Source organism: Corythoichthys intestinalis, chromosome 11 (assembly GCF_030265065.1).
Source record: "Corythoichthys intestinalis isolate RoL2023-P3 chromosome 11, ASM3026506v1, whole genome shotgun sequence".
Taxonomy (NCBI): domain Eukaryota; kingdom Metazoa; phylum Chordata; class Actinopteri; order Syngnathiformes; family Syngnathidae; genus Corythoichthys; species Corythoichthys intestinalis.
This window is the reverse complement of record NC_080405.1, coordinates 13,304,171-13,376,259: the sequence shown is the minus strand read 5'-3', so window position 1 is coordinate 13,376,259 and position 72,089 is coordinate 13,304,171. Positions and strand designations below refer to the sequence as shown.

General features: G+C 40.3%; 5 non-coding genes across 5 annotated transcripts; all 5 read right to left on the bottom strand.

The window, feature by feature from the left end:
- Positions 1-55,488: 55,488 nt before the first annotated feature.
- trnad-guc (transfer RNA aspartic acid (anticodon GUC)) lies at positions 55,489-55,560 on the bottom strand. Its single transcript has one exon. It is a non-coding gene; the product is annotated as a tRNA-Asp (tRNA).
- Positions 55,561-56,636: 1,076 nt separating this feature from the next.
- On the bottom strand, positions 56,637-56,708 carry trnad-guc (transfer RNA aspartic acid (anticodon GUC)). The gene has a single exon. It is a non-coding gene; the product is annotated as a tRNA-Asp (tRNA).
- A 1,076-nt stretch (positions 56,709-57,784) lies between these two features.
- Positions 57,785-57,856, bottom strand: trnad-guc (transfer RNA aspartic acid (anticodon GUC)). The gene has a single exon. It is a non-coding gene; the product is annotated as a tRNA-Asp (tRNA).
- A 1,076-nt stretch (positions 57,857-58,932) lies between these two features.
- trnad-guc (transfer RNA aspartic acid (anticodon GUC)) lies at positions 58,933-59,004 on the bottom strand. The gene has a single exon. It is a non-coding gene; the product is annotated as a tRNA-Asp (tRNA).
- Positions 59,005-59,608: 604 nt separating this feature from the next.
- trnad-guc (transfer RNA aspartic acid (anticodon GUC)) lies at positions 59,609-59,680 on the bottom strand. The gene has a single exon. It is a non-coding gene; the product is annotated as a tRNA-Asp (tRNA).
- Positions 59,681-72,089: the final 12,409 nt, after the last annotated feature.

Genomic DNA, 72,089 nt, shown 5'->3' with positions numbered 1-72,089 from the left:
TCGGCCCGACCTGACCGTAAATAATCACACATAAGTCGCTCCAGAGTATAAGACGCACCCTCTGCCAAAACTATGAAAAAAAAAACTGCGACTTATAGTCCGAAAAATATGGTACTTTGTTTTTTACATCTCAGATATGTTGGGGGTAAAAATATTTATATGTATATATATATATTTTTTAAATGCCAAATAAACTGCACAGATGTATGTGCAAAAGAGAAGGTCCTAGTTGAAAGTGAAAGGGTGAGTCTCCTACAATACGCATTCTCCTACAACATGAAAATACGTACATGTAATTCATCATAATTAATAATCAGTCAGAATGCTTAATCACATTTTTAGGTCATAACACTTTTTGCCCAAATTTTTAAAAGATTTAAATAAAAAATATATATATATATAGATTTAATTGATTGACTGAATCAAATACACACAATCGTGAACATTTGTTAACAGATAAAATAGAGGTATTCCCCAGGTTACGAACGAGTTTCATTCATACGGTAGTGACCCAAGCCAAATTTCTGTATAGGTCGGTATTAACCCTTTAAGTACCCCTAAATACACCCTAAATCTTAAAATAACTATTGAAAACATGCATTATATGTCATGGTACTGTCCTCGCCAAGATGTTGGAGTTAAATCCTTGCGAGCCAGAAAGCTAAACTGTTAACTTTCCCCTCTCTCTGTCACTCAGCTGCGCGACTTCTCTGTAGGAGCAAATACGCTCTTTTTCATGTGTGCGCGCTCTTCTTCATGTGCGCAAATACGTTCCATTTCTTTCCGTGTAGATTCACATCGAATTGAATTGCCAAAACACCCCATTAGATGTCCAAAATGATAGAAGGTTCTCATTGGGCCGGAAACACGTCACGAGTCACTTCATTATGAAAAACCTTTATAGGGGTGTCTGTGACTGGCAGAATGTAATTGGCTGACTGACAGGCTGTGATTGTCCGTCAAGGGCGTCCGTCAAGATGGACTGTGACAGTCCATCTTCCCAGTCTCATCCTATCACCATCAAGGCACTGAGAGTTCAAAATCAGAACAACTTGGGCTCAATTTGGTAAAACATTCTTGCATTCAAGCACTCTTGTATTACGCTCCTGAAATGAGGAATTCACCTCAATATTTCCTTAAAATTACCTCCTTAGTCCCTCCCAGTCATTTATAATCATTTACATTTAAGTTCTCCTTGTTTATGTTTTCTGTAAAATTTTACTTTTTTTAAACAGCCTTCTTATTTCTGTTTATTTTTTATGCGAAACTTGCATTGTTGTTGTTGTTTTTTTTTCTTTTTTAAACCTTCTACTGTATCTTGTATCGTTGCTATAAATGAGGCTTGTACCTCAGTTGATTTCTCTTTCTTGAAGTAAGGTTATAAAAGTAAATGAGCCAGCAGAGTAGAGCTTGGAGCCTTTGGTCAATACAGTGGGGCCTTGACACATGAGTTATGTTTTGCATGACTACACTTGCAACAAAAACATCTCAAATAATCTTTCGCATTGAAATACAAAAAAAAACAATTATTTCCCTCCAACTCCCAAAATGTGGTGAAACTAAAATCACAAATTTTCGGGAGGCGTGAACCTGCTAGTGAATAGAATGGTTGTTTGTCTATAAGAGAACTGCAACTCTCTGCCAACCAGAGATGGATAGTTACGCGTTACATTTACTCTGTTTCATTTACTTGGGTAACTTTTGAGGAAAAAAATACTTCTTAAAGTAGTTTAACCACACAATACTTTTTACTTTTATTTGAGTAGATTTTTGAAGAAGAAACACTACTCTTACGCCGCTACTTTAGGCTACACTAGAGTCGTTACATTTTAACTTTTTGCCAGAAATGCCAACAATAGCCTTACCTGTTTCACCAATGAGATGTTGCAACAATAAACATATGAATCCATTATACCACAGTTGTAAAAATGATTTTCACCACTAGAAGGCACTCTTTGGTTGGGTAATGGGTTGGAGTGTTGTGGTCTAAATTTAATTATTTTGGTGTCATCTTTTTGCATAATATGGTCATATTTTATTACATACAGCAGCTCAGCAGGGATCCCTAATCATTGAGCCGCGGACCGGTACCAATCCGTATCGCATTTGCAGCTGGGCCACAAATAATAAATAATTTGTTAACGACCGGAATCTGGCCTGTGACTCTTGACTAATCTGAGTAGAGATTTGCGTACGTCACCCTCTAGTGGTTGGCCACCACTACGGGGTGTTTGCATACCTATCAGTCAATGTAAACAGCAACGTTAGCTGCTGTCGGTTGTGTACTGCAGGCGGCGACGTCTTTGGACAGCTTTTTTTTTTCGGGGGAAAAGGCCACCAAGAGCTGGAAAAGGAGCCTACAACCAAGTCCATTCAGCATAATATGTGGCTAAAAGTTAGCAAACGAGTCAACAAAAGCAAATGCACTGAGAGACCAATACCTTGTGGCAAACCGTATGGCGAAAGCCAAGAAAAAAGAAGTCATTATGCCTGCGACCAAGGATATTTGAAGTTTTAGGAGAGGCTGCTGTTGTAAAAAGGTTGATTCAGCGTACGATGAGATACATTTCCCCTGCACTTATTGTTCGTTTTTAGCCCCGTTGTGTAAATTCATATCTATTGTCATTTTCTGCCACACATTGCCGGTCTGTGGTGCAAAAATCGTTGGGGACCACTGGGCTATAGTTCAGAATAATAATAATAGTTCATTTAGATTAAGCTGTGCTGAGAGCAAAAAAAAAAACAAAAAAAACAAACATTATTTAAAAACAAAAAAAAAAAACATTGTAAGCAGTTACTCACAATTTTACTCATTGTTTGAGTATTCTTTCAACGAATACCTTTTTACTTGTACATGAGTACATTTTTGGATGACTACTTTTACTTTTACTTGAGTAATACAGTATTTAGTGTTGCACCGATAGCATTTTTTGTGCCCCAATACCGATACCTGGCTGTGCAGTATCGGCCGATACCAAGACCATACTGATACTACCCCGTTTATATATATATATATATTTTTTTTTTTTTAATTTTTTAATTTTTTTTATTTTTTTTTTCCCCAAAGAGCTACATACTTGGATGTGAAATCATTGCTATCATGGCTTTTTCAGGCTGCTCCTTACTTTTGCGAAACAGGAAAAAGACTTATACAAAGTGAATAGTCTGCTAAACCCTAGTAGACAACAGTTGGATAAACCTTTGGCTCTCAAAAGCCAAAATAGTGCTACATTTCTTAAATAACATGTATAATACAAGCCCAACAGTAAGAAAGTAAAAATAAATTCATAATGATAAACTCTGAATAAACTGAATAAACTTTTTTAAACCTCTCAAAGGCCAAACAGTGCAACTTTCATGAAATTATAAGTAATAATAATTGACCACAGCATCCTGTCTCTCTATTAGCCTCTTTCTCTGTGACACAGCAGCAACATACACATACTTACTTACAGCTTACTTCTATTGTACTTTTGAATAGGCTTGCCACCCGTCCTTTGAAACGAGGAATCATTCGTTTAAAAGCTGCGTTCCGTATTGAATCAATAAGGAATGTTTATAAATAGATATATTTCTATGCATTTTAGGAGTTTAGGGATGTCCCTATTTTGTATCGCCTGTACGGCTTTGGGTGGGAGGGGGTTGTCCCTTATTTCTATATCTGAAAGGTAGCAACCCTACTTTGGCAACAGGTCCCAAATTACTTGATACATTTCCTTCAGTAAAAAACAATAAAAGTAAAATAGACGAACTGACCAGGGATTGTCGCTCCAGTCCAGTGCCCTTCCTCTGGATAGCAGTCCTGCTAATGCAGGCTCAAACTCTTTGTGTTCGTCCACATGTTTCGTCTTGAAATGTTTTATCAGGTTCGAGGTATTGAAACTGGTCGTTTTAACTCCACCTCTCAAAACTTTCAGGCCGCAAAACTTGCATGCAGTTATTAAACTCGATGGAGATTAGAAACTGAAGTATGTCCAGACTGCCGATATTTTACGCTCGTAGTTTGTTTTTCCACCATATGAAAAAGCGGCCCCAGCCATTGGTCAAGAGTGGCTATTGGCCTGCTCTCATTGGTCTGGATCAGGACAATAGCGATAGCTGCTTGGTGTTCCCGTGTCATCACACAACACAGAGACAGAGTGTAGTGAGCGCCAGAAGGAAAAAAAGGCTGCGGTCAAATGTTATAATACTGGACCGGTAAATGGTATCAGCGCCGTCTTTGTAGGTACTCGCCGATACCAATACCACCATTTCGGGCCGGATCGGCCCCCCTGCCGATACTAGTATCGGTATCGGTGCATCTTTAGTAATATTATTTAGTAATATATTTGAGTGAAATCTTTGGTTACTCTACCAACCTCTGCTGCCAACCAGTTCACTGTCTACTTCGTCTTTTGGCCAAAATCGGCTTTAGTAGACACCAGCACCCCGCGACTTAAGTCCTTTTGCACAACCTTCTCAATGTAAAAACAATCCCAACAAAATACATGTTTCCCCTTCATCACCTAGACATTGTCCTACAGTGTGACAAAAACCACTGAAACATGAAAATTCCACATGTCTTTGCAAGCTTACGAATAAAAGCGTCACTACACTTAACATAAAAAAAAGTACCCACACTAGAGACTTCTAAAAGTAATACAAAAGTTCTTCCCAGTACAAAACACTTGTGCCTTGAAACCCTACAAACTGTTGAAAAGAGGATGCTTTCAGCAAGAGAGAATCACATTGTGCACTGGTTAAAATGTCCTCAGGATGGGCTGAAAGAATAAACACATTGTCAGCCAGGAAAGCTTCGCTTTGATTTGTTTGTACCCACTTCAAACAATGCAGCATCGAGAGAAATCCACCGGGACAAAAGTGCATTTCTGACGGTTCCTCTCATAGGATCCTTGAAAGCTGATGTGATAGGAGTCACATATTGGAAGCCATTTACTGACGTTTGGGCTGCCATAATACTCCCGCCTCAGGATCCCCAAGTCGCAGCTTCCTACTTCAAGAAGTTAAGTCTTTGTTTGACTTGTTTTGTTTGACGACGGCACATTCACAAGAAGATTAAATCTTTTACAACATAAAACATGGATTTAGTAGTTAAAAGTAAATGTCGGACCATATGAAAGTTTGTATCTTATTTAATCTTAAATAAATACAATCAACACAACCATTACATTTGTAAGTCTCAAATTAAATGATTGCTTTCCATCTTTTTTAAATGTAAGTTGACAAACACGATGACTCACATGCAGTTACTGGTCCACATGATCGGCTGACATGCCGCAGTTCTCTAGGGGTAGAGTTACAGTCATCCCGTTTTAACTGCAAATATCATTCATTCAATATTCATAACATCCAGTTTAAAAGATGCATGAAATAATTGTTTGATGAATTCTATATCACTCCATATACATAAATGAACACCTTTGTTTGAGTGAAAGAAAGTACCAACAGCATTTGGAGTTGTGGTGGCTATCTGCAGCCATGTCAAATGAATGCTGCCACTCATCTTTTGGCCCGTGCGTGTGCACCAGTTACAGTATGTGCACCCAGGTCTAAATGACGGCTATAGACTGTGGCCTTCCATAAATACAGGAAATTGGGATCTAGCTTTTGCTGCTGGCAAATCTTTGGATTCATTGTAGCACATTGTCCTTTCTCCTTGAATTCATCACGAAGAGGTCAAGCATTCAAACCCTTACCTACTGCTGTGAAGTGTGAAAGCTCTCTGGATTTTAACAATGCCCCCAGGAGACAACCCTCATCCCTATTAAGCCCCTGTCAGTTTCCACTTGTGACTTCCAACCCAAATAGGGTTCATTGCCTCATTATAGGAGAGAATAACATCACTGACATGTTGAGGGGAAATTGAATGAAAACTTCATGCCACAATTCAGTATTGGGATTGTAGTATGACATTTTGATTTTTATCCTATTCATAATCAGATCAAATTAAGACTTCAAAAATTGACAATTGCATTTGTCTATCACACTTAAGTCATTATTTTATCGGTTTATGCATGACATAAAAACAATAAAATGCAATTTCCGGAGTAGCTTTGCTTTGGCAGGTAAATCCCTCTGGTTTTGGGGTCACTTACTGTTGATATTGGGTCACTTGCAGTTGATTTGAGGGCATTTGAGGGTCACTTCCTATTGATATCAATGGAATTGACGAATATAGCCATAAGTGGCATCGACATGTATGGGCGTCAGTAAGTGAGAATGGAAGTTTTTGTGCTATTGAAATTAATGTCGAATAGGGCCTTTGGAAATGAATGGGAAATTTTGGCCATTAGAAATGAATGGATAGGTTTTTGGCAAATTTTGCCCAAACCGTACGTTTTAGAAAAAACTGTAGATAACTTTTGTGCCCCTCAGGATATTGATTTTTTTTGTTTTGTTTTATGTATAAATGATGTGATTTGGACAAAAATGTTTAAACAAAGTGTCATTTTTTAGGTGACAAACTAAAGAGAACCCACGCCGTCGGGAATTCCAGCCATTTTGGTGCATCTACAGTGTCGGTGGGTCAAACTCTTTTGGCTGGGCGATGCACCAAAGAAACGACATTGAAAAAAAAAGGAATATTATAGATGGTAGCTTTTTCATTACATGCAAATCTACCATCAAAAAATGTTAGAATTGCTACAACACTATACGGCAATCGAGTAGTGAATAATAACAAATATCAAATTGAATTATTTTCAACACCACTGTAGCTGCCTTGAGATAAAAGACAAATCATGTGTTTTTTTCCAAGCTACAATGATTTGAGATGATTCAGCACTGTATGGTGGGAAATAGAGAAGATACAATTACGTATTTCCCAACAAGGAGTAGTTTTGCAAATAATAAATCATTCTACAATATATAGGCAGCAGCTTATATCTGTTAATGTTCAAGTAATATTTTGATAAGCGCCACCTTTTCTAAACTGCCATATCCCTGCATGTTTAGGCTCATTTACATTTAGAACACCTTCAAGTGAGCATGTACGGTATCGTAGCAGCAACCTTTTAATGCATGCTTCACTGTACACAGGGTTGCCGCCAGGTCTTAAAAAGTCTTAAAAGCGTTGAATTTACGATTTGGGAAATAGAATGCAATGGAATAGAGTAGAACTATTTTGTCAACAACAAAATTTGACGTGGCACTCATGTATAAAAATATGGATTAAGTTAAAATATAATAAATAATCAGAAAAAATATATACTCTAGGGCTATAAGTGACTAATTATGTCAAAAGTCTTGAACAAGTATTGAATTTTCATATCTGGGTCTTAAAATATATGATGTATAACCAGGCCCGGAGTGACTAATCGGGAGCTTCTGGACGATTCCCGAAGGGCCGGCCGGCCAGATGGGCCGGTCCGGGTTTTATTAAAAAAAAAAAAAAAAATTACACTGTTATAATTTTTTGTCTGGTATTTATTTATGACAGTGTCACTGAGTATAACTTACATTCTGTTACCGCTGTCCCTGTGGGCCGTCTTAAAAAAAAAAAAAAAAAAAAATATATATATATATATATACAGTTTTTTTTTTTTTTTTTTTTTCCAGACTCAACCTCACGTGTGCCAACGAAAAATACAGCATGCAGCTCCGCCCCCTAATTGTAGACTGTATTGAGCCAAATTAGCTGCTATCTCGGTGCTCGGATGGATGAAAAGAGCAAGGGTGGCACTGAAAAATAAGAATTAAAAAGAGAAAAGCACTCGTGAAAGAATCGGCAAAATGCGCGAAAATAGCTTTTTTTCATGCAACGACCTTCCTGCCTCAAACTACAGAGGATTACAACGAAAGTAGTAAGGCCAGATGGCGAATAAAATGCAACTTGCACCGTGTGATAAGACAATATGTAATTGTGGAAACTTTGGCTTCTTGTAGCACCTCACAAGGGATATGTAGCAGCAAGCATTAGCCATAATAAACACACCACAGGTGTAAGGTAGGATTGCCATGTCGTTCAGCGAGTGAACATTAGAATTAATATAATCAATTACGTGGCGTTTTTAAAGTGGAAATGGAAAATGGATGATAGTATCATTAGGAGTTGTTACAATGTGGAATACGTATTCTTTATTCTTCATATTGTTATGTTTGCTATGTTTGTTTTAATATTTGATGTTGCAGAAAAGGTCTTATTTTGTCATTTATTTTAGGGCTGTCAAAATTATCACGTTAACGGGTGGTAATTAATTTTTTGAATTAATCACGTTAAAATATTTGATGCAATTAACGCACGTGCCCTGCTCAGACAGATTTAAATGACAGTACAATGACATGCCCACTTGTTAATTGTGTTTTATGGAGTTTTGCCGCCCTCTGCTGGCGCTTGGGTGTGACTGATTTTATAGGCTTCAGCACCCATGAGCATTGTGTAAGTAATTATTGACATCAACAATGGCGGGCTACTAGTTTATTTTTTGATTGAAAATTTTACAAATTTTATTAAAACGAAAACATTAAGAGGGGTTTTAATATAAAATTTCTATAACTTGTACTAACATTTACCATTTAATAACTACAAGTCTTTCTATCCATGGATCGCTTTAACACAATGTTAATAATGTTAATGCCATCTTGTTGATTTATTGTTATAATAAACAAATACAGTCCTTATGTATCGTATGTTGAATGTATATATCCATCTTGTGTCTTCTTTCCATTCCAACAATAATTTACAGAAAAATACGGCATATTTTATAGATGGTTTGAATTGCGATTAATTACGATTAATTTTTAAGCTGTAATTAACTCGATTAAAAATTTTAATCGTTTGACAGCCCTAATTTATTTTTCAAATGTATCATTTAATATAGTTTTTTTAAAATCCATTTTTAAATTTGTTCAAAATATGTTGTGTTGCACTTGTAAAGCCACCTTGTTAAACAACCATTACCTGCACTGAATTGGAATGCAAAGAATTACAGTACACGGCTTTAGAGAACACTGAACTTAACACGTGTATGCATAATGACATTATTTTAAATGAGTGGGCCAGTCTGAGGCATGAAATTCCAGGGCCGAAAATGAGTCCCACTCCGGCCCTGTGTATAACTTCTCCACATCACATTTCCGCTCAAAAGTGTCATTTTTCATTTTGATCAAATAAGCCTAAATAAATAAACGGAGAGGAGGAGCCAATCATTGAGAATGCAACGCAGCCACGGGTCAAAATTCTCGATTGCATGTGTAGTGTGGTGAAGACAGAGATGAAATACTTCCGTCTGTTTCTACATATTTAATTTTGTTTTATTGTGTATTTTTTTTTCTTTGCACATCTGAAACACAAGAAAAATACTTTTTAAACACAACGTCCGTCGCGCATGGCTGCGCTGACGGCTCATGTCTTATTCGCTCTATATTGCCTGTCACGTGTGATCCACTTAACATACAAATACAAGTATTTGTGACAAAACATATTTGACTTATGCATTTTACACACTATTACCAGAGGTGGGTAGTCACATGTACTCCGTTACATTTACTTGAGTAACTTTTTGAGAAAAACGTAGGGTACTTCTAAGAGCAGTTTTACTGAGCCATAATTTTTACTTTTACTTGAGTAGATTTGTGAAGAAAAAACGCTACTCTTACGCCGCTACTTTGGGCTACACAAGAGTTACATTTTTCCTCTTTGTTATACATATATATTTTTTCTTTTGCCAGCGATTCCATTGCCAAGAATAGTGCTACAAATATCACTGATGAGACGTCACAACAATGATCACAAGACTCCATTACACCAATCAAACGCGAGCTTGCCATTCTATGATCACGCCTGCCTGTTTAATCACGTGGCGTCTTTAAAGCACTGTAAAAAATAATGTATTGGACATAGAGCACTGCCCTCAACACGACTCGAAAGAGTGGATTTAAACCTCTCTCCCAGTTTTTATTTGGCACCGATTGACCACGGAAAACCAGAGATATGATCCTTTTAATTTCATAGTAGAACAGTGCTGGCCAAAAGTATTGGCACTCCTGCAATTCTGTTAGATAATGCTCAATTTCTCCCAGAAAATGATTGCAATTACAAATATTTTGGTAGTAATATCTTCATTTATTTAGCTTGCAATGAAAAAACACAAAAGAGAATGAAAAAAAAAATTAAATCATGATCATTTTACACAAAACTCCAAAAATGGGTCGGACAAAAGTATTCGCACCCTCAGCCTAATACTTTGTAGCACAACCTTTAGATTAAATAACTGCGAAAAACTGCTTCGGTGAGAGTCTTAAAATGCCCTGCTGGAATTTTAGACCATTCTTCTTTGGCCAACTGCTCCAGGTCTCTGACATTTGAAGGCTGCCTTCTCCAAACTGCCATTTCCAGATCTCTCCACATGTGTTCTATGGGATTCAGGTCTGGACTCATTGCTGGCCACTTTAGAAGTCTCCAGTGCTTTCTCTCAAACCATTTTCTAGTGCTTTCTGAAGTGTGTTTTGCCAAACACAAATACAAATGTATTGGCACCCTTTGAAAAATCATGTGATGCTTCTCTAATTTGTATAATTAACAGCACCTGTTACTTACTTGTGGCACATAACAGGTGGTGGCAATTACTAAATCACACTTGCAGCCACTTAAAATGGATTAAAGTTGACTCAACCTCTGTCCTGTGTCCTTTTATGTACCACATTGAGCAGGGAGAAAAGAAAGGAGACCAAAGAACTGTCTGAGGACTTGAGAGGCAAAATTGCGAGGAAGCATGGGCAATCTCAAGGCTACAAGTCCATCTCCAAAGACCTGAATGTTGCTGTGTCTACCGTGCGCACTGTCATCAGTAAGTGTAAAGCCCGTGGCACTGTGGCTAACCTCCCTAAATGTGAACGGAAAAGAAAAAATGACAAGAGATTTCAACGAAACATTGCGTGGACGGTGGACAAAGAATCTCGACTAACATCCAAACAAGTTCAAGCTGTCTTGCAGTCCGAGGGTACAACAGTGTCAGCCGGTACTATCTGTCGGCGTCTGATTGAAAAGGGACTCTATGGTAGGAAAACCCCAGGAAGACCCCACTTCTGACCCAGAGACATAAAAAAGCCAGGCTGGAGTTTGCCAAAACTTACTTGAGAGAGCCAAAAACGTTTTGGAAGAATGTTCTCTGGTCAGATGAGACAAAAGTAGAGCTTTTTAGGAAAAGGCATCAGCATAGAGTTTACAGGGGAAAAAACGAGGCTTTCAAAGAAAAGAACACGGTCCCAACAGTTAAACATGGCAGAGGTTCCCTGATGTTTTGGGGTTGCTTTGCTACCTCTGGCACTGGACTGCTTGACGTTGTGCATGGCATTATGAAGTCTGAAGACTTCAACACCAGACCAACACATTTTGCAGCATAATGTAGGGCCCAGTGTGGGAAAGCTGGGTCTCCCTCAGAGGTCATGGGTCTTCCAGCAGGACAATGACCCAAAACACACTTCCAAAAGCGCTAAAAAATGGTTTGAGAGAAAGCACAGGAGACTTCTAAAGTGGCCAGCAATGAGTCCAGATCTGAATCCCATAGAACACCTGTGGAGAGATCTGAAAATGGCAGCTTGGAGAAGGTACCCTTCAAATCTCAGAGACCTGGAGCAGTTGGCCAAAGAAGAATGGTCTAAAATTCCAGCAGAGCATTGTAACAAACTCATTGATGGATACCGCAAAGCGGTTGTTCGCAGTTATTTCATCTAAAGGTTGTGCTACCAAGTATTAGGCTAAAGGGTGCCAATACTTTTGCCCGGCCCGTTTTTGGAGTTTTGTGTAAAATGTCAATGATTTAATTTTTTTTTCATTCCCTTCTGTATTTTTTCATTGCAAGCGAAATAAATGAAGATATTACTACCACAGCATTTGTAATTGCAATCATTTTCTGGGAGAAATTGAGCATTTTCTGACAGAATTGCAGGGGTGCCAATACTTTTGGCCAGCACTGTAACTATGAGCAGGCTATTCACTATTCAAACTAGAAACTATTTTCTCCACTAGAGGGCACTCATGCTCTTTGGACGAATAATGCTTCATTTTTTTTTTTTTCTCTCCTTCCGGAATTCAATGTTTTATTTTTTATTTTTTGTATTTCTTTGGCTTAATGTGGTTATGTAATAGGTTATTGTACAGTATCATTATCACACAAGTTCACATAAATAGGTTTGTGCTGAGAGAAAAAACAAAAAAGAAACAGTTACTCACAAAGTTACTCATTACTTGAGTATTCTTTTCACTGGATACTTTTTTTTACTTGTACTTTAGTACATTTTTGGGATGACTGCTTTTACTTTAGTAATATTATTTTAAAGCAACGCTACTCTTACTCGAGTAAAATTTTTGGCTACTGTACCCACTTCTGACTATCAGCATTCACTGGCCATCTGCTCGCCATTACGAACACATCTGCAGTCATACGTAAACATACTCAACGATTAACATATTTTTAAACTTTATTATGCTAAGTTATGTTTACAACTGTGTTATATAACCTTTTGGTTTAAAAACATTTTACAAATCTTTAGAAACTGAGTAACTAACAGTTCAAGCTTTGAAGGTGGAATTATTTCCCATTCTTGCTGGATGTACAGCTTCAGCTGTTCAACAGTTTATTGCCTTTTAATGCACCATACATTACCAATGGGAAACTTTGGATTTATGCTGTTGCAATATGTGCAAAATGTGGTTTTGCTTTGCCTTGCTGAAATAAGCACAGCGTCCATGAAGACGATGTCGCTTTGACGGCAACATGTTTCTTCAAAATCTTCAAAATTTACCAGTGACCACTGGTGATTTTGGTTTTACCTTTGCACTGCATGTGAAGAGTAAAACACTAACAAAAAAAACCTTCATAATAACATTAAATTGTTGCACTTTAGTTCTATGCTCCTTTTTCTTCATTTTGCCACAAATATACCTCCTTTGTGACAAAATTGCATCTTTTGTAAAAAAAAAAAAAAAAAAAAAATGCTGAAGTGTCTGTCAAGGGAGAGGCATAGTTGTGAGCAGACACAAACAGGAAATGTTTTAGACGCAGAGAAAAATAAACGAATGTGTGCAAGGGCACAGACAAATTTGCAATAATGATGAAAAATGATGCAAGATAGAGGGACATGAACTTTTCTGGGAAAATGCACCACAGATAATTCAACAATAGGCCTAAACCGGTTAAGTTTATATACTTGAATGCAAATAGGCGAGATGTGTCAAGTCGTCCAGTGAAGCCTTTGTCACTTGAATACCTAGTTGAGTCTGTAATGCATTATGATATACTGTACAGTATGTTCATAACAAGAAAAACTATTCTGAGGGAAAAATATTCACCTATGCACTGGACAAATCCCTGCTGGCTAATGGATTATATAATTCATATGATGAAGATCTTTTATGTTTTTGTTGTTGGTAGAATTTTTTTTTAAAGCACCTCAACCCCTCTGCTTGACAGAGTCTGAATAGCAATCACCCACTCTTTTTGCACCCAGCTTTAACCCCAACTGGGCTTCATTTTTTATAAACACCAAATAATACAGTGGTACCTCAAGATACGAATCTAATTCGTTCTGGAGTGACTTTTGTATCAGGATTTTTTTCATGTAATTAACCGCTTTTTACATCTTTTTACACAGCGCCTAATTCGTTCCAAGCTCTACTAAAGCACCACATTAAATTTTATAATAAGGGTATAAACAGATTGAAATAAGAGTCGAATACATTTGAATCATTAAATATATCTAACCAAACTGTTTATACTTGTCATGTAATAGATAATAATAATAATACAACAGAACATACTGCCCCCCCAAAAAGAAAAAAAAAAGAGACAAAAATGAAAGGAGAGCTTTTTTAGTGAAGACGTCTACCAGCCAAAACAACAACACCGTCGGGCTGTGACACCCAGATTTAAACGTCATCAACAATAGGCCAACAGGAGAGCAGAACCATGTTACTGTGCATGACGGAAAATATTCTGATCAGTAGGGCAGCAGGATAAAATTTTCTGTGAGCGGGAATTACATGTCTTTTATAGTACGTATTACATTTCGTATGCTGAATAATTTTACGTAATAGGAAGTCAAAAAAGCTTACAAAACTTTTCGTAAAATGAATTTTCGTGTGCTGAAGCTTTTGTATTTAGAGGTACCACTGTGCTTTGTTTGTCACCCTGCCAGAGCTTTGATTTGAGGTTCTGCACACAAGCAAGACTATCACGGCACTGATCAAAGTGCTGCGACCTCCGAGATCGCTGACCCAGTTGCACCAACGGAGCAGAGTTCATAGAGTCTGCATGGTCTGGTATTAGTTCCATTGTCCTTTGGTTCTGGCCAGTGGGTTGAACAGGAACTGAACCCAGAGACAGAAATTCACCTTTGTTACTGTTTGCATGGTTTTCATTAAGCACTTTTTTGTTATGTGTGATATGTCCAATTTAGAAATTTGCATGCAAAAATGGCCTATGCATCTCAGGAGGCATGCTTTTACACACACGAAGTAAGATTAAGGCACGTTTGTAGGAACCGTCCTGTTCTAAACGTGAACGACTGCTTATCAGCCTGTGAAAACATAATTCAAATGGAAACACAACAGCTCAAATGGAATGGAAAAAAAAGTTTTGTCTAGAACAAAGCCATTCTTTTTGTATGTCCTATTCAGCTGCATAGACATAGATAATGGTACCTCTGAGTATCTGAGTTTCTATGAAGGCTGAAACCTTTTTAAAGTGGCATATGGGTGTTTGGTGTAATCAACTTGTTGTTGTTTAAGTTGTTTTTTTAATTTATTATTATTTTTTTTATTTCAGAAATCGCAGCTAGACAGAAGAGGATTTTGGGAGTCAGACAGAAAAAAAACACATGGGATGGCTACACAGAAACTAGAAATATACGATGGTATATGCTACCTAATTTTAGATGAGGCTGTAAATTTAATACAACTATTTTTAACAAGGGAAAACTATTTGGGGAGTATTTATACCTAGTAAACAGATGGATAAGAGGAGAGAACATAAGGCAAAGTGAATGTGCAAGCAATGTTTGTGAGGTATAGTGAGGTACCCAATATTAGAACAAATAATCTGTAATGTAGGTAACCGTAAGTATGTAATTGCTAATCCTTGCACCAACAACAATTACCACTATGTGTTTAGTGACTCCTAATCATGCATGTGCCCTCTCTCACGTGTGTGTTAGTCATGCAAAGAATGGACTTGCACCCCCTGAGCCACTGGACAACCCAGACCTGTAGTTTAGCCGTTGATTTTCTTTTCTTGCTGTTATCAAGCCTTTTCTTTGTATGATTATCCTTTACCTTCATCTTAAACATTTTATTTCAGTGGTTCTCAATGTGGGTTCGATCAAACCCCAGGATTTTGGTGAGGAAATTCTTGGGGGTTTGGCTTGCTGGGTTCTTTTTTAGTACAGTGACTCAATGCAGAGCAGTGTAAGTGTGTTTTAGAAAAAGTGACGTTTTAAACCAACTTTTGGACTGGTTTGTTTCCAAATTTACAGACTTTTTACTGCTAGTCCTCTATCTGATGGGAGGAAATACTGGTTTGCTTAATGGAAGGTTGACCAGCGCTTGGTATGAGGATGTACGGCAGATCTTCTGGGCAGTCTTCAAGGATACATCATCGCTATGGTAGTATGACTAATTGGTGCAGACCTGTTTACCAAATTCAAACACATGCGCAGCAGTAAATGCCATGTGTTTAAAAAACGATTTGCACAATATTTCACGGCACAACAACAGACTGTGATGCAAAGGTGTGACGTGAGAACGAGAAAAGTAGAAAAGAAAACAAAGGGACAGAGTGTGAAAATGATAGAAGAGCACCATTTTCCAAGAAGAAAAGTCAAAATTATGAATTTCTGTTTGACTGTGTGCATGTGAAACTTAGAGGTTGCTGTGCCTTTTAGGTTGGTTCAGAACTGATGTTCTAATTACTCAAAGTATCTCTCCTATAGTTTGGTGTGATTAAGAGTTAGCTCTAGATGACACTGTCTCCAAGGATTGGAATTCTTTATTTGTATGAGAGTGCCATTAAAGTTAACATTAGTTATTTCATTCTCATTTAATAACTCTTGATTGGCGCTACATATTAATTTTTATACACATCAATGAATTTGATCATTTGTCCGAATTAAAATGTACATGATTAAGAATCAAGTATCAACTTCCATCCAACTATCATGACACAAATGTATTTTATGCTCTCACCACCATCCAGATCTTTCTCAAGTGGTGAAACCACCACTAAATACCACGGATGAATGATTATAAAGCATAGAACAGCAAGATGATTACATTTCTCTATAGTTACTCAGTATGCCCAAAAGCCTGTTCCCTTTTTATTGTGACATCACCAAAGGTCAGTAGCACTGTAAGTATGTGATCTTTGTCAAACTCCCATCATTTAAAGGTCAAACCATCTAGCTCCATTAGCAACTGTATGGAGTGCCAATATTAGTCCCAAAAATGGTTGTAAGTATTAAAGTGCAGGTTCATCCCTAGAAATATAATTGGTTCTCACATACCAGCAAATCAATATTTGAAATATCATTGTAAAATGATAGTTGATGGGGTACCCACAAAACATTTATTTTAAAAGATATACAGTAAGTGATTTATGATCCTCTCAGCAAAACTAAAATAATGTATATGGAGTAGAGCTGGTTCAAGTATTAGTATTGAAATACCCCCCCCCCCCCCCCCCCAAAAAAAAAAAAAAAAAGACTGAAAATCACTTGGGTTTGAATTTGGAGACTGACTTAATTGTTATATTTCCTAATTAAAACCTTTCTCATGGCAGCTGCCATGGCTTCCGTCTGTCATTTGTGTACTTGTAAGCAGTGTGGTTAATCTTACTTTAAAAAAGTAATTAATTACAGTTACAAATTACTTCTCCCAAAAAGTAATTGCGTTAGTAACTCAGTTACCTGAGTGTAAGAGTAATTAGTTACTTGGCAAACTAACTGGTGTTACTTTTCATGTTTTTTTTTATTTTATTTTTTTAAGAGACAAAAACAAAACAAACAAAAAAAAAAAACAAAAAAAAACATAGGTCACACTATGTGAAGTTCAAAGGGTTTTTGGCACAACTGGCCCAAGCCCAATTCTCTACCAGTTCAGTTTAAGTTTATTGTCCCCCAAGAAGGGGAAACTTGTCTTACAGCATGTAAGCATACAGATAACAGATAACACAACAACTCATACACATACAATACAATAACACAGACTACAAATTTAAAATGATATAGACAGTTTTGCATCTTAGTGCAAGAATTGTGCAAATTTAGCATCTTAATTGTACTGGGTAAGAAGGAGTTCTTTGTCCCATTTAACTTAAAACTTTACCCTAAACTTAACTAGACACAGGGGTGTAGCGGATATTGCGATAGTTATAAGTTTGTAGCCTTTGCTATGTTTGGAAGTCATTAAATGTTGTGAAACAACCGTTAAAGTTGTTAAAATTGCTCCTGTTATTGCACTGGTTCCCTTCTGTGTACTTTCGACATGTGAACGTTTTAAGACTGTTCCATCATTCAAAGATTCAATTCAAGATTTTGCAGATTTAGGAGTATCATAGATAAAAAGTTACTTATGTTCGCTGGGAAGGTTCTCTACAACAGAGCCTTCCTCAGAAGTCTACTGCTTTAAGATGGCGGCTTTTTACTAACGCCAGCGAGTCTATCATTTCGCATTTAGTTCTCTATACATGTGATATCTATCGTGGCATCATGTGGGTGTAGTTTGTAGGCTATCAGGTACAGTCAGGTATTATTGGAGCCACCTAGCATCGTGTTCGCAACGGCGTTACAACTCCCTGTCCTCCTCCCCACTCCCGCTCTGCTTTCTTTGTGAGTTAGAGCCGGGCGGTAAACTGAAAATTTACCGTTACCGAAATTCTTCACGATGACCGGCGTAATTTTGACCATGTTGGTAAATTCGGTAATTTAATAAAACAAGAAAATATAGTCTTTTTCATGCCGCTTGTACTCGGTGTTGTTCGGCTATGTTTATTTCTCTTTAAGAAAGCAGTCAGTGTGCTTATGTATGAAGTCACGTGTTATCAGGAAATCAAACAAACAGCAGCCCGATAGGCTAACGCAGCGGCTAACACTACAAGCAAACTTGATGGAGTCGGGCTTAAGGGACCTTCGCCAAACTTTCACCAGACATTAAGTAGACTTGGCGGTTTCTAGACGGGCTTTAACCTGCTGTCCTCCCTGGTTCTCACGATTTTAGGAGAGGGTGCTTTCAGTGCTTTCTACTGGTAGCCAGTCCAAATGAACGTGATGGAGTCAGATACCGGCTCTAACCTTGTCGAAACGGCTGAAATTAATGAGTGGATTGGGCACTGACTACATCTAGCAATCATTATGTCGCGCTATTTTGTATCTGTGTGTGTGTGTGTATGTGATTTCTCTGATAGCTTTTATGATGGTAAAGCATTCAGCATAAAGTGTAATCCAACAAGTCTATAATATGACCGTTTAATGGCCACAGCTATTTTTCTGTATGTGCTTGCTTTATTTAGTGTCATTACTGCCATCATAAAAGCTTAAATGTTTCATTGCCATAAGAGCAATATAGCTTTAATATGGTTGTGTCTGTGTGGGGGGTGCATGTCTGCATGCATGTATTAAAAAATGCTCTGGAAAAAAAAAAACTGAAACCCTGAAGTAAACACTTGTGTTGAGTAATTATGTCACAGCAGCCATTACCAATAATTTGTCTGTATGTACTGTTCAAGCTGTGAGTCATTTGTGGTACAATGACATGTTTGCACTGTCGTCGTATTGATTTTTATAATGTTGTACATTTTTCAAGTCAAACAAGCTGTTATAAATGTTCACGCTTGAATTCTTATTGTTTACAATACATTTTTATATACTTTAATTAAATAAATGTAAATATAAAAAATAAATGGTAAATAAATGTAACGAGAAACGGTTAATTTGTATTTCATGCATTGATTCAGATTTTCAAAATATATAACTGTCCGCTTGGGCAAATTTATTGTCATTTATCGTTATCGAGGTAAATCTGCTCAATTTACTGTTATACGTACTTAAGGCCATATCGCCCAGCCCCATTGTGAGTCCGTGTCTTCCACTTTTCTCGTGCCATTCAACCAACGTAATAACGCATAGTAACGCACGCCTTTACATCCTCAGAAATGGTAACGGCGTTGCAAAGATGAGAAAAGTAATTAGATCTCGTTAGTAACACCGTTATACTCTAACGCCAGTGACGTGCGGTGAGGTTCATGGTTGGTGAGGCACTGACTCCTTTAGTGTCAGATTTCCAAATATATACACCAAAAAGGGTAGCTTATTCAATTGGCTACTGGTTATTTCATATCTCATTAGCATTCTTCACAAAACACGCACACACGGTACATATTATCGATACGTAAAAGTAAGAAAATAACATGCATTTCTCTACATTTGCTCCTCAATGTGTTGGCCGTCGCAATTCTATAATTAATGCAACATAAATGAGAGTAAAGAGTGGTGTACAAAACCACAGAATTCAGTTCTGACCTTTAGTGAAATATTCAGTTGTTTTTAAAACTTGTAATTCTGATACTTTAATCAATTTATTACAGATTGCTAAACAAAAAGTGTGAAAAGAAAAACAAAGAATATTTTATTTAAGGCCAAAATTTAGTTTTTAAATATTCTATTGTATTTTTCTTAGTCTAAGCTCTTTTTTTTTTTTTTTTAATAAGATTGAAATGAAAACTGTTTGTGGTCTTGCGCCTGTCCTTCACCACAAAACCCACAGTTACTTTGGAAGGGCATAGGTTTGGTCTAAACATTCGTAGGGATGATATAACCGCATAACCTGCATGTAGGTACACTTTTTGCTGGAGACGGGACATTAATAAGACCAAACAGATTGGATGAAGGGGGCAAAGGGCCACATTTCTCATGTATATGAACCTAATTAATTAATAGGCAAAATGATCAATGCAAAATAAATCCTTATCTACTGATAATAACTTTTACGTGCATTGGTTCAGATGATACACTGTTCGATTCAAACCTATGTTTTCAATAAATACTAAAGAAACATTTTGAAAACTTCCTGAATAAATGTCTGGTTTTTATTAGCAAACATAAACATAATGAAAATAATTTACTTAATAATGATAGGGTCAATTCTATCCTTACAACATATGGAACTATTGAAAGATCTAAATTCTCTATATAACTGAACATTATATCATGCAAAAAAGGTAAGGTTACTTAAACGTTGGTGGGGACAATTTTAACATCCTGAAAAGTTGGTAGTGTTATGTCCCTACCGTCCCTATGCAAACCTACGCCCTTTTTGTAAAAGCCCTCCTTATTTTCCTTTACTTTAAAAAAATCTCTCCACCTCAATGGAGAGGATTGCTTCAATTAGATCGTTCTGTGTTCTATTTGACAAGCCAGAAAACACAGTGATTGTGTCCAAATGTCGAGCTAAGCTTTCATCTTTCTCAGCAAAACCATGTAATCGTTCTACATATATGCTACGTTTAGAAGAGCTTGCACGCTCATCGTTACCACGAAATGTTAACTCCTGTTTAGCTAGGATGCAGGTTGCATTAATGAGGTCTTTTAAACTCTTTTGGTTTTCCTTTACCTTAGCATGGTGGATGCTACCGTTGAGCTTCCGCTGTTCGTCAAAGCCAAATCGATCCTTGAGCTTCCAAAAGTTTTTAAAGCAATCAGGCTTTGAATGTGAGTGGTAGAGCTCTCATGTTTGCTGAGGCTTCGTGGTAGTTTTTTAATGTCACAATATCTCGTGTTAGTCCAGACATTGGCACAAGTTGAGAAGAAAAGGCAGGGAAAGCAGCAAAGGCAATTTTTCGAAGGACAGCAACATAGCCAGTCTTTTCGGGTGTACTAGTCCGTTTGAAAAGCGCGAGTTATTTTCTGTCCCGTAGTTTGAAGCAAACCTTTTAGCTCCGGTGTTGTGTTAATCTCGTCCTCTTTTGACGGAAAGTCCAGTTTCACGTACGCCCCCTTTCAGTGCGGCAGAGTACTATCTGCCGCAACCTGTGCTTTTTCACTGCGGTGTTATTTCCCATCAGCAAAACTAAATATGTCGCTAACAAACATTAAACTTTAAGGGTTAAAGACATTAGCCAGACTGTGGAAAATCAGGTCAAATAAACGTATCTGGAAACATTATAATGGCGACATGCAGATGTACGGCAACCAGCACGCTCCAATTCCATGTATCAGCCCAGTTTGTTATGGATTGCGCATTCAGAGGTGAGGCTTTACTCGTTGCTGCCGCACCTCTTGTTTCATTTCTTTATTTGAACAGGAAATAGGCAAATTCAGCGATTTTGACTATAAAAAATGTTTGAAATGAGTCATACATAAACAGCAATGGACAAATATTAATATAAATTTGATGCTATAATTATTTTTTTTTTGTCATGATGACAGGTGAGGCTCTGCCTCCCCTGCCTCCCCTGACCGCACGTCACTGTCTAACGCTGTTATTAACAACATTTCTTATAATCAGGGACCATATTTGATTTCTGCCTCATCATTAAAAAAAAAAACATTGCCATAACCAGTCACCATAACCACATCCAGCTAATTGTACTGGGAAAAACTGGAAAAGTGGTCTTCAAAGCCCTTAAAAAGTGTTTTAATTTGGCCACGAAATACAAGTACGAACCCTGTACATAACATTTTGAGATGTATAGTTTATTTTTTAAGCTTTAGTTATCTTTTTACGAGCAGTTGCCATTGTCCAGTAACCCCAGAAGGAGCTGGATTCTAGGTGTCTTGAGCGCAAATCCCTAAACACTGAAGTTGAGGGTTAATACTAAAGGCCAGCTCTTGAGAACAGATCACACACACTTGACCCTTATAGACCCTACCCACGTGACGTCACAACTCCGCTCTCCTGAATGGTACCGCCCAATTGTCCGTCAAAACAGAGTGTTAACCTGTTACGGCTACGTACATTCCTCCTATTTACGGCGTGTTTTTCTGCTCCTTAACATTAATAATCAAAATGGTGAAGGCGTGTGTGGCTGTTGGTTGCACTAACAGAGAAGATGGAAGGAGAGACTTGAAGTTTTACCGTATTCCGAGGGATCCAAAGAGGAGAGCGAAATGGACGGCTGCAATTCGACGTGAAAACTGGGCACCAAAAAATCACCACAGACTATGTAGTAGTCATTTTATATCCGGTAAGATGCATTTAAGATATACTTAGAGGGTTTTGGGCTGACAAATAACCACAATTAAGATCATTGCTAGGCTAATCGCCGACAACATACACGTATGTATGTAGTGAGAGTGCTATCGCTAAACCATATAAACATTAAAAGCCTTAACTCCATTGACAAACGACATGAAATACATTAGACTTGACAGTGGATGTTAGCAATAACAAAAGATTTTGAATTGAAAATTTCGTAACTCACCTTTCCAAGCACAAGATAGATTCCTGCCGAATTTTCGTGGACGAGGACCAGTTTCACCCAACCAGCAACGAAGTATTTATAAGCCTCCAAGCTCTTGAAGTTTTTCAAATTTTCGTGAGAATAGGCTGATTTTGTGTGGACAAGATAATTGTAAATATCAGCGTAGCAGATGTCAGGCAGACAGGGCGAAGACAGTGGGTCGAAAAACATCGATTTGGGCATCAAATATGGATCTGGCGACTATATAGAACGAAGCTTTTCCACATAACGCCTTTTATGCAACACAACCAGTGAGTTTACGGCATCAGAAAGCACCGGGTCTTCCATGAAATGCATTTTAAATTCCTCGATCAATTGAAACCAATGCTAATACAGAGACAAAATGACGGACAAGTGGGCGGAACCATACAGCGAGCACGTGGTTTTGTGACGTCGGTGGGTAGGGTCTATTGGGGAAGTAAGGTCAAAGTGCTCCCACACAGAAGACCTGGCTCTGTTAGTCGGCCTTTCCCCCATTCCCCTTATTGTGTAGCAAATAAAAAGAATAACACATTCACTTTGCAACAAAGACACATGATTTTCATTACCCCATAGAAAGTTAGCTACTTTGTTATTATAGCTGCTGGGTTAGAATTGAGACAGAGGCTTACAGTATAGTGTAAAAAGCATGGTAGATTGTGTTATAAATAGGAAAATTATGTCACTTTGCAGCCCTTAGTTTAGGATTTTGCCATTTGGAGAGTCAGCAATGGATTAAAATGAAAAAACAAAATTAAAAACAGCCCTACTGATCCAATACAATACATTTCAATTCATCAAACAGATAAGAATACATTATCTAATTCATTTCTGTAAAAGGATACTTGCGCTATTTAACTGGAGTGTCACACTTCAGGATTGATTTGAGCACATTTACTAAAAACATCCCTGCACATACAAAATGAGCTTGTCTGACACAACCTCTAATGTGTGAAAAGAACGCCCTAACCTAGTCTATGCCCCATTGTCTTTTGGGCCCTGTCAAGCCCAGTTAAAGCAACAGATCCTTTGCGTGTATGCACAACCACACGTGCACACCTCATTGTCTACTGTCTTTTCCAATTGAATTCCCACTATCGCCATAGTGCGGTTTTGTAACTCTGTGTCCAGTTTGCATGTAAACCTGCACAATAACAGGACAATAGAGGGTCAGACAGGGAATGTCGCCAGGGAGTGCCACATTTTGTGGAAACATAAAAATACAAATGACAGGTGGTCACAGTGGGTCAGCGTCTCCCCTCTGCATCAGAGTGATATCACTGATTTGATTATGATTAGAAGTATGACTATGTTTATTTTGTCTTATGCTATAAAGTGTGAACATGTTGAAGAATGTGCAGCACAGCAATGAATTGTTGGGGAAAAGTTTAGCCCATTATTGATATCATCTCACATAACGCATAACAGGCATGTGAACGCAGTGAAGCCATGTGGACAGCAAGAGGGTCTAGCTCAGGGGTCCTCAAATACAAATCTTGAAGGTTTTTTTTCCCCATACAAACATGGATCCATTTATTAATGTTGGTCAAGTACAAGGCAGGTCGAAGGTGGTAAAGGTGGTTTTCTTTTGACCAAACAAAAATTCCATGCACACTCTAAATAAAAATGAATTAACAAAACATTTTCTTGACTAAAATGAAAGTACAAAAAAACATGCAAGTACATTCTTTACACATGTAGGCCCCACACTAACTAATTGACAAGATCTGTTAATAAGGTGCAAATGTAATAATTATGGACAGTAACTTTAACTCTTCACTGCTCAATGAGAGAAATGGCATTTGGGGGTCACAAAGCTGTTTACTCACATCATCAGCCAGTACTTCAGTGTGTCTTGTGGTTGATGAATCTGAGTGAGATTTGTTTGATTTTTGTTGTCATTTCCTTCGTTTCTTTTCCTTCGAACATTGCTGCCACCACTTCAGTTATACAGTCTTTTATTATTTCTCCATCAGAGAACGGCTTCTTATGTTTGGCCAAAACCCACAACACTCTGAATGAGCACTCTGTTGCAATTTGTTTTCGTGTCATAGATTTAACAATAACCTTACTTAACTCTTGATATGACTACTTCAACTTGTTTATTTCTTTCCTTCTTAATTCTGATTTAGGAGGAAACTTATCTTCAAAAGAGCTGTGTTCTGCAACATAATGGTGTTACACATTGTCAGAGCAACTGTCCTTTAGCATATTAATTACATAGTTTTGATACTAGCGGCTGGTAAAATGGACGCATATTTGTCAGTACATTCCTCATTGAAACGACGATTTTCGTTGTGCACTTTTCTTCTCTTGGTAAACTTTGAGCATGACATTTTGTTAGATTCGGTCTTCTACTGGTGGCATGTAAACAAACATTGCAAAGTCCCGGGTGCGACTCATGTTTCACACTGCTGCGGTTCGTCCACTCTAGCAGCATGCAGGCTCTCTCAGTCAATCAGCTCATCCATGCACGCTCTCTCAGCCAATTAGCACATCGTTGTCATAGAGATGACAACAGAGGTGGGAACATGGAAGATAATTGACTAAAAATGAAACAGAATTTAGCGATAGAATTGTAGCACATAGCGATAGATCAGCGACTCATACAAATAAAATGTGTTAATTTTTTTTTTTTTTTTTCAAATGCCATTTGCTCTGGGTCCGCAGAGAGGTGTGCCGTGGTCAGGTCATGGACCGCGGTCCGCTAATTGAAGACCTAGATAAAACATGTACCTAATGAAAGCAGAATTGATGAAAGATTTTTTAAAAAATCAAGAAACTCTCCTTCAAAAAAAAAAAAAAAAAAGGAAAACGCTCTGCCCTCATTTTGATTCAACTTGGGGGTTTGTCCTGGCACACATGCAATAGGAAATCTTCTGATGTTTTCGATCCAAAGGTCATGCTGAATGCAAACATCCTACATCGTCAATACCTTGAAGGTAATCAAAGGGAAGACGCTTTCAGAATTTGCAGGCAGCCATGGTCAGTAGTGCATCTGGATTGACGGAAAACCACAGTTGCTACTCTACAGCGGCCTGGTTGTATAATCAGATGACCAGTACGAGGTTTGACAGTAGGTCTTGCTTGAGTCACATTCCGAGCAGTTGGAAGAGTATCTGGAGTACTCAAGAAATGTCCTTCTTGCAGAGTTCCGCAGGGTCACTGCAGGGTTCTACAAGCCAAATTTAAGTCTTTTTAAGACCATAATGAAAACAACTTAAAACCCATTTCACATCGATACCAGCAAAAACCGTACAAAAGATTTCGTGGAAAATTGGAGGCCCGGAATTACTTGCAAAGTATATGAATTTATTCCCAGCTCTTTCACACTGTGATACAAAATGCTTAAGCTAACCAAAAACACTAGAACTTTCTATTTTGTGAACCAACATGTGAACCTAGGGCTGCAGCTATCGATTATTTACTGTAAGTAATCGATTAATCTAATAATTAGTTCGAATAATTGAGTAATCGGATTAACAACATTTAATGCGTTGCAGAATAAATCTTAGCATATGTAAAACAAATGAAAAAATGTTAATGCTTGCAATTATATTTATTTTGGCTTCCTAAGATTACACTTTCAAAAGAACATTAAATGCAAATAAAACAAAATACAATTCCTGACTGTTTCTTCAAACACTGCAGAAGTTCACTTTCACAAGAGCAATAAATGATGAAATTGCTTCATTCTGGAAAACAAGATTGCATTTGTGCGGGAAAAGAGGGCTAATGCAAGTTGGGGACTGATACCACCAAATGATGAAAACGATCTGTTTGAAATATCATGCATGTCCAAGATCATTGCATATATGGACAGATGAATGGATCGGGCGCACACACGGCTGGTGATTAAGAGAACTGATGAAAAAGGCTGACTTCATTCCAAATTTAAAAGGATTTGTTATTTTCCTCTTTTACACAGCATGGAACATTTAGGCAATTCAAAATCAATTGAACTATGGAAGCTATAGAACGAAACCTCGAAATGGATTGAACAGCGTTATTTGCATTACATTGCTAGTAGCAACTTCAGTTATCTACACACACCACATAGCACAGAAGGGAGGGCGCAGGGGCATGAATGGAACAGTTACTGTTCAACACTGATTGGTTGGAGTTAGGCATAAGGCATCAATTATCGATTGACCGCCACTCGGCAGCCAGAATCCGCCAGGACAAATGGGAAAAAACAAATGCGTTTGAAAGACATGCTGAATATTCCCACACAGATGGACCGCTGCCAATATCAAGTTCTGACGGGTGAAGGTTTAACTATTATTTTGACTGTGGAACACAAGGTGAACAACCTGGCGGCAATGATTATTAGATGTCCATTAACCTTGGGAATGTATTCATTTGTCGATTTCAATTTTTGAACAAAAGTTCCAGACCTGTAATAATCACCCTCCCAAGCCCTCTTTATGCACTAATTATTCTGTGTGTAAGTGAAAGCAACACTTTTAGCGACGCCGGTGGACAAAAGTGTCTTGCCTTAAGGAAGACACATGCATGCATTTCCCATGAGGACCAGTACACATCCTCACAGTGTCGGAAAATAATCAATCAAAAATCAATATCTTGGTCACCTACAGATGGATTAAACAACATTTCTGTTTCCAGCGACTGTGTGAAGCATGAATAGTAATAGGGTAATGAATCCAGTTGTGGCTAAACAATAGCATATGATGATTAGTGTGTGGCTAAACCCCCCACCTCACCCGAACTCTTTGTCTTTTTTGTTACTCTGCCATCTTTGCAGAATTCGTGCGAAAGCGTTCGCATCGATTTCCGTCTTTATAAAGAATGGGAAAGGGAGGAAGTGACGTATATACCGTATAGCAGTCAGCACATTTGTAGGTTTTTTTTGTGTGTGGCAGGGTTCCTGCCACCCTCCTCAAAGTTAATTAGTGCCGATGAAAGTGATACAGACCCCCAAGGTATAAAAGAGGTGTCAGTCGACATATCATCAAATATGCTCTGAAAATATTTAATAAAGGTTGAAAAGTTACCTAGTGTTGCTTTAACAGTTTGATATGATTTGTCTAACCTTTTTCTGATACACCCCTATAGTTAATGATACACTCCTATAGTTAATCTCCCACAGTCTGACCTAAGTTTCTGTTTCATTTTAAAATCTCTTTTATTTAAGTGTAATTTAGTGCTGTTCTGTTTTCTCACATTGAATCTGTACCCTGATGGGCCGTTTACATGGTGACGCTGAGACACCAAGACCCAACAGTTGTGTTGCAGAAAGGCCTCGTCTTCACACGGTGACAGCGAGAACGGAAGGCGAAAACGCAACCTTTTGATTCCAGCCTCCAAAGTTGAACGGTTCGATTGCTGGGATTGCTCGCAACCACATAAATGAAACGCTCTCACTTCAATGATCTCAGCACTCGCACACGTCACTTTGGGCATGCGATGTTGCTGCTAGTAAACATTCAAAACAGCATACATGGTGGAACGGCTGCTTTAAATTCCTGTTTTTATAATATTTTTACTTTTTTGCATTTTGAAGCAAAAGAAAAGAAACACATGGTCGCCAATGCTTTTTTTTTTTTTTTTTTGAATGTTATGCAATCATTTTAACTTGTAAATAATAGCAAATGTACAAGAAATATGACAGTAAAATTATGTATACAGGAAAAAAATGGGAATAAAACGGCCAAATATAAGGGAGGAAAATAAAAATAAAATTGTTTTAAACGCCATTGCTTTGAGTGGGCGGGTATGTTGTCTCCCGGCTCAGGAGGTTGTTGTCAAAGAAGTGCGTCGTTGGCTGCCGCCTTGTAAAACTGCACTGCCCTCTAGGACCTGGTATGAATACTGTATTGTTTCCTCGTAGAATTCCGACATCGTTTGAATGTACACGGAACCAAGACAGAGCCATGAAAATGCAAACATGAAATTAAGAGATGTTTTCATCTTTGAAGGTGCTTGGTAGTATTTACTATTGTTGTTTTTTTTTTTTTCTCCTAGTACTTGTGATGGTCTGCTGTTAGGATGTTTTCTCTCTGCTGCTCCTAATTGACCTGCCCTCTGACCCCAATCAAGTGAAGAGATTCCACCTGACTATGCTTAACCTGCAATTGTCCACTAGTATTAAGAGGTGGTTTGAAGCAGAGTCACTGACTGTCTTGATGAAGGCCTACACGGCTGAAACATGTTGGCATTATTTAATCTGAACAAAGCCATGATTGAATAAAGGCTTTTTATTTTTGTACTTCTTGAGTGCCTCAGTTTTCTGAATTGTTGCTTTTTTGATCCCCGCACCGAAGAGCACCAGATGTGTACTTTGTACACACAGCAGAACTCCATGCACCTCATGTTATAATGAAATTTGTTGTATTTTGGAGCGTCACCATGTAAACGGCCCATGTATCATGAACTTTTTTTCCTCCAGCAGATCCATTCATGTTGGAAAGCTTACATTTGGTTTTGCCATGCTTGCGTATCTGGTTCTCCATTAGGATAATTTTGTGTTCTGATCCTCTTAACTTCATTTTCAATATATTTTGATTATGATTGTTTGCTTGAAATAGAAGTTAAATGAACATATTGAAACATGTTGGTAATAGGCTACATCCAAGTCTAGTCAACCTCTCCATTTCAACTTGGTCCATCAGGCTGGCTTTAATGTTCACGGTTGCTGTTGGCAACAAACATACAACAAACCTACATAGAACTAACATACACGTCTAAATGAATTTTCATTGACATGCAGTTTTTTTTTTTTTTTTTAAAACAAAAGGTTAAAAAAACAAAACAAAACAAAAAAAACGTTCCCGTCACAATATCAAATGATTTTTCTGAAGCTATACTTATCAAAATCACACACAGTTTCTTCCTCTGAATCTCCTCCATTGTTTTTCTTACAGTATATTGGCCTGAGCCTGCAGTCCTTAAATAACTCTGGTCTATTCTTCATCTATGATACATATTAACATAAATGACTCAAACCATTGGAAAAAAAGTACAATTGTACCTCTACATATGATTTTAATTCGTGCCAGGACCTGGTTTTTAAGTTGTAATGTTTGTATGTCGAGCGGTATTTTCCCATAAGAATACATTATAATTCGATTAATTCGATCTACAGCCCAAAAACCTATGCTAAATCCTTCATAAATACTCCTGGTAACATTACAAATATTAATTACACAATGCAAAAAAAATCAATTATAAAAACAAATTGTAAGACAAATAATAATAATGTAACGAATCAGGTTTTAATATGGAGGTCGTGTTTTGGATGCTGTTCCTGAACGCACCGTGTGACTGAGAGTGAAAAAGGAGCGGAATACTGAGAATTTTTTACTTTTTTTCCAAGTTGTATGTTTATTGTCAGTTATATCTTTATTGGTTGCCAAAGCGTACCAACTAGTGGCCGTTTTATTTATTGGTTATAAAACAGTAGAAGAATGCAAACGGGAAGTTCTTCAAATGTGATTCATTGTGTTACATGGCAGCTCCACTGTCACAACTTCTGTGGCGTTTGTGTTTGTTAGAGCAACGTCTGTGAGTATTTTGTTGTCAAATTGAGAAATACACTCTGTATATTATCTTTAGGTTGCATGTTTGAGACGGAATGTATTTTATAGGGATGGGAATTGATACGATTTTTACGATTCCGATTCCATTATCGATATTGCTTAACGATTCGATTCTTTATCGATTCTCTTATCGATTCTAATTTCGAGAAAAAGAAGAACAAACATTTTGATTGGCATCAAGTTTGTTTAATCAGAAGTCACAACCTTACAAACTCACAACGAGGTCAAAAGAGGCCCAAAGCCTCAATGTTAACTGTGGCAATAAGTGGCAAATGCACAAGAATGTGTAACATTTTACTGAAACATTTTCTAATAGAAATAAAAAAATATTGGTATATTTTGGCATATAGGTCGTTGTTCTGCCTTTGGCAATGTCCCCAAACTTTTTCCTGTGAGGGCCAAATAACTTTTCCCTTCTCTGATGAGAGGCCGGGGTCAGTTTGTAACAGAAAAAGTGTGACGATTGCAGGAGTGCGAAATGTAAAAAAAAATATTGTTTTTCAGAAAGCCACAATCAAATAACCCTCTGTGGATTCTTCTCGGAACAAAAGTAAATAAAATAAAAACATAATATAATAATAATAAATAATATTAGCACTATTAATTAAATAGATAATAACCAAATAACCCTGTCTGAGTTATTCACTGAAAAAGGCCAGGAAATAAATAACACTACTGAGGGAGAAAAAAACAAAAAAAATTCAAAATGCTCTCTGGAATTGTTCAGGGGGCCGGACCAAATATGGAGCCGCGGGCAAGTGGTGGCGCCCTTGCGCTTCCTCACGTGAAGAAGAGCACGAAGAAGAAGAAATGCCGCATCCAAGCCAGTGAGCGAGTTAGTGAGAAAGGGAAACACTGCCACGAGCCTACATTCTTTGTTAATGTTTGTAAAATATCCACAGAGCCAACCCCTGTATGTATCATCTTCTGTGTTGTTGTTGTGTGTTTCCACTTGCGATCGGACACTTAAATCCAGTTGTGAAGTGGTTTAAACGATGGGCTAATGCTAGCGAACGCATGCTAAATGTTTGTTATGACTGTGTTAGCAGCTAATCTTCGCTGATTTACGTTGATGCGAACCTGTTTGTTATTGGGGACGAAATTGATTTGTTTCATTTCTATTTTTAGTTTCAAGAGATGGTTGAATAAAGTCAGCAAATTATACCAACGTCTTCTGCATCGTCATTTGGGAGTTTAGCTAGCTGTATAGCCAGGACTGAGCCTTAGCCTCTCGGTGAGGACAGTGCAGTCTATTCCCTCCCGATGCAGTTAGTATTTCCATCTCACAATGACTGCAAGTCGCTTTGTTGTAATTTTTCCTCGTGAAATGAAGACACACTTTCGAGCGTTCGAACCTATGTCATTGTTATGTTTACGGCGGCAACGCTCGTGCTAAACTATCGTAACCTTTCATTTTCACCCTTTTTCCTGGTGAAGTGTAGCCAAACTTTGGAGCGAGTGGTTCTTGGCGCCATGCTAGTTTGATGCGTCTGTACAACTAGACACGTCACGACGCAATATGCGTCTTTAGGGATCGTTAAAGGGATCGTTAAGGCTTTTTCATTGTGATGTCGAGGCCTCAAAACACTCGGAACCGGTTCCGAATTGGAATCGGATTTCGATTCCCATCCCTAGTATTTTACATTTCTAATCAAGCACTATTACATACAGGCCAATTGTGTTTGCATATATGGATGGCATTTTTGTTTGCAGCATTGTTGCTGATTGTATCTATTTTTATTATTGTTTTAGGTTCACAAAAAAGAAAAGAGACACAGTAAAGGATTTCTCAAAACATCAGGAGTGTGAACTTTTTCATGTTTATCTGTTTGGATAGCGGAAGCGAGGCCATATACATCTATTATTGTTGGCGTCGGCTACGGTGGACAGTAGCTGTGTTGTGTTGCAAAAGTTCTGAAATAAATGGTCAAAAACCTGACGAAGCTGGCACATCCTTGCCGATATTACAATAGTAAAAATATTAATGCGAGTCATCCTCGAGATCGTAGTAGACATAATCCAGCCTTATTGTCAAGCCGTTTCACTGACGCCCACACCAAGTTCATATTTTTCTTTCATGTCCTTATCAATTTCAATAGTAAACGTCACCTTTTACCTTTTTTGACCACTTGCACTAACCTTCTTGGGACCCATGTTGATTTCTTTCACAAAAAAATCCGTGACGCTGTCATAATTTGGACGTATTTCAAGCATATCATCATATGTTGGGACAAATGACCAGTCATATTTTATATCGGATGTCGAAAGGATCGTATGTCAAAGCGATTGTTTGTCGAGGTAAAAAAATCTGATAGTCCTCATTAAGTATGGATATTTGTTTTGAACTACTAAATGATTCTTTATCCCCACTGTGTTTAAGTATTAAAGAGACAACGGCCTATTTTAGGTTTTGTTTTCCTACAGCCTCCATCTATATAACACAAACAAACAAAAGGGGATGTAGGTCCTGTCTAGAGAACGCATAGAATTGCGACAGAAATCCATCACTTCCAGAGATTTTGCCATTTTTTTGTTTTTTTCATAGCTACTTGCCTCCTGCCTCTCATCCTCCTTAATGCAAATAACAAGGCAAGGCATCTGATAGCTACACCTGTGTTGTATAAACCATCATACTGGCACAGGCATAGCACAGCTACTTCTTGTAAATTGTTTAATTGCTAGGGCCAGGGAATCTCAGCCAGGATCTTGTATTTTGCTTGTCAATATTCTAGGAATATCAATAGAAACGGAACAAATTGTTATTGGTGTGTGAGTCATTCGTTATTCTCTGCTCATGGTAATTATTGAACACTGGTAAATCTGGAGGGACCCCAAATTTGATCAAGCTAAAGATAAATTGCATTGTACGATCGATATTAATTCGGGAAAAAAAAAAAACATCTTCTCTTGGCTGCCGGCATATTGTTGTACATATAGTACCTAGTTAGGAGAAATGAGATCAAAATGTTCCCACGCAGGGGACATCTTCCTATTCTTAGCTGGTTACATTCTCTCCTCACTCTCCAAATTATCTCTACCTTTTCTATTTTCAACACCCTCAAAAACATCTACTCCATCAAACATCTTCATTTTGAGCCTAAGGGGTTTATATTGCTGTCCAAACTAATGACAAAACCTAAACCACTTCCTGAATCTGAACATGGTATGGCCATGCATTGAAGCAAAGTACTCCATCTTCCAAAAACATCACCCCTCAGTCCCTGTCCATTTGCTGGCTGTCACAGGACTTGGCCGTTGCCAAGGAAACAGTTTGGAATCGGCGAGCACTGGTAGTTCTCCTGTGCTACAAATCTGTCTGGTCACCAACGGTCATGGTTCAAATTTAATGTACCTTCCTTTGCTAGGCAATCCAGGCCAGACTATCAAAATTCTCCCAGCTGACATCCTTTCGAAGGATTTCATACATCTTAACCAGCTTGCAGTTGAGCTCCAGAGTCTAAGCATCGAACGCCCTGCCCATTCCCTCCAGTAATATGAGCAGCATACCCAAATCAAAGCGTTCTGCTAATGCCCGTTGAAGTTTCTAATTGAACAGGAATCTGTCAGTCCCAATCAACAGAAGTCTTACACAACTTCGTCAGAGCAATATCTGTCAATGAAGAAGCCACTCTTCAAGATGACAATGCACTTTGCTGTTGAGCAAAAACTGAAAATGGCCATCATGGCCAACAATTAATCTCGATCTCAATCCCATTGAAAATCTGTGGTGGAATTTGAAGAACAAGGTCCACGACAAGGCTCCAACATGCAATCAGCTGTAGCTGTAGCTGCAATCAGCGAAAGTTTGATCAAGATATGTGGAGAGCACCGTTTGTCACTCGTTAAAGTCTATTCCTCAGAAAATGCAAGCTGTTATAGAAGCCTGAGGTGGTAAAACAAACTATTAGTCATGTTTTTGCTTAATCATTTTGCATTTTTTCCCTTGGAATTGAGTGATTGCATTTTTCCTCTACTTGGTCTGTAAAAGTAGCCGTCAATGACAAACTTTTTTTCCTCACGATTTCTTTTCGTGGACACACAGAAAACCAGAGAGTTGCCACTGAAAATTATTAAATTTTTGAGTCTTGTCTTTTTTTTTCCTACACAATATAACAACAGAGTGAGCATACACATAGACTGATTCCATTTTTTTTTTTCCAGGGGTTGTACTTGTCTACGACAGTGAACATCCAGATTGTCCTGACAGGTACACTCGTCACTGACACTGAATCAAAATATACATGAGAACTTTTGTTTTTCTCAACATGTGTCAAGTGGTCTTCATATTGCTGCTGTGCTACCCCCAAAATATCCTACTTTGATAAGTTGTTTTTTTACTGTCAGCCTAATTTTTAGTGTGCTGTCATTTCATTAAATCTAATTTAGCAAGTGATTACACTCTTATACAGTCCCTCTACATATATCTTTGTACCCATGCAAGAATGAACCCCGTGTTGCCACTTTCATTTTATTCAGTGTGCCAGCCTTAATCAGCCCGCATCTTTTGACAGTCACTTGTCTGGGAAAAGAGGTCGTTTTTTAGTTTTGTCGGACAGGAATTCCCCTTCTGGGTTATTATGCACCGTTTTCCCACACATACAGTACATTCAGGTGTTAATTTACCCCCCTACCCCGATATATCTACTTTCTTAATGTCCATCCATCTGACATTTCATTTTCTTTCCATTCCTTTTCTGATCCTAAATCTTAACAAAACTTCTTCTTTCCTCAAATCATTCATACAGTATGTTCAGATTTTCTCAAATTAGTCATGGATTCTTTCTCCTTAGCCGTCTTTGCCCGGAGCTATATAACCACACAACTGTCAAATTGATTTTCTTACAGCACTTGAAATCAACCTCAAATAGAGAAAACATGAATATGTGCCTAGAGATGTACGGCTGAAGCAGCTCGAAAAAAACTTTCTGACGAGCTCCTCCATCAGCAAAATACAACCATTTTTTACAGAAAAAAATGTTTTTTTCTGAGTGTAGTAGTGGTCTACGGTTTAAAACGGCTTTCTATTCTCATGATGTTAGTGTAAATTATCTTGCGTGTTAATTGGAATGTGCTATAGGCTGCCATTATTATAAATTATTCTACATTACTGTTAAGTCATAAAACACAGTAAACATTTTGTTCTCGAGTTGTACATATTATAGATAACATTAACATGTTGAAAGCTTATATGTGTCCACTTTAATGAGTAGGTGCAAGAGGGTCGCACCCAGATTGTAGGTGGAATTGAAGCTTCCACTGTAATAAACAACAAGCCGTTGATGTGGATCCCAATCATAAATTTAATCAGTACAACTTAACGTGAGTATAACAAAGTACAACTTAGGAAGCACCCAGAAAATGCGAGGATAACGAAATACAACTAATGCAATCACAAAGTCTAATAGAGCACAAAAATCAAAACGATTAAATAGAATACAACTGTAGATATGTCGGGGAAAACGACGATGATGAGACACACACGACAGTAAGCAAGGCAATCGCCCGACACAGCTGCTAGACACAGGTGTTCTTAAATACCGCACACTCATAATATGCCACAGGTGCGTAGCATTGACCCTGCCCATCCAGCTCAATCAGATACTGGAATGAAAAAAGAACAACTGAGGACACAAACATAACATCCACAGAGCAGTGAAAAAATGGCAGTTAATATCATTAAATATAAGCTTGGTTTTGAGATCTACACAGCTTTTTGAGTTGAGGATGATGATTAAGGGGGTGAACCTCAGCGTGTCACCAGAATTTTGAGGGCACAAAATACCAATTCCTTAGAAGGTAGCATTTCATTTGCACTTCCTCATCCGAAAATTCCATAAACACTAGGGATGCAATGATACAGTTAAGTCATGGTTTGGTATGATTTTCGATACGAGGGGCACGATTTTCGATTCGATTCAATTACAGCTGTCCCGACTAGTCGACGTTGTCGACATTGTCGACGTCATCAATGACGTAAATGCGTCGACAGGCAAAACATACCGTCGACGGGTAATGACGGGTTCATAAAAAATTACATACGGATAAAGTTTAGAATGGCGGGCGCTCGCGATGCAAGCGGTTGTTAATGGCCGCTGTTATTCTCAATGTGACCGGCATTGTCAGATTGAGCAGAGAGGAAGAAAGTGGGTGAGTGAGAGAGAGGGAACGAGATGGGTGAGTTGGAAAAGTGCTCGGGTAGCGCAGAGTTTAGTGGCTGCATCCCCCATGTTTTTGTTTTGGTCAATAAAAGTATCCATAAAAAGCCATCCGACGCCTCTCGGTGTTTTTATGAACGCCGCCGCCTTCCTGAGGAGGAAATCGGACGAACACACGACAACGAGCCAAGTGAATCGCCGGTTCACTCCTCACTACAGCGAGAAGTTGAAAACACCGCCAATTACCAAAAAGGGCAGAATTGGTAACACGGTGAAAGCGGCATAAAGCCAAAAAAGCAGACCAGAATAGCCAGAGCCTGGAATTATTTCAAGGAAAATATGGAGGGTGCCACTGTGTGTACTCTTTGCTAAGCTGAGCTCGCATACCACGGTAGCACGTTGGCTATAAACGAACACTTGAAGCGCCGTCACCCAAGACAACAAGAAACAACAAGCTACCGGATTGTAAGACCATGCAACTTTCTAACGATTTTTTTTAATGGAAGTTGCCTTTGTGTGCGTCATATCAACGTGCATTTTTATTTAAAATAATTAATATATATTATATTATATTATATTTAACTATTATTAAATTTATTACGATCATGGAAGCTTCCACTTGGGGAAAATATATACATATATCCTGTATATACATAATATAATAAAAATATATACAGTATATATGGAAACACAGCACTGGCCTGCTCACTGTAATCCATGACTCACTAATGTTACTTTATATTATAAAGTACTGTTTTATTGTGAATATACATATAGTAGTATACTATAAAATCAATACTATATATTTAATTTTTGTTACTGTGACTATGTGTGCCTTTCATTCAAGATAATTGTGGTAATATTTCAGTGTGCCGTCTGCTTTATCTATTTTCAGGTTAAAACAAACAAAAGTTGAACAGTTTTTCCCCTTCCTAAAAATGTGGAATGCACACCAGAAAAAGCATCTGAACTCACACAAAGTATTCTGAAAATGATTGTCCTGGACATTGCAATTCATTTTAACATTTAGAACAACATAGACATTGACATACCACAAAAAGAGTTTGAATCACAGAATTGTTTTGACTCCTGTTAAAAAGGTGAAGTCACAGTGTTTCTGTTTACATTTTTTTTTGCACTATTTAATGCCAGCAGCATTTGACCTCATAGTTTGTGATTTATTATCGATATTTATGTTACTTATTTATATGTTAATAAAGAATTTAGGTGTTCCAAAATGTTTTTGTGAATAAATAAGCGTCAACAAAAATTTCATTGTTAAAGTAGTAACAAAAAAATAATTATTAGATTAGTCCACTAATCGTAAAAAATAGTCGGCTGACTAATAGGGAGGATATTAGTCGTTTGGGACAGCCCTAGATTCAATACATTTAATGGTCTGAAAAAAAAAAATACAAGTGTTTTTTTTTTTTTTTTCTAATGTATTTTTTATTTTATTTTGCTAACAAGCAAAAATGCATTGTATGCATTATAGTGCATAATATTTATGTACTTCTTAAGAATTGTTGTATAAAAGTGCTGAGAACAATCTTTACTGTTTGTAAAATGAGGCGGGGCACACTGTTGATTGCTATTACTCTCATAGCAGTTGTTTTTCTTATGTTTACCACAAAAAAACAACAACATCCTATTTGTGGTGTAAGCCCATCTGTGTTACGTACTGAATTAACAATATTTGCAGCATTATCTGTAGTCACAGGTATGGATTGATTTGCTTAACTTCCATTCAGTCATGGCGGTTTTTAATTCATCGATGTAGTATATGGACTACGCGTCCCATGATCACTCTGGGCTCACGCAGCCAATGGCATGGGATCTAACGTAGCACATCTTGATTGCTATTTGATGATGTCTAGTGTGTGCGCGCGAGTGTTGTCGGGCATTAAAAAAAAGTTACTATTACTGCACAACAACAGCATTTGACAATCGACTTTCATAAACAGGACGAGTTTGAAGTACAGCGCTCTTAATTTGCCACTCATTGTTCATCATGTAACCGTGAGTTAGCCCTCTGTGACCCACGGTCTTAAGCTGTCTTTAGACAAAGTGATGTTATTCACAGCAGCCAAGTCGGCAACATTATATTGGCGGATTTTGTCGTACGTATCCGTAAAGGCAGTTCCAGTTCAATATGTACGAGTGGGGAAGCATAACAGCTCACTCAAAATGCTGCCCAACATCGGATCTGTGCGATACTGAATCCAGCAAGTCGTTCATAAGTTTCTGTCTTTCTTCGCGAGCAATGATCCTTGTCTGCCACACCTTCCACCATTCATGCAGTTAGCGGGAGGAATGGCGGCGGGGGGCTGCTAGCGGCAGAGTTTGTTAATCAAGGCAAAGCTGCACCGGACAGTTTAACGAGGGAGACAACAAAAATAAATTCAGAAAATATATTTTGGGAGCTTTTCATTTGGACCGAATGTTTTTGCGTATTGAATCGAAGAGGGCGTATCGAACGGTTCAATATAAAACCGAGTGTTGTTGCATCCTTAATAAACACAACATCACTTAAAGATTTAAAGTTCTATTATGACGAAATAAACATCAAACGGTGTTAAAAGTTTAAAAAAAATGAATATATAAAAACCACGTTCTGTCAATGCCCCTCAAGCAAGACCTCACAAAAAGCAAAAAATCTCAACATATAGCATAAACAATCACTCATTTCTTTACCATTTTACAAGATATCCACACAGGGAGCTTTGAATTCATGGTATCCGTATATAAATGATGCCAATTACGTACCTATTTTAATATTTGTACATTGTGATGATCTTAAGTTAGGCAGGGAATGCACATTTTCCATACTACCCCCGTCACCCCTTGTTGTTCTAAGGCCTCTGATAGGTCTACTTTCAAATGAAATCAAATTTCATTTGTAAAGTGCTTTTCAGACACTGTTGCACAATTTGATTCATAAATTTACCAAACATAATCTGATTACTAACTAGTGATTGCTGATTAAATCAAATGAGTACACACTGCAGTCTTCATACGTAAGGGTTTCAAATTGCTCTGGGGTTAAGTAGGTGCTTGAATAAAGGCTGGCAATGTTCAGGGTAGCTCCAAAACCTATGGATTAGACTCCAGATCATCCGTGACCCTAAAGGGGTCAAACGGTACATAAAATGGATGGCTGGAATTATAGACCAAGATGATCCAAGTTCTATGTGATATAAAGTGACTTGCCTGCGACTCATCACTCCTGTTGTGTATTAATAAAGGCTCTATTTGTGCATTTTCACCTGAAGAATACAAATAACAGCCAAACAAATTGAAGCAAAAAGTAACTAAATGAATAGTAAACTTTATTTAATGATATGCTAACCTAGTTTCCATGATAATCTGGAACAACCTTTCTTTTTAGGCAAAATGAGTTTTTTTACTCTCCAAAAAACCCTCACAGATCACACAATCCCCACACAGCCAAATGATCATTTGACAACTGTCTACGGTAGCAACAGGATCATCCATCTTTTTGAGTGAGTTAAATGAACCTATTTTCCCTCACGGATGATTTACCTCATGTCGGTAACAATGGAGGAAGGACCTAGAGTACCTTTTGGATTCTACTTTTGAAAACAAAAGTTATATGATGTAAATTATTGGTTGGATTTTTATGTTTGCAATTTTATGTTGAAATGCTTTTTGTCAAAGATTTTTAAGTCGTCCTTTTTAAAACATACAGGGATATTGTTAAAGGTCCACTTGCGGTTTTCTTGATATTCATTTTCCCAAACCTTTATGACAATTTAAGCAAATTTGCAGGCCATTGTTTGTAGAAAGTCCCCAGAGTATCATTTTCAAGCTATTTGAGTTGGTCCTTTTAGCACGCTTTTGTAGAAAATTGGATTCTTATATATGTGGCTGTCTGGATCCAATTTGAAGATTTAATATTTATAATTTCAACTTTTCGCTCTGATTGGCCATCAATGGAGTAGGTGTGTCTTGGCACACTTGTTGGCGTTGTGCTTCGTTGGCAGTCAGATGCATATACATATGGCTGCTGTAGTGACCAAAAATCTCCTATTTTACAATTACACAGTGGTTAATCTAAAAAAAAATACATTTAACTACGCGAAGCAGACACACTCATACGGCACGTCAGGGTTTGGCAGTCATATAAGGAAAAAAGTCAACCAAGTGCAATGAGGCCAACTAGTGCTGAAAAGTGAGAATGACAAATTAATCGTTCCACATAGGTACTTGGATACTGTTATAAGATAATGCAACGTCACATTAACACCATTTTGAAATCTCGCTGTTTGTTGAACGATTTGACTTGGAAAAGCAATTGCAATGCTGTAAAAAAAAACATACATAAGATATTTCATCCAGTGAGTACGTCGATTTTGATCCATCCATCCATTCATTTTCTCTCACTTATCTGAGGTTGGGTTGTGGCGGCAACAGCTTCAGCAACCACTTCATCCATTTCTCCTTGGTGGATCCAAAGGCGTTCCCAGGCCAACTGGAAGAAATAGTTCCATTTTCTGTCACCAGTGAAATAGACCCCAAGATACTTGAACTCCTACACTCGGGGAAGCACCTCATACCTGAGACAGAGAGGGCATTCCACTTTCTGACTGAGGACCACGGTCTCGGATTTGGAGGTGCTGATTCTCATGCCGACCCCTTCACACTCAGCTGTGAATGGTTCTAGTGAGAGTTGAAGGTCACCGCTTGATGTAGCCAACAACACTACAACATCTGCAAAATGCAGAGGTGCAATACTAAGGTCACCAAACTGGACCCTCAACATCTCGGCTGGATTGTGCTCTTCTCCTCAGTCGACAAATGTGGTTGTAGCAATTAATAGGGTGGCGAATGACAAAGTTGCTGCATTTCTAGAAATAGCTCCGTGGCTTTCCGTATGCCTTGGTAGAAATGATGATTGAGTTATCATTGCCACCACCACATCGAGCCCAGGCAGAAAAGGCAGTAATTGGAGAGCAGTCATAGCAAAGAAAAATAATCTTTTGGCGCTTATGTGCCTTCAAAGGATCGTTACAGAATGGGTGGATTGTGTTCTTCTCCTCCATCGACAAATGTTGTTGTAGCGATTCACGGGTGGAGCATTACAGCCTATGTGTACACTGCAGAAGTTATCCACTATACGAACGAGGAAGCTGCTGGTTTTCTGGAAAAAGTCAGGGAATTGAACCCCGGTCTTCCGCGGGACAGAAGGTGATACTGTCCACTATACTGATGGGGAAGTTGCTTGCTTGTTTTAAATAGTTCCGCGGCTTGCGGTATGCAGTGGTAGAAATGATGATTTGTTATCAGGGCCAAAACCACATAACGTGATCTATAATCGAGCCCCAGCAGAAAAAGCAGTTGCAGTAAGTGGACCACCATGGTAGCAAAGAAAAATATTCGTTTGGCGCTTGTGTGTCTTCAAGATGAGATTGACAGAGGTGCACAATGAGTGGATTGTGTTTTTCCTCAGTCAACAAATGTGGTCGTTGTGATCCATAGGTATGGATTTTTTTGGCATTTCAGCCCATGTGTACTCTTCAGAAATTAGCAAGATAAACTCCCCACCTGGGAATCGAACCACTGTCTTCTGCGTGACAGGCGGAGATACTGTCTACTATACTAACGAGGAAGTTGCTGTCTTGTTTTAAATAGATCCACGGCTTGCGGTATGCAGTGGTAGAAATGATTATTTGGTACAGGGCCACAACCACAGAACGTGATCATTCATCAAGCCCCAGCAGAAAAAGCAGTTTCTGTAAGTGGACCACCCAACCCAAAATTAGGCCGGTGAGAGCGACATACATGAGGTGGATACGGTTGTAGTACGGCTCTTTTGGCATCCATAAAGCTGACACAACTCCTTCATTAGTGATGATTCAAACGCAGCCTCCTGTCCGTCAGGATCCATTCTGGGCAGCCAAACGTCTGGATAAGGCTGCTGTATGAGGCTCTAGCTGTCGTACTCGAAGATTGATCCCGGGTAGGCACTGCAAGTGTATACTTTGACAACAAGTCAGTCATCACCAGAATATAGGGGTACTGGTCCTCTGGGCGCCCCAGGCCGAGGTAGTCCACCCCAACAACTTCGAACGGAGAGGAGGTCGCAATCGATACTAGCGGGGTCCTCACCTCAGGTCCAGTTTTAGCACACATACAATGCATGCAAGTGTTGGTCCACTCCTTCACATCCTGGGTCATTCTGGGCCAATAACAGTGCTGTCGGAGAGCCACCAAGGTCCTTTTGCTGCTTGGGTGACCCATTTTTGCATGGTATGCCCTCCAAACACCATTTGCTTGCTGCTGTGGGACAACTACCAGGAATATCCCAGGCTCAGACTCCATCTGCCCAGCACACCATTTCGCAGCACAAGCTTGTCGCAATCCCTGGTCAGCTGTTTCATGTAAGGGGATGCAGATTCGGGTAAATCAGGGCGAGCCAACTTCAACTCTTTCTGCTTTCAAATCTGGACAAGATCTGGGTCTTTGGCCTGGCATTCCTCCCATGTTCCATCCTCTTCTGCCACGATGCGAGTCGCATTCTTTGATGGCATCAGTTCATTTTGCTCGGGTAACCTGGACAGAGCATCAGCATTCCCATTTTGTTTACCGGGGCGGTATTTGATGGTATACTTAAAGTTAGGTAGTTGAGCCACCCATTGTTGTTCCACTGCCCCGAACTGAGCTGCACTAATGGATTGTTATCTGTAAACACAGTGAACTCTGCGCCATAAAGGTAGTCCTTGAATTTCTCAGTGACTGTCCACTTCAGAGCCAACAATTCTAGCTTGAAGGAACTGTAGTTCTGATCATTGCGCTCGGCTGGGTGGAGACTACGGCTGGCATAGGCAATTACCCACTCTTTGCCCCCTTGCACCTGCGTCAGCACTGCTCCCAGGCCCTCAAAACTGGCGTCTGTGTATAGCTTAAAGGGAAGAGAGAAGTCAGCATAGGCCAGGATGGGAGCATTCAACAAGGCTTCTTTCAAGAGGTCAAAGGCTCACTGGCACTCTGATGTCCAGCTAATTGGAGCAGACTTTTTGCCCTGTGTGGTCGTGCCATGTGTCAGTACATTTAATGGCATAGCAATCTTTGAGAAGCCAGGTATAAATCGGCGGTAATAGCCAGCGAAGCCGAGGAAGGATTTTACCTGCTTCACTGTCTCAGGCACAGGCCAGTCTCTCACCGCTCCAGTTTTCGCTGGGTCAGTGGCTACTCCTTTCTCACTGATCACATGTCCCAGGTAGTTTAGTTTACTTTTTGCTGGAATAGGTGGCACTTTTTAGGCTGCAATTTCAGACCATGCTGATGGAGCTGCTGGAACACCTCTTCCAGGTGACGTATGTGGCTGCTGAAATCTGGGGAGAATACGACCACGTCATCAAAGTAAATCAACAAGGACTCATTTACCATACTGCCCAAGCAGCATTGCATCAGCCTCTGGAATGTCGCTGGGGCATTACACAAGCCAAAGGGCATTCTTTCAAACTCGTAGATGCCAAAGGGTGTGGTGAAAACAGTCTTCTCTCTATCGGCCAGGTCCATTTACACTTGCCAGTAGCCACTAGCCAAGTCCAGTGTGGAATACCATTTGGACAGGTCAGTAACTCCTCGATTCGAGGTAGGGGGTAAGCATCTTTATGCGTGAATGCATTTAATTTTCTGTAGTCAACACAGAACCTCCAACTTCCATCATTCTTCTTAACGAGCACAATTGGGGCTGCCCATGGACTTGTGCTTTCCTTGACCACACCGCCGTCTAGGATGTTCTTCAGCAAGGTTCGTAGTTCAGCATACAGGCTTGGGGGAACGGGTCGGTACCTTTCACGACTTGGGGGTGCCGTGCCCGTTGGTATTTGATGTTTTACAGCCCCAGCGCGGCCAAAGTCCTCATCATGGCAGGAAAACACTTTGCTCCATCTTCGCAATAGGCCAGTCATTTCCTGCTGTTGGTCGTCGGTCAGTTCTTCTCCCTTTAGCGACATCGCGGGATTAGACGGAAACTCGTCGTCTTCGTTGGTAGCTCCCACCCGCCTCACTGAAACCTCCACCACATCGGGTGCAACACCATTGAGTACCAGTTCTTGTTCTCCCTGTATGTCTGTCGCAGCCACCTCTGTTACTTGGGCCAATGGCTGGCGTTGGGGAAGCTCTACTGGGTATGGGTTCGGATTGCAGATCCTACATGGCACTCGTCCTCCATTTAGACTGACAAGGGTTCGACCCATACGCCACTCGGTATCGCTGTCGGGGAGTGGCTCCACTACAACAATGCAAGAGGGGTTAGAAGCCCCTTCTGTTAGCGGGGTCAACACTACAATTTCAGACTGGGTGGGATGATCACTGCTTGTTGCCGTGGTAATTTTGCCACCCCTTGGTAGGGAGGAAGGGGCCCTCGGGTGTTAATTCACTGGCACTCTGTAAAGGCTCAGGCCCACCTCTGTCCTTCTGCAGGAGGCATGATGGTTTTGAAAGCAGACAATCCTGGGTGGTTGCCTTGGGTAAGAGCAGACCAAACTGGTTTAATAATATTCATGCCAAGTATACCCTTGGGTCCTAATATTCATGCCAAGAATACCCTTTTCTGGACCAAAGCACTCATCATTAACAATTATTACCCCTTTACTCAAAACTTGAATGCTTCCTATCATACAGTCCACCAGAGCATAACCAACATAAGGGATAGTCAATCCATTAGCGACACAAAGGGTCAGCCAGGGAGTGTCAGCAGCTTTAGTCACTCCAGTTCCTTCTAGAGACTTCCTGAATAAGCTCCGGCTCACCAGTGTGACTTAGGATCCTGTATCAAGCACAAAGGGCACAGAACATCCATTCATTTTAATGACAACTTCAAGGCACTCACCAACCAAGGCTGACTTTGGCTGTGCTGTGGGCTCCTTATGGGTGACGGCCCCTACTGCTTGGCCCTGGGCTGTAGGGGGTAATTAAAAATCCTGATGCCCGGATTGTCTGCGAGGACATCGGCGCTGCACTCGACTGACGGCGCCGCACCGATGACAGATACAGTAGGCCTACCCCGTGCGTCCCATTGGTAGGGATTTTCTGTTGTGCTGGTTGACCGCCGTCCCGCTGAAGAGGCTTGCATGGTGGGCATGTGGTGGTAATGAGGCAGGGTTTCTGGGGTCAGCCGTGCTTCCTTGGTGGCCATTTGTGACCTCACCTCTTCCATCAAGTTAGTAGACAGAGTCTTCATCTGCTCTAAGAGCTCCTTTTTCATTTCTCCTATCAGGCCCCGTTGCAGCTCTGCTTGTATTTGCTCTTTCCATTCTCCTAAGGTGGCAGTAGTTGGAAAACGTGGTGCCGGCGCAGTGATTCTTTGAGACAATGTGGCTTCTTTGCCATCTTGCAGCTCCTGTTCTAGGGCCGTAGCATCTTTTACCATGGCTTCAAACGTTGTCCGTTCACTCCGCCTTATGTGCGTGCTTAGCTCCTGCTTTATGGGCCGCACTTGTAATCCAACCATAAACTGGTCGAGCAGAAGGTCATTGACATCTTTAGTTCCCCTTTCATCCCGTCCTCGCCATCTCGCAGTGTGAAAGTGCCCACCGTTTCATCCGCACGATTTTTGCAATTAAAAAAACTAGCCCCTAGCTGTGCTTTAGTGGCAGGTTTGGCATGAAGTCTTTGTAAAATATCGCGCACCTGTTGCCCAGTCTCTTCGTCCCTCTGATTGACAAGTTGTACGTAACTCACGCTTAGCTTCTCCTTCTAAGGAGCCTAACACAAAATCAGCTTGCTGCTGCTCAGTCAGCCGTTGTGCTCTCAGCATGGCTTCCAACTGAGCTGTCCATTCCACAAACTTGTTTTTGTCACCATCAAATTTTGGAATCCAAGCAGCCCCCCATAAACCATGGCCATACAAACTGTGCAGTTACAGGTGCAGTGTTACTTTACTGTGTTCGATCCATTTTCTAACAGTGGAATTGGTAGTCCTGAAACAGCGCCAAAAATGTCACAACCGCATGTCAAGTTTCTTTTTGTACCAACTTTTTGTTTGTTTCCACTGTTAGAAAATCACACAGTTAGGGAGCTTAACTTTTTTTTTAATTCAGAAGAGAACAATGTTAAAACAAAATTAAAAAAAAAACGTTTAGAGCTGACAGCAATAGTAAATAACTGGTTAAAAAGAATACTAAAAAGTTTCAACTCAGTTCGTTAAAATGATCCAAACCAGTGCTTAACGATCATTGATAAAACTTTTGGCCAGGCAGAGAAAGCAGGTAATCATGCGGTGTCTTTCCTCGTGACCCGTGGCGTCCCTTGCTGCTGCTGCTCCTCCTGATTGTGGCTGCACCCTAGGAAGGAAGAATGCCCTTAGCTACGTGATCGCCACAGTACTAGTGTAGACGGTGCGCTGCTGCGCTTTGCTTGGTCACGCGCCTTTACTTAGCTTGGGAGACGTGTTCATCAAGTTTATCTTTTTTCACGTTCTTGTGCTGCTCTGCCGCCTCCTCTTGATGGCGGCGGCATCCTAGAGGGGAAGCGCGCTTTTAGCACGCGATCGCCACGATAATGATACGATTTAGGTGCCCATGCGCTCCGCTTGATCACGTCCCTTTACTTAGCTGGGTGGAGGCGTTGATCAAGTCTCTTGCCTTCCACGTCCTCGCGCTGCTCTGCCGCTTCCTTCCGAGGTCGCACCTTCGCCCGATTGCCTCCTGGCCAGTCCGATCCTTCCTTGCATGCCTGTGCGTGCCCGTGCGTGCGTTTCCATGTCTGTCTTGGCCAGGTAAGCAGACTTGTCCCTTCCTCCTGCACCTGCGTGTATTTGTCCTTATAAAGGGGCACTAACCAATTGCGAGCCGTGGGGGGTGTGGTCAGTTAAGTTCCCGTTTTTGACAGCTGCCAATAATTAAATCCAATCGATAAAACACATGCAAAAAAAACAAAACATCCGATCAAATTAACGGCAATACTAAGGCCATGTCCACACGTTGCAGGGTATTTGGCAAAAAGAAGATATTTTTCTACGGTTTAACCTATCATCCACACGCGCACGCAGATTTAATCCAGGGTTCTTAAAAACGACGGGGAAGGTGAAGATTTGCGAATTCTGCGTTTGTGGCTCCATCATGTCGACACTGATAACCGAAGATTTACGTCACTGGCTGCGACAAATTTTGTCCTCACTTCACTAATGAGACCAATACATTTGGAGTATATTAAATAGGTGCTTTTTTGCTTCCATTTTTTTTTTTTTTTTTTTTTTTTTTACAAACTCTTGCTGTGCTTCTTATTGAATAATGGATATTTTGGACAATTATTTAATTGTTTTAAATGTACTTAAAAATGAATGAAAGTGGTTGGCTGTGGAAGGTTTTTTTTTTCTTTTTTTTCTACACAATACACATGTGTGAACACAAATATTTTCCCCCGTTGATTAGGGCAGAATCCTCGTTTAAAAAAAAAAAAAAAAAAACATGCTATGTGTGGACATGGCCTAAAACAAGCAAAGCTAAGCACAGCAAACAAAATTGCAACATATTCAAAGCAGGAAATGTCACTCTGACAGTTATCTTTCATCGAGCCCAGCAGAAAAAGCAGTCGCAGTAAGTGGACCACCATGGTAGCAAGGAAACATTTTCGTTGGGGCTTTTGTGTGTCTTCAAGTTGAGATTGGCAGAGGTGCACAATGAGTGGATTTTGTTCTTTACCTCAGTCTTCTGCGTGATAGGCGGAGATACTGTCCACTATACTAACAAGGAAGTTGCTGGTTTCCTGGAAATAGATCCACGGCTTGCCAAATTCATTGGTCAAAATGATTTAGTTATCATTGCCACAACCACAGACGGTGATCTTTCATCGCTCCCCAGCAGAAAAGGGAGTTGCAGTAAGTGGACCACTATCGTAGAAAAGAAACATATTCTTTTTGCGCTTGTGTGTCTTCAAGAGGAGATTGAAAGAGGTGCACAATGAGTGGATTGTGTGTTTTTCCTCAGTCAACAAATGTGGTTGTTGCGATCTATAGGTAAGGAATTTGTTGGCATTTCAGCTCATGTGTACACTTCAGAAGTTAGCAAGATAAACTCGCCGTCAGGGAATCGAACCCCAGTCTTCCGCATGAGAGGCGGAGAAACTGTCCACTATACTAACTAGGAAGTAGCTTCCTTGTCTTAATTGGAGCAACAGCCTGCGGTACAGTGGGGAGAACAATTATTTGATACACAGTCAATGGGAAAACCCATAGGCAGTGTATCAAATACTTGTTCTCCCCACTGTATGTAGTGGTAGAAATGATGATTTAGTATCAAGGCCACAACCACAGAAGGTGATCTTTCATCGGGTCCCAGCAGAAAAAGCAGTTGCAGTAAGTAGACCACCATCGTAGCAAAGAAGCATAATCGTTTGGCCTTTTTTGTGTCTTCAATATGAGATTGACAGAGGTGCACAATGAGTGGATTGTGTTCTTTTCCTCAGTCTTCTGCGTGATAGGCAGAGATACTGTCCACTATATTAACCAGGAAGTTGCTGGTTTCCTGGAAATAGATCTTGGGCTTGCCAAATTCATTGGTCGAAATGATTTAGTTCTCATTGCCACAACCACAGACGGTGGACTTTCATCATGCCCCAGCAGAAAAGGTAGTTTCAGTAAGTGGACCAACATCGTAGAAAAGAAACATATTGTTTTGGCGCTTGTGTGTCTTCAAGATGAGATGGACAGAGGTGCACAATGAAAGGATAGTGTGTTTATCATCAGTCAGGTCATGTGTTTGTTGCAGTCCATAGGTAAGGAATTTTTTGGCAATTCAGCCCATGTGTACTCTACAGAATTTATCAAGTTAAACTCCCTATCAGGGAATCGAATCCCGATCTTGTGCATGACAGGCGGTCCACTATAGTAACGAGGAAATTGCTTGCTTGTTTTAAATAGATCCGCTGCTAGCGGTATGCAGTGATAGAAATGATGATTTGGTATCAGGGCCACAACCACAGAAGGTGATCTTTCATCGAGCCCCAGCAGAAAAAGCAGTTGCAGTCAGTGGACCACCATGGTAGCAAAGAAAAATATTCATTTGGCGCTTGTATGTCTTTAAGATGAGATTGACAGAGGTGCACAATGTGTGGATTGTGTTCTATTCCTCAGTCTTTTGCGTGATAGGCGGAGATACTGTCCACTATACTAACAAGGAAGTTGCTGGTTTCCTGGAAATAGATCTTGGGCTTGCCAAATTCATTGGTCGAAATGATTTAGTTCTCATTGCCACAACCACAGAAGGTGGTCTTTACAATGCGTGAATTGTGTGTTTTTCCTCAGTCAACAAATGTGGTTGTTGCGATCTATAGGTAAGGAATTTCAGCTCATGTGTACTCTGCAGAGGTTAGCAAGATAAACTCCCCGTCAGGGAATCGAACACCGGTCTTCTGCGTGACAGGCAGAGATACTGTCCACTATACTAACGATGAAGATGCTTCATTTTCTTAATTGGATCAGCGGCCTGCGGTATGTCATGGTAGAAATGATGATTTGGTATCAGGGCCACAACCACGGAAGGTGATCTTTCATCGGGCCCCAGCAGAAAAAGCAGTTGCAGTAAGTGGACAACCATCGTAGCAAAGAAATATAATCGTTTGGCCTTTTTTGTGTCCTCAAGATGAGATTGACAGAGGTGCACAACGAGTGGATTGTGTTCTTTTCCTCAGTCTTCTGCGTGATAGGCGGCGATATTGTCCACTATACTAACAAGGAAGTTGCTCGTTGCTGTGTGTTTTTCCTCAGTCAACAAATGTGGTTGTCGCGATCCAGAGGTAAGGAATTTCTCGGCATTTCAGCTCATGTTTACACTGCAGAGGTTAGCAAGATAAACTCCCCGTCAGGGAATCAAACCCCAGTCTTCCGCGTGACAGGCGGAGATACTGTCCACTATACTAACGAGGAAGTTGCTGGTCTCTTGGAAATAGATCTGCGGCTTTCAAAATTCATTGGTCGAAATGATTGTTGTCATTGCCACAACCACAGAAGGTGATATTTCATCATGGCCCAGCAGAAAAGGTAATTGCAGTAAGTGGACCGACATCGTAGAAAAGAAACATATTGTTTTGGCGCTTCTGTGTCTTCAAGAGGAGATTGAAAGAGGTGCACAATGCGTGAATTGTGTGTTTTTCCTCAGACAACAAATGTGGTTGTTGCGATCTATAGGTAAGGAATTTTTGGCATTTCAGCTCATATGTAGTCTGATAGAAATGATGATTTGGTATCAGGGCCACAACCACAGAAGGTTATCGTTCATCGAGCCCCAGCAGAAAAAGCAGTTGCAGTAAGTGGACCAACATGTTAGCAAAGAAATATAATCGTTTGGCCTTTTTTGTGTCCTCAAGATGAGATCGACAGAGGTGCACAATGAGTGGATTGTGTTCTTTTCCTCAGTCGTCTGCGTGATGGGCGGAGATACTGTCCACTTGTACTAATGAGGAAGTTGCTGGTTTCCTGGAAATAGATCCGCGGCTTGCAAAAGTGATTGCTCGAAAGGATTTAGTTATCATTGCCACAACCACAGAAGGTAATCTTTCATCATACCCCAGCAGAAAAGGTAATTGCAGTAAGTGGACCACCATCGTAGAAAAGAAACATTCTTTTGGTGTTTGTGTGTCTTCAAGAGGAGACTGAAAGAGGTGCACAATGCGTGGATTGTGTGTTTTTACCCAGTCAACAAATGTGGTTGTTGCGATCCATAGGTAAGGAATTTTTGGGCATTTCAGCTCATGTGTACTCTGCAGAAGTTAGCAAGATAAACTCCATGTCCGGGAATTGAACCCCGGTCTTTCGCGTGACAGTCGGAGATACTGTCCACTATACTAATGATGAAGTCACTTCCTTGTTTTAAACAGATCCAAGGCTTGCGGTATGCAGTGGTAGAAATGATTATGTGGTACAGGGCCACAACCACAGAACGTGATCTTTCATCGAGCCCCAGCAGAAAAAGCAGTTGCAGTAAGTGGACCACCATGTTAGCAAAGAAACATAATATTTGGGCCTTTTGTGTGTCTTCAAGAAGAGATTGACAGAGGTGCACAATAAGTGGATTGTGTTCTTTTCCTCAGTCTTCTGCGTGATAGGCGGAGATACTGTCCACTATACCAGGGGTTTTCAACCCAGTCCTCAAGGCACACTGTGGGTCCTGGTTTTTGTTCCAGCCGATCCAGCAGAGACAGTTGAACCAATGAGGCTTCTGCTAAAACAAGCCACACCTGACTGCAATCAACTGATTGCACTTGTAAAACACCAGATTGGGGAAAAAGTGTTGTCATCTTGTTTGGTAAGAATGAAATCCTGCACCCACAGTGTGCCTTAGTGGAATAGGTTGGGAACCCCTGCACTATACTAACAAGGAAGTTGCTGGTTTCCTGGAAATAGATCTTGGGCTTGCCAAATTCATTGGTCGAAATGATTTAGTTCTCATTGCCACAACCACAGAAGGTGGTCTTTCATCATGCCCCAGCAGAAAAGGTATTTACAGTAAGTGGACCAACATCGTAGAAAAGAAACATGTTGTTTTGGCGCTTGTGTGTCTTCAAGAGGAGATTGAAAGAGGTGCACAATGCGTGAATTGTGTGTTTTTCCTCAGTCAACAAACGTGGTTGTTGCGATCTATAGGTAAGGAATTTCAGCTCATGTGTACTCTGCAGAGGTTAGCAAGATAAACTCCCCGCCAGGGAATCGAACACCGGTCTTCTGCGTGACAGGCGGAGTTACTGTCCACTATACTAACGATGAAGATGCTTCATTTTCTTAATTGGATCAGCGGCCTGCGGTATGTCATGGTAGAAATGATGATTTGGTATCAGGGCCACAACCACAGAAGGTGATCTTTCATCGGGCCCCAGCAGAAAAAGCAGTTGCAGTAAGTGGACAACCATCGTAGCAAAGAAATATAATCGTTTGGCCTTTTTTGTGTCCTCAAGATGAGATCGACAGAGGTGCACAACGAGTGGATTGTGTTCTTTTCCTCAGTCTTCTGCGTGATAGGCGGCGATATTGTCCACTATACTAACAAGGAAGTTGCTCGTTGCTGTGTGTTTTTCCTCAGTCAACAAATGTGGTTGTCGCGATCCAGAGGTAAGGAATTTCTTGGCATTTCAGCTCATGTGTGCACTTAAGAAGTTAGCAAGATAAACACCCCATCAGGGAATCGAACCCCGGTCTTCCGCGTGACAGGCGGAGATACTGTCCACTATACTAACAAGGAAGTTGCTTCCTTATTTAAAACAGATCCACTGCCTGCGGTATGCAGTGGTAGAAATGATTATGTGGTACAGGGCCACAACCACAGAACGTGATCTTTCATCGAGCCCCAGCAGAAAAAGCAGTTGCAGTAAGTGGACCACCATGTTAGCAAAGAAACATAATATTTGGGCCTTTTGTGTGTTTTCAAGAAGAGATTGACAGAGGTGCACAATAAGTGGATTGTGTTCTTTTCCTCAGTCTTCTGCGTGATAGGCGGAGATACTGTCCACTATACTAACAAGGAAGTTGCTGGTTTCCTGGAAATAGATCTTGGGCTTGCCAAATTCATTGGTCGAAATGATTTAGTTCTCATTGCCACAACCACAGAAGGTGGTCTTTCATCATGTCCCAGCAGAAAAGGTATTTACAGTAAGTGGACCAACATCGTAGAAAAGAAACATGTTGTTTTGGCGCTTGTGTGTCTTCAAGAGGAGATTGAAAGAGGTGCACAATGCGTGAATTGTGTGTTTTTCCTCAGTCAACAAATGTGGTTGTTGCGATCTATAGGTAAGGAATTTCAGCTCATGTGTACTCTGCAGAGGTTAGCAAGATAAACTCCCCGTCAGGGAATCGAACACCAGTCTTCTGCGTGACAGGCGGAGTTACTGTCCACTATACTAACGATGAAGATGCTTCATTTTCTTAATTGGATCAGCGGCCTGCGGTATGTCATGGTAGAAATGATGATTTGGTATCAGGGCCACAACCACAGAAGGTGATCTTTCATCGGGCCCCAGCAGAAAAAGCAGTTGCAGTAAGTGGACAACCATCGTAGCAAAGAAATATAATCGTTTGGCCTTTTTTGTGTCCTCAAGATGAGATCGACAGAGGTGCACAACGAGTGGATTGTGTTCTTTTCCTCAGTCTTCTGCGTGATAGGCGGTGATATTGTCCACTATACTAACAAGGAAGTTGCGCGTTGCTGTGTGTTTTTCCTCAGTCAACAAATGTGGTTGTCGCGATCCAGAGGTAAGGAATTTCTTGGCATTTCAGCTCATGTGTGCACTTAAGAAGTTAGCAAGATAAACTCTCCGTCAGGGAATCGAACCCCGGTCTTCCGCGTGACAGGCGGAGATACTGTCCACTATACTAACGAGGAAGTTGCTTCCATGTTTAAAACAGGTCCACTGCCTGCGGTATGCAGTGGTAGAAATGATTATGTGGTACAGGGCCACAACCACAGAACGTGATCTTTCATCGAGCCCCAGCAGAAAAAGCAGTTGCAGTAAGTGGACCACCATGTTAGCAAAGAAACATAATATTTGGGCCTTTTGTGTGTTTTCAAGAAGAGATTGACAGAGGTGCACAATAAGTGGATTGTGTTCTTTTTTTTTTTTTTTTTTTTTTTTTTTTTTTTTTAAAAACCTGTCCTGTTCAGCTGTTTGACACAGAGAATGGAAGTCTAAGTGCCCAGATTCTGAACAGTTTTAATGTTTCACATTGAGAGTCTGACATACTCCCATTGTGATCATTCAAAATACCTTTTTATTATGACAAAGCAGCGAACAGGAAGGGATTATGGGGGGACAGAAGAAAAGAAATACAAGAGAAGAAGGAAAAGAAACACATACACAAACAACAACTAGAAATACATTGAACATCTAAACTAGTTACTAATATGCTGGTGCTATCGTCAGCGAGATGTATTTCCGGTTTACACCATGTGGGGGCCTATTGGCCAGTGAAAGAGGAGAATGGGGGTGGGGGTGTCTATAAGCCTATAAGCTAAGTGATTGAAAGGGGTAGAGTGTACACAAATCAGTTCTGTGATCTAGAACCCAGTAATCGTGTGAATCTCTTATGAGTAAGCCCGTTGGCGACCAACCCTACGCCGCCGCATCGCCAATCCCGGCACCGGGACCCCCGACCCGAGAATGCCCTACCACATCCAGCAGCACGCAGGCCCCACTGGGCGCGCGACAGCCACGCAGACGGGCGGAGAAGCCGCGCGGGCGCCAACCCAGGGCCACAGCCCCCACCCAGCCAGCCTGGGGAGGGAGGGAGGGCGGGCGCGGGGGCGGGGGGCCACGCGCAGCCCATCCCTCCTCCCGCAGCCCAGCAAAGGAGCCATCGTCCCCCCCCCGGGACCCAGGGTGGTCCCCCGGGCCACCCGCGCACCCATCAACCGGCCTTCAGGGATGGCAGGAGGGGACGCATCACCAACACCACGCCTACACCCACCCCCGCCCGCCCACCCGGGCCACGAGCCACAGCCGCAGCCCCCAACCGGCACGGCACGCCACGGGACCCCCAGCGGCCCACCAAGCCCCAGGCAAGGCAGGGTCCCCCGCCGGTGCAGGCGACACCCCGCTGATACACCGGCGCCCAGTCAGCGACCCGCGACGGAGCGCAGGGCGGATGCCCAGCCAGAGAAGAGAGGGGAAGGCGGAGGCAGGAGATGGTGATCTTTCATCATGCCCCAGCAGAAAAGGTAGTTTCAGTAAGTGGATCAACATCGTAGAAAAGAAAAATATTGTTTTGGTGCTTGTGTGTCTTTAAGAGGAGATTGAAAGAGATGCACAATGAGTGGATTGTGTGTTTTTCCTCGGTCAACAATTTGGTTATTGCGATCTATAGGTAAGGAATTTTTCGGCATTTCAGCTCATGTGTACTCTGCAGCAGTTAGCAAGACAAACTCCCCGTCGGGGAATCGAACCCCGGTATTCCGCGTGACAGGCGGAGATACTGTCCTCTATACTAACGAGGACGTTGCTTAATTTTCTTAAATGGATCAGCGGCCTGCGGTATGTCATGGTAGAAATGATGATTTGGTATCAGGGCCACAACCACAGAAGGTGATCTTTCATCGGGCGCCAGCAGAAAAAGCAGTTGCAGTAAGTGGACAACCATCGTAGCAAAGAAATATATTCGTTTGGCCTTTTTTGTGTCCTCAAGATGAGATCGACAGAGGTGCACAACGAGTGGATTGTGTTCTTTTCCTCAGTCTTCTGCGTGATAAGCGGTGATATTGTCCACTATACTAACAAGGAAGTTGCTCGTTGCTGTGTGTTTTTCCTCAGTCAACAAATGTGGTTGTCGCGATCCAGAGGTAAGGAATTTCTTGGCATTTCAGCTCATGTTTACACTGCAGAGGTTAGCAAGATAAACTCCCCGTCAGGGAATCGAACCCCGGTCTTCCGCGTGACAGGCGGAGATACTGTCCACTATACTAACGAGGAAATCACTTCCTTGTTTTAAACAGATCCAAGGCTTGCGGTATGCAGTGGTAGAAATGATTATGTGGTACAGGGCCACAACCACAGAACGTGATCTTTCATTGAGCCCCAGCAGAAAAAGCAGTTGCAGTAAGTGGACCACCATGTTAGCAAAGAAACATAATATTTGGGCCTTTTGTGTGTCTTCAAGAAGAGATTGACAGAGGTGCACAATAAGTGGATTGTGTTCTTTTCCTCAGTCTTCTGCGTGATAGACGGAGATACTGTCCACTATACGAACAAGTATGTTGCTGGTTTCCTGGAATTAGATCTGGGGCTTGCCAAATTCATTGGTCAAAATGATTTAGTTGTCATATTGCCACAACCACAGAAGGTGATCTTTCATCATGCCCCAGCAGAAAAGGTAGTTTCAGTAAGTGGATCAACATCGTAGAAAAGAAAAATATTGTTTTGGTGCTTGTGTGTCTTTAAGAGGAGATTGAAAGAGATGCACAATGAGTGGATTGTGTGTTTTTCCTCGGTCAACAATTTGGTTATTGCGATCTATAGGTAAGGAATTTTTCGGCATTTCAGCTCATGTGTACTCTGCAGCAGTTAGCAAGACAAACTCCCCGTCGGGGAATCGAACCCCGGTATTCCGCGTGACAGGCGGAGATACTGTCCTCTATACTAACGAGGAAGTTGCTTAATTTTCTTAAATGGATCAGCGGCCTGCGGTATGTCATGGCAGAAATGATGATTTGGTATCAGGGCCACAACCACAGAAGGTGATCTTTCATCGGGCGCCAGCAGAAAAAGCAGTTGCAGTAAGTGGACAACCATCGTAGCAAAGAAATATATTCGTTTGGCCTTTTTTGTGTCCTCAAGATGAGATCGACAGAGGTGCACAACGAGTGGATTGTGTTCTTTTCCTCAGTCTTCTGCGTGATAAGCGGTGATATTGTCCACTATACTAACAAGGAAGTTGCTCGTTGCTGTGTGTTTTTCCTCAGTCAACAAATGTGGTTGTCGCGATCCAGAGGTAAGGAATTTCTTGGCATTTCAGCTCATGTGTGCACTTAAGAAGTTAGCAAGATAAACTCCCCGTCAGGGAATCGAACCCCGGTCTTCCGCGTGACAGGCGGAGATACTGTCCACTATACTAACGAGGAAGTTGCTTCCATGTTTAAAACAGGTCCACTGCTTGCGGTATGCAGTGGTAGAAATGATTATGTGGTACAGGGCCACAACCACAGAACGTGATCTTTCATCGAGCCCCAGCAGAAAAAGCAGTTGCAGTAAGTGGACCACCATGTTAGCAAAGAAACATAATATTTGGGCCTTTTGTGTGTTTTCAAGAAGAGATTGACAGAGGTGCACAATAAGTGGATTGTGTTCTTTTCCTCAGTCTTCTGCGTGATAGGCAGAGATACTGTCCACCATACTAACAAGGAAGTTGCTGGTTTCCTGGAAATATATCTTGGGCTTGCCAAATTCATTGGTCGAAATGATTTAGTTGTCATTGCCACAACCACAGAAGGTGGTCTTTCATCATGCCCCAGCAGAAAAAGGTAGGTTCAGTAAGTGGACCAACATCGTAGAAAAGAAACATACTGTTTTGGCGCTTGTGTGTCTTCAAGAGGAGATTAAAAGAGGTGCACAATGAGTGAATTGTGTGTTTTTCCTCAGTCAACAAATGTGGTTGTTGCAATCTATAGGTAAGGAATTTCTTGGCATTTTAGCTCATGTTTACACTGCAGAGGTTAGCAAGATAAACTCCCCGTCAGGGAATCGAACCCCGGTATTCCGCGTGACGGGCGGAGATACTGTCCTCTATACTAACGAGGAAGTTGCTTAATTTTCTTAAATGGATCAGCGGCCTGCGGTATGTCATGGTAGAAATGATGATTTGGTATCAGGGCCACAACCACAGAAGGTGATCTTTCATCGGGCCCCAGCAGAAAAAGCGGTTGCAGTAAGTGGACAACCATCGTAGCAAAGAAATATAATCGTTTGGCCTTTTTTGTGTCCTCAAGATGAGATTGACAGAGGTGCACAACGAGTGGATTGTGTTCTTTTCCTCAGTCTTCTGCGTGATAGGCGGAGATATTGTCCACTATACTAACAAGGAAGTTGCTCGTTGCTGTGTGTTTTTCCTCAGTCAACAAATGTGGTTGTCGCAATCCAGAGTTAAGGAATTTCTTGGCATTTCAGCTCATGTTTACACTGCAGAGGTTAGCAAGATAAACTCCCCGTCAGGGAGTCGAACCCCGGTCTTCCGCGTGACAGGCGGAGATACTGTCCACTATACTAACGAGGAAATCACTTCCTTATTTTAAACAGATCCAAGGCTTGCGGTATGCAGTGGTAGAAATGATTATGTGGTACAGGGCCACAACCACAGAACGTGATCTTTCATTGAGCCCCAGCAGAAAAAGCAGTTGCAGTAAGTGGACCACCATGTTAGCAAAGAAACATAATATTTGGGCCTTTTGTGTGTCTTCAAGAAGAGATTGACAGAGGTGCACAATAAGTGGATTGTGTTCTTTTCCTCAGTCTTCTGCGTGATAGGCAGAGATACTGTCCACCATACTAACAAGGAAGTTGCTGGTTTCCTGGAAATATATCTTGGGCTTGCCAAATTCATTGGTCGAAATGATTTAGTTGTCATTGCCACAACCACAGAAGGTGGTCTTTCATCATGCCCCAGCAGAAAAAGGTAGGTTCAGTAAGTGGACCAACATCGTAGAAAAGAAACATACTGTTTTGGCGCTTGTGTGTCTTCAAGAGGAGATTAAAAGAGGTGCACAATGAGTGAATTGTGTGTTTTTCCTCAGTCAACAAATGTGGTTGTTGCAATCTATAGGTAAGGAATTTCTTGGCATTTTAGCTCATGTTTACACTGCAGAGGTTAGCAAGATAAAATCCCCGTCAGGTAATCGAACCCCGGTATTCCGCGTGACGGGCGGAGATACTGTCCTCTATACTAACGAGGAAGTTGCTTAATTTTCTTAAATGGATCAGCGGCCTGCGGTATGTCATGGTAGAAATGATGATTTGGTATCAGGGCCACAACCACAGAAGGTGATCTTTCATCGGGCCCCAGCAGAAAAAGCGGTTGCAGTAAGTGGACAACCATCGTAGCAAAGAAATATAATCGTTTGGCCTTTTTTGTGTCCTCAAGATGAGATTGACAGAGGTGCACAACGAGTGGATTGTGTTCTTTTCCTCAGTCTTTTGCGTGCTAGGCGGAGATATTGTCCACTATACTAACAAGGAAGTTGCTCGTTGCTGTGTGTTTTTCCTCAGTCAACAAATGTGGTTGTCGCAATCCAGAGTTAAGGAATTTCTTGGCATTTCAGCTCATGTTTACACTGCAGAGGTTAGCAAGATAAACTCCCCGTCAGGGAATCGAACCCCGGTCTTCCGCGTGACAGGCGGAGATACTGTCCACTATACTAACGAGGAAATCACTTCCTTGTTTTAAACAGATCCAAGGCTTGCGGTATGCAGTGGTAGAAATGATTATGTGGTACAGGGCCACAACCACAGAGCGTGATCTTTCATTGAGCCCCAGCAGAAAAAGCAGTTGCAGTAAGTGGACCACAATGTTAGCAAAGAAACATAATATTTGGGCCTTTTGTGTGTCTTCAAGAAGAGATTGACAGAGGTGCACAATAAGTGGATTGTGTTCTTTTCCTCAGTCTTCTGCGTGATAGACGGAGATACTGTCCACTATACGAACAAGTATGTTGCTGGTTTCCTGGAATTAGATCTGGGGCTTGCCAAATTCATTGGTCAAAATGATTTAGTTGTCATATTGCCACAACCACAGAAGGTGATCTTTCATCATGCCCCAGCAGAAAAGGTAGGTTCAGTAAGTGGATCAACATCGTAGAAAAGAAAAATATTGTTTTGGTGCTTGTGTGTCTTTAAGAGGAGATTGAAAGAGATGCACAATGAGTGGATTGTGTGTTTTTCCTCGGTCAACAATTTGGTTATTGCGATCTATAGGTAAGGAATTTTTCGGCATTTCAGCTCATGTGTACTCTGCAGCAGTTAGCAAGACAAACTCCCCGTCGGGGAATCGAACCCCGGTCTTCCGCGTGACAGGCGGAGATACTGTCCTCTATACTAACGAGGAAGTTGCTCCTTTGTCTTAATTGGATCCACGGCCTGCGGTATGTAGTGGTAGAAATGATTATTTGGTTTCAGGGCCACAACCATAGAAGGTGATCTTTCATCGAGCCCCAGCAGAAAAAGCAGTTGCAGTAAGTGAACCCCCATCGTGGCAAAGAAACATAACCGTTTAGCCTTTTTTGTTTCTTCAAGATGAGATTGACAGAGGTGCACAATGAGTGGATTCTGTTCTTTTCCTCAGTCTTCTGCATGATAGGCGGAGATACTGTCCACTATACTAACAAGTATGTTGCTGATTTCTTTGAAATACATCCGTGGCTTGCCAAATTCATTGGTCGAAATGATTGTTATCATTGCCACGACCACAGAAGGTGATCTTTCATCATGCCCCAGAATAACAGTGGAGTTGCAGTAAGTGGACCACCATCGTAGCAAAGAAACATATTACTTTGTCGTTTGTGTGTCTTCAAGAGGAGATTGAAAGAGGTGCACAATGAGCGGATTGTGTGTTTTTCCTCAGTCAACAAAGGTGGTTGTTGCGATCCATAGGTAAGATGAATTTTTTGGCATTTCAGCTCATGTGTACTCTGGAGAAGTTAGCAAGATAAACGCCCCGTCAATGAATCGAACCTCGGTCTTCCACGTGACTGGCGGAGATTCTGTCCACTATACTAAGGTGGAAGTTGCTTCCTTGTTTAAAATAGATCCACTGCCTGCGGTATGCAGTGGTAGAAATTATTATGTGGTACAGGGCCACAACCACAGAACGTGATCTTTCATCGAGCCCCAGCAGAACAAGCATGCCAGCTTTTATTATTGCTATAATTGTGGTCATGTATAATTGTAATTTGTTTGAAATGACCTAATGCTGGAGGTACATAAATGTCCTTTTAACATAACATTACATTGTAAACATTTTATGGAGCTGCAAAATATCAATTTTCAAAAATAGAACTTTAAAATTATACATTGTTTATTTTTTAGTGTAAATGGAATTGAAATTTCTCCTTTTTTCCCCCTCTCTTATGCTGGCTATTATGCCCTCTCCCCTAACAAGGAAGTTGCTGGTTAGTGATTCATGGGTGGGGCATTTTTTGGCATTACAGCCCATATGAACACTATAAAACAGGGTTCACTAAATCCGGACCTCGGTGCCACTTTTCCTGTCGTGTTTTCCACATCTCTCGTCCCTATCACACCTGAATCAAATGATTATGTCATCAGCAACCTCTCCAGAAGCCTGATAATGATCTTGATTATTTTGATTCAGGCGTGTTGGAGGAGGGAGACATGGAAAACACGACAGGAAAAGTGGCACCGAGGTCCGGATTTAGTGAACCCTGCTATAGAAGACTTTAAAGATAACTCCCTGTTACGGAATCGAACCCTGGTCTTCTGCATGACAAGCGAAGATACTGTCCAATATACTCACGAGGAAGTTACTGATTTTCTGGAAACAGGTTTGTGGCTTGTCGTATGCCATGGTAGAAATGGTGATTTAGTTATCATGGCCACCCCACAGAAGATGATCTTTCATCAAGCCACAGCAGAAAAGGCCACTGTAGTAAGATGACCACTATCATAGAAAAGATATATAATCATTTATTCACTTATGTGCCTTTAAAAGTAGTAATTTTTCTTTTTCATATTCCGAGGTAAAGAATGATGATTATGTAAATAATGATAGAGTATTCAGCCGTGGTGTGAGCAATTCATCACTACACATTGAGAAGGCATGATGAATCCCGTGAGTAAAACCCAGAAAATCTTGGCAATATATAACGTTGTGCTACAGTTCCGTATTGTAGTGCTGGCGAAGTCTTCTGTAAATTAAGTCATCGGGTAGCAGCCGGCAGCGAAGTGCATTCTTCGTTGCTCAGGTGTTGCTCTGGCCGTAAATTCGAAACTACACGGTCAATTCCAAAATTTTTTGTAACTTGAGTTTTGACACAGCGAATTATTCAATATTCAACTCAATTTTAACGGGTAAAACGCTCAATAATTGAACTCTTCACCTGCCCTATCCATTTTATGTTTGTTACACCCCCTGTGTAAAGATAAGAGACAAACTGTTCATAGGGGAATCGAATCACAGTCTCCCGCCTGATCGGCGGAGATACTGTCCACTATACTAACAAGGATGTTGCTCCAGTGGACTAGGAATAAATCCGCAGCTGTCCGTATGCCGTTGTAGATGTCTTCATTTAGTTTTATAGTCAATCCCTCAGAAGGTGATCTTTAATCAAGCTCAGCATAGCATTTTTTGGAAGAGGATTACTATGGTAGCAAAGAATTTAATACCGGTAAATTATTTTCTTCATCCGATTTAATGCAAGGTAGTCACCATGTCCTGCTCATTACTGACACAGTACCTTCGACGATGAATGGTTATCACACAAAATATGATAATGCTGCACAAATAATACATTTCAAAGCATTCAGCCTGCTCAATTCAGGGAAATGACTTTTACCTTTACTTGTTTTCGGTGAAGCAGTATCAATTCCTGCTCAGTGACGACAGTTTGGCCCGGAGTCTACTGTTTGCTACCGGGATAGGCACCAACCTCCTGCAACCTTGTCAAAGGCTAGCGGTGTTGAAAATGGATTGATGGATGTTTAAATTGAAATACATGTTTGTACACAACACTGTGCATGACACATGATTGTAGTTTCTCTCAATAGGTTTGCACATTTTGGATAAAATTAAACATCAACTGTGTTGTACAAATAATCAATTCCCACAAGAAAACACCATCCTCATCAACTTTTTAAATTGGATCTTCCTCCCTGCCTCACATTAGTGTTTTTATGGCACTATTTCAATTAGACAAACATAGCCAGAAATAAACGATGCTCAGCGCTCCAAGGGATTACAGCCCTTCGTGTGTGCTCTGATACAAAGCATCAAAGCACTGTGGAAGCTGAGCTCCATGCAAGCTAATCGATTTTTGTTTATAGCTGACAACAGGACTGGTATGTGTAATATGGCACACCAACATATAAGACACAGAAAGTGTCAGGTATACAAAGCCACATGAACATCTTAGTACAAGTCCATACATGTCATGATAACTGAAAGGTGGAGTTGCAAAGTAACAGTTCCATATCAAACTGCATATAAACTAACTAATGACTAAGTCAAATTAATGGCTTTGTTTTGAAGTTGGAATAATAGTACCTTGAAATTATATTTTGCAAATGTTCAGAATTCTGTTATTAGAAAGGCAGAATGAAATTGTTGCCATAGCTATGATTTTTGGGACATGACCAATGTTCCCTCTAATTTTTCATGTGGCAGAGCAGACATATAAGCTCCCAGAGCACACTGCGGACCACGGTGAGCAATGTCAAATGTGTACACTGTGGCCACATTCCAGTATCTTGCCTGTTCAAAACCTTGGATCATAGCAAGTTACATTCCTTATTAAAAGAATGAAATTACAGCAAACATTTTCATTAATATACTTTAAATATAATTTATTTTGCCCACTTAAAATGAAAAAGACAAAAATAATTGTTGTTCATGAGATGTAGACCAGGGGTCCCCAACGACCGGGCCGCGGACCGGTACCGGTGCATTTGGTACCGGGCCGCACAGAAATAATAAATAATTTATTAACGACTGCATTCTGGCCGATTGACTTTGGCCTGTGCCGCTTAACACACCAATATCCCTGTCTACTCTAGATATACAACTACAGGATTGGAGGTCATCATAGAAAAGCATTTATTGGGCTGTTAGCACTAACTTTCGTTGTGAATATCTATGCGCGCTTGGACTCGATAACAACGTATGATGTAGGTCGTCGCCAATCACATTTCTTCCCGGAAATAATAGGCCCCCAAACTAGAATGACTGAATAACAAACGTCTTTGGACAGACTTTTCACGGGGAAAAGGGAACCTGACGAGCCAGAAGATGTGCCTACAACCTCGAAGAAAACAAAATATATGCTACTTCCCAATCACTAAAGACCCACGAACTGCGAAGGAGTGAATTCGTGACCCGTATATGAATAAACCGAGTGATATTAGCATGTCTGTGCAACAGGTATATCAGCTTGTAGAGATCGCAAATCACGGCGACCTTAAACGTACATTTGAGACAACAACTCTACTGAAGTTCTGGATTAAAGTCATTTTGGAATATCTTGACATCGCTACAAGCACGCTGAAAACTGTGCTACAATTTCCAACATCGTGTACTTGTGATGCTAGCTTCTCTCACTCTCCCATTTTGGGACCATCTCGTCTCAACGAAACAAACTCAGGCCTCCCACTGATTCAGCGGGTGAGTTGTATTTTTCCCTGCACTTAACACGACGGGGCTAAAAACAAATGCTATTTTATATTTGCTGTATTTTTCTGGCGCACATTGCCGGTGTTCTGACAAAGTTGGCACGCGCGTAACGTTAAAAAGGACCGCAAAATATCAACAAATCTTAGCTGCCTCTTACATTCCTAACCATAAAAAGGGACAAATTCTGCAGGATGGTGCTCCATCGCATACTTCAATCTCTACCTCAAAGTTTCTCAAGGCAAAGAAGATCAAGATCCTCCAGGACTGGCCAGCCCAGTCACCAGACATGAACATTATTGAGCATGTCTGGGGTAGGATGAAAGAGGAAGCATGGACGACGAAACCCATGAATGTTGATGAACTCTGGGAGGCATGCAAGACTGTTTTCTTTGATGTTCCTGATGACTTCATCAATAAATTGTATGAATCCTTGCCGAAGCCTATGGAAGTCATACAAAATATTAAATTTGGATCTCACAGCACCACTACTTAATTCGCTTATGTTATGCAACATATTTTTGTATTTGAAATACATTTTTTGTTCAATTTTCCACTCTACTTTCTGTAGGCGACAAAACTTTTGTCTTGCCAAAATTTGACCTTTATGTCTTCATTAAATGATAAATCTTTTTTCAGTGAAACAAATATACTTGTGTACATTCAACATCATTTGTGAGGGTCTTAGCTTTCCAATGACCCATTTCTGAAACCAATTGAATAAATAAAAGTCAGGTTATTAGCAATTGTTTCTACAAAATAGATACGTGACAAGACTTTTGTCAGGGACTGTACATATCTACCTACTTTTAGGGCTGGAGGGGAAACAGCTTCTTTGCATTCTAAGAGCTATCACCACTAAACCTCACAATCAAAACTCATGGACATTTCTTGAATCTAAGATGCATTATTACAGGTTAGGAGGCAGCCATAGGAGGCAGCCATATGATGCACGATAAAATCCCACTCAACAATGGAAGATCATGCTGAACATTTTATGGTGGGATTATATCAGAAAAGGTCTTGTCCTCTGATCTTAAACCACTCTATCATACTCTGCTTCCAGATACGTCACTTCACACCATAAAAATGACAGTGAATTGTGATATTTTTGAGTCGTCTTTCCATTTCTCATATAGTACATTGGAGTCACACTTCAATGTCAGTTTTGTCATAAACACTTTTGCCTTAACAATTTGATTTGCATTGAAAGTGTGACTTGCCAACTGATCTTTGCTCACTCACAGTATATCCTCCAGTTTTCAAGGTATCATTGGTATTCACATCCATGCACTATAATAATGATAATATTTCTTTTGTGATTGTCATCATTTTAAAGAAACGAGTATTTTTCTTACAACGTTTGATATTTTATTTCTCCTGTACGCAACATGTAGCGTACAACTTTTTGTTTAACTTTTTGTTTTGAGCTGAAGCTCAAGGTTGGCCATTACTCAAAAGTATTGCTGCTTGTCTCAGTGAGTATTTTATAATCTAAAATTTGAATCAGTGCTCTTAGGAGTGTTAAAAAGGAAATAGGGCAGATCCAAACTACTTATGTGCACACTCACAGTTAACAAATGACAAAGTTCTGAAGAACTTCCCTGCGCCGAGGCGATTGCAGCTCACTCATATATCACGGGCAGTTGGCTTTAATTAAAGGCCAGTTCCTTCAGAGAGGAGGAGATGGCACTTAAATAGGAATGTGTAGAGAGTTTGGGCTATTGGCTAATGTCTTTGTGATGTGTTTTGATGCTATTGATGAATGCAACACTGAAGCCAAGAAAAAGTCAGACAAATACCTCTTGAAAAACCATGCAGAAAAGTTATTTTTCAAAAGTTAAAGATGTTATTGACCTTTTTTTAATTCTACACGAGCCATATTGTTTTGATTTATATTAAGCCAAATTTAAACTTGGATTAGTTCTTGAAATATGTCAGCAAACCGGTTAACTGGTTAATTGAAGTGAAAACTTACATTCATTAAATCAACTTCTTAAGTACTGTTGAATATTCAGGAGGATCATTATAGCGGATATTTGATATTTCAAATGTAAATGTAATGCTTATTAGTTGAAAATGTGCAATAATGGCACTAATATAACCACGTATTTTTTTTAAAGTCAATTCTTAATTTCATTAAAAAAAAAAAATCTACTAATGAGTGCATAAAACAATTCTCTATATTTTGGTGCCCATTAGTGATTACATTAGATTCAAGAACACAAAATTAAGAACATGAGAACATTTTTTTTTTTAATTTTCTTATATTTTATAAATAGAAATTAATTAAAATTAGTGCATCCAGTAGCACAATTTGAACATCAACACTTTAGTTTTTAAAAATGACATTGACTTGCACATTGGAATTTTAATCCAACTAGTGGTGTGGAGGTACCACCAGTCAAATTCTCTCACACACTCAGCTCTCCCTCACCTAGCAGTTCACTTGAGGGCAGGGGTGGGGGTACCTCCAATCATATTCTCTCACACTCTCAGCTCTCCTTCACCCAGCAGATTACCCGAGATACTTCTCAGATTCCTTCCGGCAGAACATGTCAAACAAGAAGCGTAATCTCCAATAAAAACACATATAAAGCTGGCACCTTGAACAAGAAGTACTGACTTCAGATCACTATCTAGGAGAAACTGGTTTGTTAACATTTTAATTATTGATACAAACCTAGTATCTCAAATATTACTTGCCAAGTGAGGCTGAAGGTGTTTCTCATGGGTTGTCTAGGGCATAAATGAATGAAAAATAAGGCTAAAAAACAGTGGCAGGTTGGCCAACTTGTCTATTAGCTGCACTCTCCCTTCCAAAACAATCCCAACTCTGGAGTGTTTGAGCTGAGTGTCTTTGTGATTGCCACAGTTGATTTCCACAAAGGTTTAGCAGAAGATCTCTATACAAATGTAACACTTGTTTTTGTGTTACATAAGTGTAACATAGGATGAATATGAGTGTGAGTGGTATATGTAATTAATAAGACCACCCCAATTCATTTGTTAACAACAACAACAACAACAACAAAAATTATGTTTAGCTAATTTAGAAAAAAAAGGAAGGTTATTTATACAGCAAAACTTTCACAATGTATTAGAATCATGCCCCAAAATGATAAGCCACAAATTAATGAGAAAAGAACTATTCATATGATCGAGCCAACTCCTGCCGAAAAGAATGGCGCTAGCAGAGCAACATTAATAATAATAATGATAATAATAATAATAATATTCATGCAGAAAACACTTTTGTGGGAAATTCACTCGAAGTGGGCTTTTTCCCATTATGCTTGGTACACTTGGAAGCAGTTGTTTCGAGAAACTTTGCAGTGTTGATGACCAGGCGGCAATCTAAAAAAAATGGTGCTTGGGTGACCAAACGTCATGTTTTGCCCAGATGTGTCCACTTTTTACATCCTGTCCAGGGCGTCCGGGGGGCGGGGGTTTATAAATTAATGAAAATGTCCGTTTTTTTTTGTTTTGTTTTTTTACGCATTTGCGCATGCGTCGGCAGTCACAGACTGCATGCATCGTCAACTGTCAATTCTCATTCACAAACAAACCTTTGTAAATCGTGACGACAGGAGCTCACAGGCTATCGGAATGTGCACTTGCTAAACTTACCTTTCGGCAAATGTTGACTTCTGTCGGAGCTTTGTACTGGTGTGATCTGTAAAATCCTGTTTGGTGTCACAGCGTTATGCTGCCAATGATTGTTAACTTCTATAGCAATATTTGATTTTTGCCTCGACTACCGGTGCTAGCTGTCAATGAGGTAAACCGCGGTAGGCGTTATGCGATATGTAGTGTTGAACTGCTGCGTTTGAAAACATGCTGGTTGAATTTTTTGTCAGTGCAATCTAGAAAATTGAATGAGAATAATAATTGAGTGGGAATACAAATTTGTGTACGACAATTGCAGTGATTGTCTTGAGGCTACGGTTTAATTTTCACTATTTTACTGGAAAGAGAAATTATCTTTTTTGTTAAAGCTGGATTTTCTAAAGAAGAGGTATTATTTAAACTACTGTTTAAGATTATTTATTTGTACACTAAAAATTGAAAAGACATCTATTATTTTGTTCAATGATTCAAGGATTCGCCAATACAGAAGAGGCATTTTTTTAAATCACTATTTCATTCCAGTGTTTTTTCGCGTTATTATTTTAGAAATATCAAATCCTGTTAGGCAACCTCTGCGAATTTGAATTTGTGTCTTTGGTTGTATCTCAAATAGCAGACAGAAGTTGAAATGACGTTGAATCAACATTCCGCTGTCAATCTTATATCGTTGAATCTACGTTGACTCCCGATGTTGATTTTTCATCAATTTTGCACCCTCGATTAGTGTTATTTCAACGTTGAAATCCTTACAAAACCTAAACGTCATTTTGATTATTAATAATATTGGAACAACGCTGAATCAATGTTAAGTTTTCCTTCATTTTCAACAGTGATGCTATTAATGCTTTCAAATATGCCCATATTTAGAGGTCCTGCTTTGTTTACAGGAAGAAACAGCTAGGCTGACAAATAAAATATACATGAACGATTAAAAAAAAAACAAAAAAAGTATAACAATTTAATAATGAATAATAAAATAAAAAGTGGCTGGATTTCAACATTATTTTTAATTGGATCACAACAATAGAAAACTTCATTAATTTTCAGTAAAGTTATTTCAAATTTTAGCCTCTTCCTCAGACTGACGAGCTTTGCTGCGAACTTTGCCACCAACGCGGTCTGCACAACAGCAGAAAATGTGTATTGTGACACGGCCATCCCTATCTGTTTTTTCAGTGAATCCTAAAAATACAAATAAAACAGCATTCACAGTTAATGCAGATCAATGCATTCAAGCAGGTGTCAATTCAATTCAATTTATTAACACATACTGTACATTCTTATTTACAAAGTGTACATCATATCTCAGTGCTGAGCCAAGATTATGTGTGAGTCAGGTCTACTTAAGAAGCTACTAAAATATAGTCAGGAGCCTGCTAACATCAAGATAATCACAAGAAACATTATCAGATCATTATCAGATGAGCAGAAGGGTGAGTTGCAGTATTTTACAGTGTTCTCCTACAAAACATACTCATGTACAATAACTCTATATACACACACACACACGCCCACCCACACACACAGAGAAAAAAATCAAAGAAATACTTCCCTAGAAGAACATTTTTTTTTTTTTTTTTTAACCTGTCCTGTTCAGCTGTTTGACACAGAGAATGGAAGTCTAAGTGCCCGGGTTGTCTGAACAGTTTTAATGTTTCACATTGAGAGTCTGATATACTCCCATTGTGATCATTCAAAATACCTTTTTATTATGACAAAGCAGCGAACAGGAAGGGATTATGGGGGGACAGAAGAAAAGCAACACAAGAGAAGAAAGAAAAGAAACATACACAAACAACAACAAGAAATACATAGAACATCTAGACTAATTATTAATATGCTGGTGCCATCGTCAGCGAGATATATTTCAGGTTTACAACATGTGGGGGCCTATTGGCCAGTGAAAGAGGGGGACAGGGGTGGGGGTGTCTATAAGCTAAGTGATTGAAAGAGGTAGAGTGTACACAAATCAGTTCTGTGATCTAGAACCCAGTAATCATGTGAATCTCTTATGAATGTAAGCCCGTTGGCGACCAACCCTACGCCGCCCCATCGCCAATCCCGGCACCAGGACCCCCAACCCGAGCATGCCCTACCGCATCCCGCGAGCCCCACTGGATGCGCGACAGCCACGCAGATGGGCGGAGAAGCCGCGCGGGAGCCAACCCAGGGCCACGGCCCCCACCCAGCCAGCCCGGGGAGGGAGGGGGGTCGGGGGGTCAAGCGCAGCCCATCCCTCCTCCTGCAGCCCAGCAAAGGAGCCATCGCCACCCCCCCGGGATCCACGGTGGTCCCCCGGGCCACCCGCGCACCCCATCAACCGGCCTTCAGGGATGGCAGGAGGGGATGCACCACCAACCCCACGTCTATCCCCACCCCCGCCAGCCCACCCAGGCCACGAGCCACAGCCGCAGCCCCCCAACCGGTGGGGCACGCCACGGGAACCTCAGCGGCCCACTAAGCCCAAGGCAGGGCGGGGCTCCCCGCCGGTGCAGGCAACACCCCGCTGATACACTGGCGCCCAGCCAGCGACCCGCGACGGAGCGCAGGGTGGATGTCCAGTCAGAGAAGAGGGGAAGGCGGAGGCAGGAGAACGCCGAAGAACTGCCACGGGGCGATGCAAGATCGGAGCCCCGGCCCCCCCACCCCACTCCCGCGGCCGACATCTCAGGCAGAGGGGAAGACAATTTATGACCTAAGTATGTTGGAATTGTTATATTTACTGATCAGAATGCTTTTTAGCATCGTTTTAAAGGTGGAGATGGATTTCAACACTTTTAGATTTTCGTCGAGCTCATTCCAAATCTGAGGGCCTCTAGTTGCAATGCTCAGGCTGGTGCTAACAAGTCTTCTCTTTTTTCCACTGATGAGGTCTTTGTTTCTAGTGTTATGAGTATGGAGAGGAGTCCAGACTGGAATGAGCTCAGACAGTCTGCTATTCATATTATTTACAATTTGGAACATTATACATGCGTTATGAAATCTGTTCAAATCAGTGAGTCGGAGAAGACGTAAACTATAAAAGAAGGAGTAGGTAGAGGCATTGAAATTAGCCCAGGACATGGCCCGTACCATCTTCTTTTGAAGGGTTTCTAATTTCTTTAGGTGACTGGGGAACGTGTTGCACCATATGATGTTACAGTAGTTGATATGGGGCTCAAACAAGGTTTTGTACAAGGTAAGAAGTGCGGTTAAAGGGAGATGGTGTCTTATTTTGAAGAATAGTCCAACATATTTGGATAGTGTTGATATAAGGTGTTCTATATGGCATTTGAAATTGAGAGACTTATCAATGAAAACTCCCAGGAACTTTGTGGAATCGACTTGTAATAAATTGTCGTCGTTTACTTTCAGACAAATCCTGTTTGTGTCAACTGCTTTCTTGTTTGATCTAAATACTATGTAATTGGTTTTGTTGATGTTGAGGGAAAGTTTGTTGCACCTGAGCCAGCTATCTTTATCGACTCTGCATTTAAAATGTGCTGTAGGTCTAATGGGTTTTTATGTGAACGAAACAAGTTGGTATCATCAGCAAACAAAATCATGTGTAGTATCTCAGAAGAATTAACAATTCTTGTCATTGGTTAGTTTAACATACTTCAGTATTTTGTGGTGAAGTGATTTTCTCAACCAATCCCAAACCAAATTAGAGCCAAATATGGGAACGGAGTTAGCTAGTTAGCAAGCTACGATGGAAAAATGACCGCATTGTCTTTGTGTTCAATAAATTAATTTAGACAAGGCTCCATTGTGTAATATCTTGTGATTTTAGCTCTTTGATTATAAAAGGAATTATGTTTGCCTGAACAAAGTTCTACTTAGCTAACATCCAGGCTAAGTAGGTCTTCACTTTTATACCTATCACAGCAAATGCACCGTTTTCTTACAATTTCATTTAAAACTTTGTCACGTTGTGTCAGGCAAACCGTTTTATGTGCAACTTTGATGACAAATGCGGTTTAATCTACCGTAAGACATCATTGCTGATAAAGGCTCTAAAGAAAAGCAACAGGCTTACAGTATCTTTAAATATGGCTATCCTTAAATAAGGTGTTTCAGGTGGAGTTCGTTTGAGGTGATACGCTGTCTTCCCGCTCATCCACGAGCACATCTTTTTTTTTTTTACCATAACTCTCGTTCATCCATAAATCGAAGACTTTTCAATCATAATTCCCGGTCAATCAAAAATCAATTATTATTCAACATTATTTCATTAAGTATAAAACAATGTTAACCCAACCATCACCTGACACACCATAGAAATACGTTGTTTCAACGTCACTGTCAGGTGTCATCGGTATTTGCAATGTTGATTCAATAATGCTTATTGTCGAAAATTTCAATTTCAACCATACTGATGATTTTGATGGAAAATCAACGTTTATTCAACGTCGGTCTACTATCTGGGTATAGCTATTCATTTTTTTTTTTTTTTTTTCAATAAAACTGATTTTTTTTTTAATCCAGATGGATTAGGCACACTTTA